A 72,089-nucleotide genomic window follows, 5' to 3' on the forward strand; every position below is an offset into this window, starting at 1 on the left:
ACCACATCTGATTTCTTATAACCATAACTATAAATAAAAAAGGAAATTAATAAGAGACCAAAATCATTATTACTAGTCAAATATGAAAAAGATTTGATTCTAAATTGATTTCTTATAACCATAACTATAAATAAAAAAGGAAATCTTACCTTAATAAGAGACCAAAATCTCTCCTATATCCCCCTTTTTTACTTTTTACACATTTTTTTCTATTTATTTTTGGATTGAGTTCTTTATTCGATATTTGAGGATTTGAAGATTTACCAATCTATTGGCACGACTAAGTCATAATCCACCTCCCCTTTGGAGTCTTAGTCATTAGCCGACGTGGGAATTCCACCCCTTTGGAGTCTTAGTCATTAGCCGACGTGGGAATTCCATCATCCACCTCTCCTTTGGAGTCTTAGTCATTTTTTATGATGCCTTCAAGGAGGGGCTTGGCTCCTTTTCTTTAAGAGTTCTTTGTTCGATATTTGAGGATTTGAGGATTTACCAATCTATTGGCACGACTAAGTTTAGGGCATGGCTCTGATACCATGTTAGACGAACACGACTCTCCACAATGGTATGATATTGTCCACTTTGAGCTTAAGCTCTCATGGCTTTGCTTTGGGCTTCCCCAAAAGGCCTCATACCAATGGAGTTAGTATTCCTCACTTATAAACCCATGATCATTCCCTAAATTAGCCGATGTGGGATTTCCATCATCCAACCGGGTTGAGGAAAGAGGATGGGGTTGTGACTAGAGGTTAGGGGAGAGAGATGGTTAAATTTTATTTTTATTTGTAAGTAATCCTTTTTATTTATTTATTTATTATTATTATTATTGTTATTACTATTGTTTTTTTGTTGGCTATTACATTACCTACTCCTAAAAAGAACTTTCGTCCTCGAAAGTCTCGAACTCGTGGATCAACTCGGGATATTTTTCCTTTATTTCCTCTCCTCGTTCCCATGTAGCTTCCTCGATTTGGTGGTTACGCCACAATACCTTAACGAAATCTATATTTCTAACGTAAGGCTTTCACTTCTCGGGCTAGGATTTTAATCGGTTTCTCCTGATAACTTAAATTTTCCTAGATTTCGAGAGGTTTGTAGTCTATTACGTGCATAGGGTCTGTAATATATTTTCTTAACATGGACACATGAAATACATCGTGTACGCTTGAAAGCGAAGGTAGTAAAGCTAGTTTGTAAGCTACCGAACCTACTCTTTCTAAAATTTCGAATGGTCCAATAAATCGGGGGCTTAGCTTCCCCCTTTTGTCCGAATCTTAGAATGCCTTTCATAGGAGCTACTTTTAGGAACACTGGGTCCCCCTCTTCGAACTCTAAATTCCTATGCCTAACGTCGGCGTAGCTCTTTTGTCTACTTTGTGCGTTACGCATTCTTACTCTAATTTTCTGTCTCGCCTCATTGGTGATGCGGACCAGTTCGGGTTCTACAAGTTCCCGTTCTCCTTCATCCAGCACAATGGGGATCTACATTGTTTTCCATACAACACTTCAAAGGGTGCCATCCCGATGGTTGCTTGGAAGCTGTTGTTGTAAGAGAATTCCATTAAGTGTAGTTTAGTGTCCCAACTCCCTATTAAATCCATAACGCATGCCCGAAGCATGTCTTCCAGGATTTGGTTTAATCGTTCCGTTTGGCCATCCGTTTGTGGGTGGAAGGTGGTGCTAAAGTCGAGGCGGGTACTTATTGCCTTTTGGAGTCTTTTCGCCATACAGGTAGTGTCACCAAATTTTTAACGCGAACACACCGCTGCCAGCTCCAAATCATGTGTAGGATAGTTTTTCTCGTAATCCTTTAGTTGGCGTGATGCATACGCAACAACCTTTCAATGTTGCATCAGTACACAACCTAACCCCTTTTTGGATGCATCACTGTAAATCACGTATCCCACAGAACTCTCTGGAACTGTGAGCACTAGGGCGGATACTAGTCTTTGTTTTAGCTCTTGAAAGCTGGCCTTACAAGTATCATCCCAAACGAAAGGTACACCTTTTTTTGTCAATTGGGTGAGAGGCGTGGCTATTCTAGCGAAGTCCTGGACAAACCTTCGATAGTAACCCGCCAATCCCAAGAAACTTCGTATCTTGGTGATCGTTGTTGGGCGTTTCCACTTCGTGACAGCTTCTATCTTATTGGAGTCCACAAAAATTCCATCTTTAGACACTACGTGCCCTAGAAACGAAACTTGTCGTAGCCAAAATTCGCACTTGGAGAATTTGGCATACAACTTGTTCTCCCTTATAATAGTTAAGGCTTTGCGAAGGTGCTCTTGGTGTTCTAGGTCCGTTTTTTAGTATATCAAGATTTCTTTTATGAACACGATCACAAACGAGTCTAAGCACTCTTTAAATACTCGGTTCGTTAATTCCATAAATACTGCTGAGGCATTGGTGAGACCAAGGGGACACGCTAGGTCGAATGAAGCCTTTATCTAATAGGTCTTGCAGTTGTGATTTAAGTTCTTTTAATTCTGCTGGTGTCATGCGGTACGGGGCCTTAGAGATGGGTCCCGTTCCTGGTTCCAGTTATATTCCAAAGTCTACCTCCCGCGATGGAGGGATCCCTGAGAGGTCCTCTAGGAAGACATCCATAAATTTGTTTACTATGGACACTGTATCTATGAGTTTTTCCTTTCCTTTTGTGTTTACTGCACAGGCTAGAAACGCCTACCCCACTTGTTGTACCAGGCGTCTCGCTTTCATCATCGATATTATTTTTGGGGTGGTACCTGTGGAGGTTCCTTTAAACTTAAAGGTAAGTCCGTTGGGAGGTGTGAATATCATCTCTTTCTTATGGCAGTCTATGCTAGCAAAGTTTTCGGCTAGCCAGTCCATCCCTAGTATGACGTCAAAGTCCGTCATGTCTACTACCTTTAAGTCTACGTGGATGGTTTGTCCAGCTATTACCACTTGTCCGTCCTTTACTCTATTTTTCGTAACTAAGTCTACCCCTGCTGGGTACCGACCGACAATACATGCATTAAGGGTTCTACTACGAACCCTGCTTGTTTAACAAATGGTAAAGCAACAAAGGAATGGGTAGAACCAGAATAAAAAAATATCAACGCAAAGTGTCCTAGTATATGCCCTGGTCGTTGCATATGCCCTGGTCTGTGGGCAGGTTTGTATCGTGGGCTCTCAGATGACCGGTCCTCTAAGGGGTTCCCTTGGATTTTCCGAGCTCCTTGTAAGGCAAGTTCTGACAACATGACTTGCATGACCACTGATATAACACATACCTGAGCCCCGCCAAACATCTCCCAACATGTTGTTTTCCATAGTTACGGCACAAAGGCTTCTCCATTGCTAGGTATCAGGCTATTAGGGGTGGAGCAGGTGGCCTACTCTGATATCGAGGTCTCTGGAGCGGTGGTTGGAATTCTGTGGTTTCGACCTCGACAGGGCGTTTCCTCCCTGTGACAACCGTTGGCTCCGTTTTCTTTTCCTCTGGGGGGTTCCTCTAGGGCCTTGGCCGTCCTTCGAGCCTCTTCATAGGTTTTTGGGTTAAAGGCCTCTAACATGCGGCGAGTCTTCATAGGTTTTCTGTCTGTTTCTCTTCAATGTCAGCTAATGACGATGCAAACCTTCTCAATCTCATGAAGCCTGATCATACTGATCCACCTTGGGTTCAGTGGTTAAACTCTTGTTGTGTCAGCTAATGACGGTGCAAACCTTCTCAATCTCATGAAGTCCTGATCATACTGATCCACCTTGGGTTAAGTGGTTAAACTCTTGTTGTTTCTTTATACGGGTTTCTTTGGAGATCCACCTTGGGTTAAGTGGTTAAACTCTTGTTGTTTCTTTATACGACCTTCTCAATCTCATGAAGTCCTGATCATACTGATCCACCTTGGGTTAAGTGGTTAAACTCTTGTTGTTTCTTTATACGGGTTTCTTTGGAGATCCACCTTGGGTTAAGTGACTCTTGTTGTTTCTTTATACGGGTTTGGGTTTCTTTGGAGATCCACCTTGGGTTAAGTGGTTAAACTCTTGTTGTTTCTTTATACGGGTTTCTTTGGAGATCCACCTTGGGTTAACTCTTCCTTGGGTTAAGTGGTTAAACTCTTGTTGTTTCTTTATACGGGTTTCTTTGGAGATCCACCTTGGGTTAAGTGGTTAAACTCTTGTTGTTTCTTTATACGGGTTTCTTTGGAGATCCACCTTGGGTTAAGTGACTCTTGTTGTTTCTTTATACGGGTTTCTTTGGAGATCCACCTTGGGTTAAGTGACTCTTGTTGTTTCTTTATACGGGTTTCTTTGGAGATCCACCTTGGGTTAAGTGTTCTTTGGAGATCCACCTTGGGTCAAGTGACTCTTGTTGTTTCTTTATACGGGTTTCTTTAGAGATCCACCTTGGGTCAAGTGACTCTTGTTGTTTCTTTATACGGGTTTCTTTGGAGATCCACCTCTTGCTGTTTCTTTATACGGGTTTCTTTGGATAATAATATTTCAGAAAGACTTCCCTTAAAGGTTTCCCACGTTGTAATTCCCCCGCCCGGGTTAATACGGGTTTCTTTGGATACTAATATTTCAGAAAGGCTTCCCTTAAAGGTTCCCCACGTTGTAATTCCTCCGCCCGGGTTGATGCTGTGTTTATTATCCGACCACCACACCTCTGCATCTTTTTGTAACACATATGTCGCACACGCCACCTTATGGGTTGTTTGCACGTTTGGAGCAACTTCAAGTGTTATTAATAATGATGTATGATGATGTTTGATGCATGTTTTACAATAATTATGATGTGTTGATGATGACGATGTATGCTAAAATGATGATCATAGTTTAGCTTTTTTTCTTCACCCTATAATTTGAATTGTGTCAGAAGTGGGATTTGAACCCACGCCCTCTCATGAGGACTAGAACTTGAGTCTAGCGCCTTAGACCACTCGGCCATCCTGACTACTTCTTAATAAGTCCCACATTGGTTGAAGAGGAGAATGAACCATTCCTTATAATGGTGTGAAAACCTCTCACTAATAGACGCGTTTTAAGACTGTGAGGCTGACGACGATCCATAACAGGCCAAAATGGAATATATCTACTAGCGATTGGAGAGGGTGAGGAAGCATTTCTTTTAAGGGTGTGGAAAAATCTTCTTAGTAGACGCATTTTAAAACCGTGAGGCTGGTGGTGATATGTAATGCACAAAAGTGGACAATATCTGCTAACGGTGGGCTTGAGATATGGTATCAGAGCTAGTCACCAGGTGGTGTGCTAGTGAAGACTCTGGGCCCCAAGGTGGTGGATTGTGAGATTCCAAATCGATTAGAGAGAAGATGAAACATTTCTTATAAGGGTGTGGAAACGTCTCCCTAGTAGACTGCCAGCGAGGACGCTGGAAAACCTCTCCATAGTGATGTGTTTTAAAACCATGAGGCTGACGGCTATACGTAAGGAGCCAAAGCAGACAACATCTACTAGTGGTGGGCTCAAAAAACTTTAAATAATTGGCTGGAATAGCTCAGTTGGTTAGAGGGTGTGGATGATCCCACATACACGAGAGGTAAGCTTTATACGCTTGAATAACGTCGTGTGTCGTCAGAATCCAGATTCAATTTTTAGGTTTTAAGAAGCTCATAGATGTGTCGTTTTAGGCATCTACAAGCCACGAGACTTCGTGAAAGAGAAGCAGAGAGTCCAATAAAGAGTTATAGGAGGAAAACGATGAGAAAGAACAATAGAAATGTTTGGTTTTATGTCATAAAACTCATAGTTTGTAAACAAAAACATATTCTATTTTCAATAAAGTTATTATTGATGTTTATTCAGTAAAGATTGTTATTGAATAAAGTAAATTTTACGATCATTAATCTAAAAAGATGATCATAGTTTAGCTTTTTTCTTCACTCTCTTTGGCTTATTATTTATATCTCTAAACATCACCATTTATTGTAACTAAATTAAAGGTAAAAAGAAGATTTAAGAAGTTCACATTTCATTTAATGATATAACCCAACCCAACTATGGTTAACGTAAAAGTCATTCGTATACACAACAATTTGTATTGTATCAAAAGGGGATTTGAACCCACACCCTCTCACATGGACCAAAACTTGAGTTAGGTGCCTTAGACCACTCAACCATCCTAACTACTTAATAATATATCCCACATTGATTGGAGAAGGGAATGAACCATTCCTTATAAGGGCGTGGAAACCTCTCACTAATAAACGTGTTTTAAAACTATGAGTCTGACGACGATCCATAACTGGCCAAAATGGAAGATATCTGCTAGCGATTGGAGAGGGTGAGGAAGCATCTCTTTTAAGGGTGTGGGAAAATCTTCCTAGTAGACGCATTTTAAAACCGTGAGGCTGGTGGTGATACATAATGCACCAAAGTGGACAATATCTGCTAATGGTGGGCTTGAGATATGATATCAGAGCTAGTCACCAGGCGATGTGCCAGCGAAGACGCTGGGCCCCCAAGAGGGTGGATTGTGAGATTCCAGATCGGTTCAAGAGAAGATGAAACATTTCTTACAAGTGTGTGGAAACCTCTCCCTAGTAGACTGCCAACAAGTACGCTGGGAAACCTCTCCATAGTAGATGCGTTTTAGAACTGTGAGGCTGACGACGATACGTAACGTGCCAAAGCAAACAACATCTACTAGTGCTGGACTCGGAGAATTTTAAATTATTGGCTGGAATAGCTCAGTTGGTTAGAGTGTGTGGCTATTAACCACAAGGTCGGAGGTTCAAACCCTCCTTCTAGTGTTGGTGATCATTTGTTCTTTATAAGTGTCTTGATAATATTATTGTCTTACATATTCTATTGAATCATAACCCTTGAATTGTGTTATAAGATATAAGATGTTGAACACCACATTCCATCGAACTTCTCAATTCCAATCTTCTTTTATTCCATCCACATTCCATCGAACTTTTCAATTCCAATCTTCTTTGAACTTTCCATCGTGTTATAAGATGTTGAACACCAAACTTCTCAATTCCAATCTTTGAACTTTCCATCTTCACAGATCGTGGTAAATTTTGCCTTACCAATTGTTAGAATCGCATAGGAACTTGCACACTCGATCTAGATGAACCCAAAGAACAAGAAAAAGAAGATGCCTTGTGCTTCCACTGCTTTGTGGTCATGGTTGGTTCGTGAAGACCTCGGATCCTTTCCATCTTGATGGTGGTGAATTTCACCTTGTTAGGATCACACTACACACACACACTCGTAAGAGAATGCAAGAAAGAAACAGTGAGTCCAACAAAGAGTTAAAGGAGGAAAACGATGAGAAAGAGACAAAGATCCATTAGTTCGACCCAACACAACACAATTATAATAGCCAATCTATTTGTCAAAAGTGAGATTTGAACCCACGCCCTCTCACGAGGACCAAAACTTGAGTTTGGCACCTTAGACCACTTGGCCATCCTAACAACTTATTAATAAATCCCACATTGGTTGAAGAGGGGAATGAATCATTCCTTGTAAGAGTGTAGAAACCTTTCACTAATAGACGTGTTTTAAAAGTGTGAGGCTGACGACGATCCAAAATAGGCCAAAAAGGAAGATATATGCTAGCGGTTGGAGAGGGTGAGGAAGCATTGCTTTTAAGGGTGTGGAAAAATCTTCCTAGTAAACGCATTTTAATACCGTGAGGCTGATGGTGATACGTAATGCGTCAAAGTGGACAATATTTGCTAATGGTGGGTTTGAAATATGGTATTAGAGCTAGTCACAGGCGGTGTGCCAGCGAAGACGTTGGGTCCCCAAAGGGGTGGATTGTGAGATTCCAAATCGGTTGGAGAGAAGTTGAAACGTTTCATATAAGCATGTGGAACCTCTCTTAGTAGACTGCCATCAAGGACGCTGGGAAACCTCTCCATAGTAGATGCGTTTTAAAATCGTGAGGCTTACGACGATAAGTAATGAGCCAAAGCAGACAACATCTACTAGTACTGGGCTCGGACAATTTTAAATAACTGGTTGGAATAGCTTAGTTGGTTAGAGCGTGTGACCTTAACCACAAGGTTGGAGGTTCAAACCTTCCTTTATAGCTTTACTTGATATAGCTCTCTACTATTACAAAACTCACACCTATAATGACCAAACTCGACGTTGAAACGTTTGGTTCACGACACAAAAAAGACCATCGACGATCCAACATACACGAGATTCAATTTTTAGTTTTTAAGAAGTTCATAGATGTGTCGTTTTTGGCATCTACAAGCCACAAGACTTTGTGAAAGAGAAGTAGAGAGTCCAACAAAGAGTAGACGAGGAATCGGTCGAATCTAGATCCGAATCCGGATCTGGGTTAAACTCAAACCCACCATCGACGATCCAACATACACGACAGGTAAGCTTTATATATGCTTGAATAACGTCGTGTGTCGTCAAAATCCAGATTCAATTTTTAGTTTTTAAGAAGCTCATAGATGTGTCGTTTTTGGCATCTACAAGCTACAAGACTTCGTAAAAAAGAAGTAGAGAGTCCAACAAAGAGTTAGAGGAGGAAAACGATGAGAAAGAATGTTGGAAATAGCCATAGAGAGGAAAGAGATGAAAAACAGAAAATCGCGTTGAGTCGGGCGAATAAGACGAATCTATCGAATCTAGATCCGAATCCGAATCTCGGTTAAATTCAAACCCACAACCCACTGCCAATCCATTGGTTCGGTCCAACACACACTCACGACCCAATTATAATAGCCAACCCAACCCAATGTTTGCAGCCAAGCTCAGCAGCCTAGCACCCACGATCCCACGTCTACCCATCCAACCCGCAACGCCTGCAGCCGAAAACCTGACAGTCCATGGCGAAGCCCAATTACTTAAGACCCATCTGCAATAGCCCAGCACCCATGCCGCGACCAAGTAATCGTCCCTTGACCCACACGTCGACCCAATTTAGCCTGCACAAGGTTCAGCGCCTTATTGCGCCACACGTCAACTTACAACAAAAAGAACCCCTCGACTTCACAGCTCAGCATGGCTGCACATAGTCCTTATGCTTAAAACGCTCGGTTTGCCTATTCTAACATTGACTCCTACAATTTTTTACCCTCTCGAAGCTAATTTGACCAAAATTAAGATAAATAAGGCCAATATGATGCACTATTTCATGAATTCAAGTTCAACTACATTATAAATGTGAAATGTTAATGAAATGAAATGAACGCTATAATAGGAAACGACAAACGGTAATGTTTGGAGAAACTTCGAGGAACGAAAGCTTAGCAAATCCGAAAGTAGAGAAATGCTGGCGAAGGCCAACCAAGTAAATAGCCTTACTACAGGATAGAGTAGGCAATTGTTTGATGTATGACAACACGTGCCTAGTTGCACTGACACGTGTCCTTTATTCTTTATTAATATGATGCTTGACATATGATGTATGATGATGTGTATGAGTTATATGATTACGTTTGATGATGTGTTGATGATGTATGCTAAAACGATGATCATAATTTAGCTTTTTTCTCTTTTTCTTATTATTTATATCTCAACCTCACGATTTATTGTAATTAAATTCGAAAAGGTAAAAAGATTTCTAAAAAGTTCTTATCATTTCATGATAACAACCCAACCATGGTAATAAGTAGATGTTTTCCATTTTTGCTAGCCCATTAGAGTAACACAATAATTTTAATTGTGACAAAAGTGGGATTTGAACCCATGCCCTCTTACAAGGACCAAAACTTGATTTTGGCACCTTAGAACACTCAGTCATCCTACAACTTTTTAATAGATCCTACGTCGGTTGGAGAGGGGAATGAACCATTCCTTATAAGAGTGTGGAAACCTCTCTTAATAGACGCATTTTAAAACTGAGGTTGATGGTGATCCATAAGAGGCCGAAATGGAAGATATCTGCTAGTGGTTGGAGAGGGTAAGGAAGAATTTCTTTTAAGGGTGTGGAATAATCTTCCTAGTAGACACATTTTAAAACCGTGAGGCAGATGGTGATACGTAATGCACGAAAGTTGACAATATTTGCTAGCGATGATCTTGAGCTGTTATAAATGGTATCATAGTTAGTCACCAGGCAGTGTGCCAGCGAAGACGCTGGCCCCCAAGAGAATGGATTGTAAGATCCCAAATCGGTTAGAGAGAAGATGAAACATTTCTTATAAGAGTGTGGAAACTTCTCCCTAGTAGACTGCCAAAGAGAACGCTGGAAAACCTCTCCATAGTAGATACATTTTAAAACCGTGAGGCTGACGGCTATGCGTAACAAGTCAAAGTAGACAACATCTACTAGTGGTGGGCCCGAAAAATTTTAATTAACAGGCTGGAATAGCTCAGTTGGTTAGAGCATGTGGCTCTTAATCACAAGATCAGAGGTTCAAACCCTTCTTCTAGTGAAGGTAATCAAGTGTTCCTTAAGAGATTTTAAGGAATTTGAAGCATATTGACAATACCTATAAACCCTTCTTCTAGTGAAGGTAATCAAGTGTTCCTTAAGAGATTTTAAGGAATTTGAAGCATATTGACAATACCTATAAATATGTTGAACACCACGACGCTAGATAGCGTCAATCGAATCGATCCTAATATATGTCGATCCTTGAGCTTCCATTGCTTCATAGTCATGGTAAAGATAATCTTCCTACCAATATATATAGCTTTATACGCTTAGAGAAATGTTTGGTTAGATAATAGATAATCTTCCATAACCATCTACCATTATATAGCTTTCCCACTTTATGTCATTTAGCATATATATAGCTTTTCTCTTCATAGTCATGGTAAAGATAATCTTCCTACCAATATATATAGCTTTATACGCTTGAGAAATGTTTGTTCATAGTCATGGTAAAGATAATCTTCCTACCAATATATATAGCTTTATACGCTTGAGAAATGTTTGGTTAGATAATAGATAATCTTCCATAACCATCTACCATTATATAGCTTATACGCTTGAGAAATGTTTGGTTAGATAATAGATAATCTTCCATAACCATCTACCATTATATAGCTTTCCCACTTTATGTCATTTAGCATATATATAGCTTTTCTATGTATAATCGTCAACTAAGCTATAAATAAGCAGTAGACTCCATGATATGAACCAAGAGACATCATTCATACAATATACTTCAATGAAGATGTGAGATTAGAGTAATTTAGAGTTATTGTATTTTAAGACATTTTATTTACTTTAGGTTACATTTACATAATGGCTAATTATGGTCATTAAGTATGAATGTTACAAATTTTGGGTGGGTTACAAGTGTTTGAGATATTTGATCAACAAGAATCATTCAAGCTAGACATGATCAATCTTGCTTGTGGAGTGATTCGAATCTCAATCAAGCGTTCTTCTTGCCTTGAGATATTCGATCAACAAGGTAATCCGAATCTTATTCCCCTTGTATTGATTCCTTATCTTATCACTACATAACCTAGAACTCACACCTACAATGACCAAACTCGACGTTGAAACGCTTGGTTCATGACACAAAAATACCACCGATGATCTCACATACACGAGAGGTAAGCTTTATACACTTGAATCACGTCGTGTGTCGTCGACATCCAGATTCAATTTTTAGGTTTTAAGAAGCTCATAGAGGTGTCATTTTAGGCATCTACAAGCCACGAGACTTCGTGAAAGAGAAGCATAGAGTCCAACAAAGAGTTACAGGAGGAAAACGATGAGAAAGAACATCAGAAATGTTGGGTTTTATGTCATAAAACTCATAGTTTGTAAACAAAAACATATTCTATTTTCAATAAAATTATTATTGATGTTTATTAAGTAAAGATTGTTATCGATTAAAGTAAATTTTACAATCATTAATCTAAACCAAATAAACTAAGAACACTCTGGCTATAGTATGATTACTTGAACTATACGTAGAGACATAAGAGTGGATCAAGTTCAAGTATATAGTCAAAATGATCTATAGTACAGGGATAAGGCTGAGTATCTTATCTTGGGGACACTATTGATGCGGCCCACTTTTATATATCATATAAACAATGTGATCACTAAATTGTACATGTGGAACATGTGAGTTGGGCCGTCCTATGCAATGAGTATAGCATAAGATCAGACAATGAAGAAAATCACTCTCACTTTATAATGTCGTTTATTATTGATACTTATTTTTTCATTCAATGTCCTAGGTAACTCGATCTTAATCCTGAGTTTACTATGAACTCTTGTTTATTTGAAATTATCCTTAGATTTTTATGAGTGAGAATGGCTCGAGTTCGCCGACTCAATAAGCCTCCAATTTCAGGGGTAAGACTAAGTGAATAGCTGGGGACATAGGGTGCAAGATGAAATTCACTCCTACCCACTTGTAGAGATAGTAGAGAGATTGTTCCCTTAAGTACTGACTTCATGTCTTGAACAAGGGGTCACACCCTCTCATTGGCCTAAGAGGGATTCGGTTTACTGGTTGGACCACAAACCAATTGTTCATCAGAGGATCAGTGGGACATAAGGAACAAGAAGTAACTTCAGGGGTAAAATGGTAAATTGACCCATCTCTAGTTACAAACAACCTGTGAAGGATCGACTTACTAATCATGGTTATATCAAATGGATAGAGATATATCTATAGTGAGGGGAGTGTAACTACTAGGCTATAATGGAGTGTCCTAGTAGTTAACGAATGTTAGTTAACAAGGTTAATGAGTTTACCTGGTTAATCTCAGATCGTTGGAGCCTATGATCTATAGGTCCATTAGGTCCCCCTGCTAGCTCATATGAGACTAATCCATATAACAATGTGACGAGTGAGTTCGAAGTGTTCGAATTCAAATTAGGGAATACGCATTAAATACATACGATATATTTAACCACATTTTTATTTTAATTACGAATTAAACAAAAAGAGAAAATTTGAGATATTTAAATAAGATTTAAATATTTTAATTATGAATAGGGATTCATAATTAATATGTGCTGAAATTGATTGGGATTGACATTTGAATTAATGTTAAATATTAATTAAAATGTTTAATTAATCATTTAATATTACTTTAATTTAAAATTAATTATTGAATTAAAACGGAGAAAGTCAAAAGGTTGACTTCACATAATGGAAAAGTCCTAGTTTGAGTGGAATATTGAGTGTCAATATATGGTTTAACCAAACTTCATGTTTGTCACATAATTCAACAAATTTGAGTGGAATTTTGAGTGTAAAAATTTGGTAATCTCAAATTTGCATGAGCATTCAAATATAACTCTCTCTTCACGTATACTAAATCCCTTCTAAGATTAGTCACTCAACAGATTCCACAATCCCGGTCTAACGCCGGAAAATAGTAGGGAAGACACTAGTGGTGGTTCGAAACCAGTTCCTGAAGAAAAAAGAATTTGAACTACAGAAGTTTAGTACTCAAACTCCTTGAGTTTTAATGCTTATAAACATGCATGCTAATTTACTATAATCGACGTACTTAGAGTGCCTAAGATCCAAATTACTTCCGCATGTGTTATATTAACACCATCAAGAAATAGCCGCAGAGAGGAGAGAGATGAAAACTAGAAAATTGCGCTGAGTCAGGTGAAGAAGACGAATCCGTCGGATCTAGATCCGAATCCAGATTTGGGTCAGACTCTAACCCACAACCCACTACCAATCGATTGGTTCGGTCCAACACTCGCTCACGACCCAATTATAATAGCCAACCCAACCCAACGTCTACAGCCTAGCTCAGCGGCCCATCACCCGCGATCCCACGTCTGCCCATCCAACCCGCAACGCCTGCAGCCCAAAACCTGACAGTCCATGGCAAAGCCAAATTACTTAAGACCTATAGGCAACCGCCCAGCACCCAGCCTGCACACGCGTCAGCGCCTTATTGCACCACACGTCAACTTGCAGCAAAAAGAATCCCTCAGCTTCATAGCTTAGCTTGGCCGTGCCTAGTCCTTAGGCTTAAAATGCTTAGTTTTGGAATTATGACACCGACCCCTACGTTTTTTACCCTCCCGAAGCTGATTTGACCATAATTAAGATAAATAAGGTTAATATGATGCATTATTTCATGAATTCAAATTATACAAGATTATAAATATGAAATGTTCATAAGTAAGATAGATAAGGGCAGTATGATGCACTATTTCATGAATTCAAGTAAAACTACACTAATGTGAAATGTTAATGAAATGAACGCTCTAATAGGAAACCCACTGATAACGTTTGGAGCAACTTCGAGGAACGAAAACTTAGCAAATTCGAAAGTAGAGAAATGCCAGCTGAGGCCAACAAAGTAAGTAACCTTACTATAGGATAGGCTAAGTTTGATGTATGACAAAACGTGCCTAGTTGCACTGACATGTGTCCTTTATGCTTTATTAATATAATGTAGGACATATATTGTATGATGTATTGATTGACGATGCCTGCTAAAATGATGCTCATAGTTCACATCACCTTCGAAAGGTAAAAGATCTCATAAGTTCATATCATTTGATGCTAAATAAAGATATTTTTAAACAAAAACACCACCCCCAACCATGGTGGTAGTAGTACATGTTATCCATTTTAGCAAATGCTTATAACAATAATTTGAATTGTGTCAAAAGTGGGATTTGAACCCATACCCTCTCACAAGGACTAGAACTTGAGTTTGGCGCCTTAGACCACTCGGCCATCCTGACTACCAATTAATAGATCTCACATTGGTTGGAGAGGGGAATGAACTATTCCTTATAAGGGTGTGGAAACATTTCGCTCATAGACGTGTTTTAAAACTTTGAGACTAACGGCGATCCATAACAGGCCAAAATGGAAGATATCTGCTAGTGGTTGGAGAAGGTAAGGAAGCATTTCTTTTAAGGGTGTGGAATAATCTTAAAACCGTGAGGCTGATGGTGATACGTAATGCACCAAAGTGGACAATATCCGCTAGCGATGGTCTTGAGCTGTTACAAATGGTATCATAACTAGTCACCAGGCAGTGTGCCAGCGAAGACGCTGGTCCCCCAAGGGGGTGGATTGTAAGATCTCAGATCGGTTAGAGAGAAGATGAAACATTTATTATAAGAGTGTGGAAACCTCTCCCTAGTAGACTTCCAACGAGGACGCTGGAAAACCTCTCCATAGTAGATGCGTTTATAAACCGTGAGGCTGATGGTTATACGTAACGAGCCAAAGCAAACAATATCTACTAGTAGTTGTCTCAGAAAATTTTAATCAACTAGCTGGAATAGCTCAGTTGGTTAGAGCGTGTGGCTGTTAACGATAAGGTCGGAGGTTCAAACCCTCCTTCCAGTGATGGCAATTAAGTGTTCCTTACGATTTGTCGAGTATCCAACTTTTACCCCCAACAAGGGGTCGGAGGTTCAAACCCTCCTTCTATCTAGCGATGACAATCAAGTGTTCCTTACGATATAAACAACCTGATCACTAAATTTTACATGTGAGTTCGGGTGTCCTATGCTCTCATTGCATATAAGATCAGACCATGAAGAAAATCACTCACTTTATAATGTCGTTTACTATTGAAACTTTTTTTTTCATTCGGTGACCTAGGTAACTCGATCTTAATCCTGAGTTTACTATGAACTTCTGTTTATTTGGAATTATTCTTAGATTTACATGAGTGAGAGTTGCTCGAGTTCGCCGACTCAATAAGCCTCCCATTTCATGGGTAAGACTAGGTGAATAGCTGGGGACATAGGGTGCAAGATGGAATTCACTCCTACCCGCTTTTAGGGATAGTAGAGAGGTCCCCCTGTTAGCTTATATCAGACTAAACCATAGAACAGTGTGACGAGTGAGTTCGAATTCAAATTAGGGGTTCGCCGACTCAATAAGCCTCTCATTTCATGGGTAAGACTAGGTGAATAGCTGGGGACATAGGGTGCAAGATGGAATTCACTCCTACCCGCTTTTAGGGATAGTAGAGAGGTCCCCCTGTTAGCTTATATCAGACTAAACCATAGAACAGTGTGACGAGTGAGTTCGAATTCAAATTAGGGGTTCGCCGACTCAATAAGCCTCTCATTTCATGGGTAAGACTAGGTGAATAGCTGGGGACATAGGGTGCAAGATGGAATTCACTCCTACCCGCTTTTAGGGATAGTAGAGAGGTCCCCCTGTTAGCTTATATCAGACTAAACCATAGAACAGTGTGACGAGTGAGTTCGAATTCAAATTAGGGGTTCGCCGACTCAATAAGCCTCTCATTTCATGGGTAAGACTAGGTGAATAGCTGGGGACATAGGGTGCAAGATGGAATTCACTCCTACCCGCTTTTAGGGATAGTAGAGAGGTCCCCCTGTTAGCTTATATCAGACTAAACCATAGAAAAGTGTGACAAGTGAGTTCGAATTCAAATTAGGGAATATGCTCTAAATATATACACTATATTTAATCACATTTTTGTTTTAATTGGGAATTAAAGAAAAACAGAGAATGGGAGATATTTAAATAAGATTTAAATATTTTAATTATGAATAGGGATTCATAATCAATATCTGCTGGAATTGATTCGGATTGACATTTGAATTAATGTTAAATATTTATTAAATTGTTTAATTAATCCTTTAATATTACTTTAATTTGAAATTAATTATTTAAATTAATTGTTGAATTAAAATGGAGAAAGTCAACATGTTGACTTCACTCAATGTAAAAATCCACGTACGAGTGAGTGTCAATATATGGTTTAACCAAACTTGCATGTTTGCCACATAATCGAACAAATTTGAGTGGAATTTTGAGTGTCAAAATTTGGTAATCTCAAATTTGCATGAGCATTTAAATATGACGAGTCATGGTACATGAAACCTTCTTGGAAAAGAACATTCACAAAATCCATCACAAACTCTCTCTTCACATATATTAAATCCCTTCCTAGTTTAGTGACTCACCGAATTCCACAATCTTGTTCTAAGGCCGAAGAATAGTAGGAAAGATACTAGTAGTGGTTTGAAATCGGTTCGTGAGGAAAAACGAATTTGAACTACAAAAGGTTAGTACTCAAACTCCTTTGAGTTCTAATGCTTATGAACATGATAACTAATTTACTATAATTGATGTACTTAGAGTGCCTAAGATCCAAATTGCTTCCGCATGTGTTGTATTAACACCATCTTTGAGTTGTAATGCTTATGAACATGCTAGCTAATTTACTATAATCGATGTACTTAGAGTATCTAAGATCCAAATTGCTTTCGCATGTGTTGTATTAACACCATCAAGAAATAGCCGCAGAGAGAAGAGAGATGAAAACTAGAAAATCGCGTTGAGTCGGGCGAAGAAGACAAATCCATCGATTCTAGATTCGAATCCGGATCTGGGTCAGACTCTAACCCACAACCCACTGCCAATCCATTGGTTCAGTCCAACACACGCTCACGGCCCAATTATAATAGCCAAGCCAACCCAATGTCTGCAGCCTAGCTCAGTGGCCCAGCACCCGAGATCCCACGTCTGCCCATCCAACCAACAACGTCTGCAGCCCAAAACCTGACAGTCGATGGCGAAGCCAATTACCTAAGACCCACCTGCAATAGCCCAGCACCCATGTCGCAGCCTAGCAATCGTCCCTTGACCCGTGCCATGACCCAATTTAGCCTGCACACGCGTCAGCTTCTTATTGCGCCACACGTCAACTTGCAGCAAAAAGAACCACTCGGCTTCATAGCACAGCTTGGTTTTGGGTATTCCTTACGCTTAAAACGCTCAGTTTCACAATTCTGACACCAACCCCTACGTTTTTTACCCTCCCGAAGCTGATTTGACCATAATTAAGATAAATAAGGGTAGTATGATGCTATTTCATGAATTCAAGTTAAACTACATTATAAATGTAAAATGTTAATGAAATGAAATGAACGCTCTAATAGGAAACGACAACCGGTAACCTTTGGAGCAACTTCGAGGAACGAAAGCTTAGCAAATCTGAAAGTAGAGAAATGCCCGCTAAGGCCAACCAACCAAGTAAGTAGCCTTACTGTTTTGTTCACTCTCTTTTGCTTATTATTTACATGGAAACATCACCATGTATTGTAATTAAAATCGAAAAGGAAAAAAAAAGATCTCAAAAGAAGTTCATATCATTTTATGATATAACCCTCCCCCAACCATGATAGTAGTAGATGTTATTCAATTTCACTAGCCATTAGACTAACACACAATAATCTGAATTTTGTCAGAAGGGGAATTTGAAGTCACGCTTCTTACGAGGACCAGAACTTGAGTCTGGCACCTTTGACTACTCGGCCATCCTGACTACTTTTTAATAGATCCTACACTGGTTGGAGAGGGGAATGAATCATTCATTGTAAGGGTGTGGAAACCTCTCCCTAATAGACGCATTTTAAAACTGTGAGGCTGACGACGATCCATAACAGGGCAAAATGGAAGATATCTGCTAGCGATTGGAGAGGGTGAGGAAGCATTTCTTTTAAGGGTGTGAAAAAATCTTCCTCGTAGACGCATTTTAAAACCGTGAGGTTGGTGGTGATACGTAATGCACCAAGTGGACAATATCTGCTAACGGTGGGCTTAAGATGTTACAAATGATATCATAGCTAGTCATCAGGCGGTGTGTCAGTGAAGACGCTAGCCCCCAAGGGGGTGGATTGTGAGATTCCAGATCGATTGGAGAGAAGATGAAAAATTTCTTATAAGGGTGTGGAGATCTCTCCCTAGTAGACTGCCAGCGAGGAATCTGGAAAACCTCTCTATAGTAGGTGCGTTTTAAAATCGTGAGGCTGACGACGATACGTAACGAGCCAAAGCAGATAACATCTACTAGTGGTGAGCTCGGACAATTTTAAATAACTAGCTGGAATAGGTCAGTTAGTTAGAGTGTGTGTCTCTTAACCACAAGGTCAGAGGTTCAAACTCTCACTAGTGATGGCAATCGTTATCTATTGTTCAGGTTCAAACCTTCCTTCATTTCCATACTGGTTCTCAATTTCAATCTTTGAATATATTAAAAAACGTCCATAAATCTTCACAAATCGTGGCTTCTCAATTCCAATCTTTGAATATATTAAAAAACGTCCTGAGTAATACCAGTTGTGGCAACACATTCCACCATAGGGGTTCTAAATCTTCTCAGATTGTGACAAATTTCGCCTAGCTCTAATACCAGTTGTTAGGATCGGACGGCAACGCATTCCACCACAGGTGTTCATGAAGATCAATTCCAATCTTTGAACTTTCCAACGATCACAGATCGTGGAAAATTTCGCCTAGCTGTGATACCAAATGTTAGGATCACATGGCAATGCACACACTCGATCTAAAAGAAAATGCAAGACTACTAGTTGTTAGGATCGCACGACAACACATTCCACCACTACTTCGTGTTCATGATATCATGCTTTACCCCAACAGGGGTTCGTGAAGATCTTTCTAGTAGAAATAATCTTCAATCTCCATCTTCCATAAACCAAAATCAGATCGCTTCGTGTTCATGATATCATGCTTTACCCCAACAAAGGTTCGTGAAGATCTTTCTAGTAGAAATAATCTTCAATCTCCATCTTCCATAAACCAAAATCAGATCGCTTCGTGTTCATGATATCATGCTTTACCCCCAACAGGGGTTCGTGAAGATCTTTCTGGTAAAAATAATCGGATCTATCGAACTTATCAATTCCAATCTTTGAACTTTCCATCTTCACAGATCGTGGCAAATTTCGCCTAGCTCTGATACCAGTTGTTAGGATCGCACGTCAACGCACACACTCGATCTAGAAGAAAATGCAAGACTCTGACTAATATATTTATATAGTTTAGTTTAGTTTACAACATATAGTTTTACCACATATAACTATTTACTATATATAACTATCAACACTCTTTACTGTAGAAAGCTATTTATGACAATTTACTTTATTTGTAATCAAAGTATCTTGGTCCTATCGCATGAGTTAATCTGAAAGTAGATTGATTATAAAAATTCTGATCAATTATTGACTCATCTGGTATCTAAATATATAATTCATTTACAAATTTACTCGATCGAAAATTTATAGTCTTAAAAAAGAATTCTAGATCCAATGTCACATTCAGTAAAGATTTATGATACATGTATAGGGTGTACTCAATGTGTCCGAGCTTGCCCCACAGATGTATTAGAAATGATACCTTGGGGCGGAAGTAAAGCTAAGCAAATAGCTTCGGCTCCAAGAACAGTAGACTGTGTTGGTTGTAAGAGATTATGTTTTCTTATAATGGTTCACTAAGCTATAAATGCGCAGCAGACTCCATAACCTAACAATCCAAAACCACGAACTCACACCTACAATGACCAAACTCGACGTTGAAACGCTTGATACATGACACGAAAAAGACCACCGACGATCCCATATACACGAAAGGTAAGCTTTATACGCTTGAATAATGTCGTGTGTCGTCAAAATCTAGATTCAATTTTTAGGTTTTAAGAAGCTCATAGATGTGTCGTTTTAGGCATCTACAAGCCACGAGACTTTGTGGAAGAGAAGCAGATAGTCCAACAAAGAGTTAGAGGAGGAAAACGATGAGAAAGAATGTTAGAAAGAGCTGCAAAGAGGAGAGAGATGAAAAATAGAAAATCGCGCTGAGTGGGGCAAAGAAGACGAATCCGTCAAATCCAGATACGAATCCAGATCTAGGTCAAAATCAAACCCACAACCCACTGTCAAACCATTGGTTCGGCCCAACACAAGCTCAAGACCCAACTATAATAGCCAACCCAACCCATCGTCTACAGCCTAGCTCGGCAGCCCAGTACCTGCAATCCCACGTCTGCCTATCCAACCCGCAACGCCTGTAGCCCAAAACCTAACAGTCCATGGCGAAGCCCAATTGCCTAAGACCCACCTACAGTAGCCCAACACCCACGCCGCGATCCAGCAATCGACACTTGACCCACGCCTCGACCCAATTTAGCTTGCACACGCGTCAGCGACTTATTATGCCACGCGTCAGCGACTTATTATGCCACGCGTCAACTTGCAGCAAAAAGAACCCCTCGGCTTCATAGCTTAGCTTGGCTGCGCATAGTCCTCAGGCTTAAAATTCTAGGTTTGGCAATTCTGACACCGACCCCTACGTTTTTTAAGCAAGTAACCTTACTATAGGATAAGCTAGGAAATTGTTTGAGGTATGACAATGACGTTTTATGATGATTATGATGTGTTGATGATGACGATGTATGCTAAAAAGATGATCATAGTTTACCTTTTTTCTTCACTCTTTTGCTTATTATTTATATCTAAATATCACCATTTATTGTAGTTAAATTCGAAAAGAGGTGTAAAATCTATAAGAACTTCTTACCCCACCCCATGGTTAGTAGTAGATGTAATTCATTTTTGCTATCCATTAGCCTACCACACAATAATTTGAATTGTGGTAGACGTGGGATTTGAACCCACGCCCTCTCACAAGGACCAAAACCTGAGTTTGGCGCCTTAGACTACTCAGCCATCCTAACTACCAATTAATAGAAACCACATTGGTTGGAGTGAGGAATGAACCATTCATTATAAGGGTGTGGAAACCTTTCCTTAATAGACGCATTTTAAAACTGTGAGACTGACGACGATCCATAATAGGCCAAAATAGAAGATATCTGCTAGCGGTTGTTGAGAGTAAGGAAGCATTTCTTTTAAGGGTGTGGAAAAATCTTCCTAGTAGATGCATTTTAAAACCATGAGGCTGATGGTGATACGTAATGCGCCAAAGTGGACAATATCTACTAGCGGTAGGCTTGAGCTGTTACAAATGGTATTAGAGCTAGTCACTAGGCGGTGTGCTAGCGAAGACACTAGGCCCCTAAGAATGTGGATTGTGAGATCCCTTCGAAAGAAGAAAACATATTTCTTATAAGGGTGTCAAAAAAGGGTGTGAGAAATCTCTCTCTAGTAGACTGCTAGTGAGGACACTAGAAAACCACTCCATAGTAGATTCGTTTTAAAACTGTGAAGCTAACTGCGATACGTAACAAGCCAAAGCATAAACCATCTACTAGTGGTGGGCTCGGACAATTAAAAATTATTGGCTGGAATAGGTTAGTTGGTTAGAGCGTGTGGCTATTAACCACAAGGTCAAATGTTCAAACCCTTTGCCTAGCTTAGGCTATTCAAACCCTTTGTCTAGCTTACCCTTTGTCTAGCTTAGGCTGTTCAAACCCTTTGTCTAGCTTAGGCAGTCGTAATTAAGTGTGTTCCTTATGAGATAGCTTTTTTAGTAAAGGTAGCTTCGACTAATTGAAATAGGATGTAAATGCAAATTTGAGCCCAATGCCTATATTTATTTATGAGTGTTAAAGCTAAATAGAAACTTATTTTAGGTTTGTACTATAGTTCTTGCTCAACTTAATCAAATAATAAGCCCCAAATACAACTTCAACTACATAACTAGCATCCAGATCACATTTTAACTCTGATATTGTCTTCTCTTTGATGATGTTGAACGCCACATTTCTGGATAGCATCAATCAGATCAACCCTATGACTTATCGATCCTTGAGCTTCCATTGCTTCACGGTGATGGTATCCGGCTTTACCCCCAACAGGGGTTTGTGAAGATCTTTCTAGTGAAGATATTCTTCAATCTCCATCTTCCACAAACTGAAATCAGATCCATCAAACTTCTCAATTCCAATCTTTGAACTTTCCATCTTCACAGATCGTGGTGAATTTCACCTAGCTCTGATACCAGTTGGTAGGATCGCACAACAACACACACACTCGATAAGAAAATGCAAGGAGAACTCTGGCTAAAGAATTTGCATTTTTCTTCAGGTATTTCGAGAGAACATAGAAAAAGTACATTTTCAAAGTTGTTCCAGAGGGATATATATGTATAGATAGATAGTTCAGTTTACTATATATAGCTTTACCACATATAACCGTCTAATATATATAACTATCTACCATATATAGATTTAACCGATACAGCGTTATTTACTATTTATGACAATTTACTTTATATGTCATTTAGCATATATAGCTTTTCAATGTATAATCGGTGACTAAGCTATAAATAAGCAGCAAACAACATAACCTAACAATCCAAAACCACGAACTCACACCTACAAGGACCAAACTCGACGTTGAAACGCTTGGTTCACGACACGAAAAAGACCACTGACGATCCCACATACATGAGAGGTAAGCTTTATACGCTTGAATAACGTCGTGTGTCGTCGGAATCCAGATTCAACTTTTAGGTTTTAAGAAGCTCCTAGATGTGTCATTTTGTGCATCTACAAGCCACGAGATTTCGTGGAAAAGAAGCAGAGAGTCCAACAAAGAGTTAGAGGAGGAAAACGATGAGAAAAAAAACGTCGAAAATAGCTGTAGAGAGGAGAGAGATGAAAAATAGAAAATCGCACTGAGTCGGACGAAGAAGACAAATAAGTCGGATCCAAATACGATCTGGATTTGGGTCAGATTCAAACCCACAACCCATTGCCAATCCATTGGTTCGGCCCAACACACACTCATGACCCAATTATAATAGCCAACCCAACCAAACGTCTGCAGCCTAGCTTAGCAACCCAGCACCAACGATCTCTTGTCTTCCTATCCAACCCGCAACGCCTAAAGCACAAAACCTGACAGTCCATGGCGAAGCCCAATTACCTAAGACCCACTTGCAATAGCCCAGCACCTATGCCGCGACCCAACAATCGACACTTGACCCACGCCTCGACCCAATTTAGCCTGCACACGGGTCAGCGCCTTATTGCGCCACACATCAACTAGCAGTAAAAAGAACACCACCAACGATCTCTTGTCTGCCAATCCAACCTGCAACGCGTACAACACAAAACCTGACAGTCCATGGCGAAGCCCAATTACCTAAGACCCACCTGCAATAGCCCAGCACCCATGCCGCGACCCAACAATCGACACTTGACCCGCGCCTCGACCCAATTTAGCCTGCACACATGTCAGCGCCTTATTGCGCCACACATCAACTAGCAGCAAAAAGAATAGCACCAACGATCTCTTGTCTGCCTATCCAACCTGCAATGCCTACAGCACAAAACCTGACAGTCCATGGCGAAGCCCAATTACCTAAGACCCACTTGCAATAGCCCAGCACCCATGCCGCGACCCAACAATCGACACTTGACCCACGCCTGGACCCAATTTAGCCTGCACACGCGTCAGCGCCTTATTGCGCCACACATCAACTAGCAGCAAAAAGAACAACACCAACGATCTCTTGTCTGCCTATCCAACCTGCAACGCCTACAGCACAAAACCTAACAGTCTATGGCGAAGCCCAATTACCTAAGACCCACCTGCAATAGCCCAACACCCATGCCGCGACCTAACAATCGACACTTGACCCGCGCCTCGACCCAATTTAGCCTGCACACGCGTCAGCGCCTTATTGCACCACACGTCAACTAGCAGCAAAAAGAACCCCTCGGCTTCATAGCTCAACTTGGTTGCACGTATTCTTTAGGCTTACAATGCTCGGTTTGGCAATTTTGACATCGACCCCAAAGTTTTTTACCCTCCTAGAGCTAATTTGACCATAATTAAGATAAATAAGGCTACCATGATGCAATATTTCATGAATTAAAGTTAAAAAACATTATAAATGTGAAATGTTAATAAAATGAAATGAACGCTATAATAGGAAACGACAACTTCGAGGACGTGCTAGTACAACTAGGCACGTGTCCTTTATATGATGATGTTTGATGCATGTTTTACAATAATTATGATGTGTTGATGATGACGATGTATGCTAAAATGATGATCATAGTTTAGCTTTTTTCTTCACCCTATAATTTGAATTGTGTTAGAAGTGGGATTTGAACCCACGCCCTCTCAAGAGGACCAAAACTTGAGTCTGGCACATTAGACCACTTGGTCATCCTAACTACTTTTTAATAAATCCCACATTGGTTGGAGAGGGGAATGAACCATTCCTTATAATGTGTGGAAACCTCTCACTAATAGACGCATTTTAAGACTGTGAGGCTGACGACGATCCATAACAGGCCAAAATGGAATATATATACTAGCGATTTGAGAGGGTGAGGAAGCATTTCTTTTAAGGGTGTGGAAAAATCTTCCTAGTAGACGCATTTTAAAACCGCAAGGCTGGTGGTGATATGTAATGCACAAAAGTGGACAATATCTGTTAATGGTGGGCTTGAGATATTGTATCAGAGCTAGTCACCAGGTGGTGTGCCAGTGAAGACGCTGGGCCCCAAGGGGGTGGATTGTGAGATTCCAAATCGGTTGGAGAGAAGATGAAACATTTCTTATAAGGGTGTGGAAACCTCTCCCTAGTAGACTGCCAGCGAGGACACGTGAAAACCTCTCCATAGTGATGCGTTTTAAAACCATGATGCTGACGGCTATACGTAAAGAGCCAAAGCAGACAACAGCTACTAGTGGTGGGCTCAGAACATTTTAAATAATTGGTTGGAATACCTTAGTTGGCTAGAGTGTATGGCTATTAACTACAAGGTCAAAGGTTCAAACCCTCCTTCTAGCGATGGTGATTAAGTGTTCCTTACTAGTTTTTATAAAGGTATTTGACTAAATAGAACCTTATTTTAGGTTTGGGCTAACGCCATGTTCCTGGAAAACGTCAACCAGACTTGTCGATCCTGAGTCCTTGAGCTTCCACTCCATGGTAGTTTAGTTTACCCTGAGTCCTTGAGCTTCCACTCCATGGTAGTTTAGTTTACCCTACTATATATAGTTTTACCTCCTATAACCATCTCCTCTATATAACCGCGATATAGCTTTTTACTATACAAAGCTATTTATGAAAATATACTTTATGTCATTTAACATATATAGCTTTTATAATCGTTGACTAAGCAAACTCCATAACCTAACAATCCAAAACCACGAACTCACACCTACAATGACCAGACTCGACATTGAAACGCTTGATTCACAACACGTAAAAGACCACCGATGATCCCACATACACGAGAGGTAAGCTTTACGCGCTTGAATAACGTCGTGTGTCGTCAGAAACTAGATTCAATTTTTAGATTTTAAGAAGCTCATAGATGTGTCGTTTTAGGCATCTACAAGCCACGAGACTTCGTGAAAGAGAAGCAGAGAGTCCAATAAAGAGTTATAGGAGGAAAACGATGAGAAAGAACAATAGAAATGTTTGGTTTTATGTCATAAAACTCATAGTTTGTAAACAAAAACATATTCTATTTTCAATAAAGTTATTATTGATGTTTATTCAATAAAGTTATTACTATAGTACATGGATAAGGCTGAGTACCTTAGCCTAGGGATACTATGGATGTGGCCCACTTTTGTATATGATATAAACAATGTGATCACTAAATTGTACATGTGGAGACATGTGAGTTGGGGCGTCCTATGCAATGAGTATTGCATAAGATCAGACCATAAAGAAAATCACTCTCACTTTATAATGTCGTTTATTATTGAGACTTATTTTTTCATTCGATGACCTAGGTAACTCGATCTTAATCCTGAGTTAACTATGACTCCTATTTATTCGGAATTATCCTTAGATTTGCATGGGTGAGAGTGGGTTGAGTTCGCCGACTCAATAAGCCTCTGATTTCAAGGGTAAGACTAGGTGAATAGCTGGGGAGATAGGGTGCAAGATGGAATTCACTCCAACCTGCTTTTAGGGATAGTAGAGAGGTTGTTCCCTTAAGTACTGACTCCACGTCTTGAACAATGGGCCTCACTTTCTCATTGGTCTGAGAAGGATTTGGTTTACTGGTTGGATCACAAACCAATTGTTCATAAGAGGATTAGTGGAACATAAGGAACAAGAAGTAACTTCAGGAGTAAAACGGTAAATTGACCCAGCTCTAGTTACGAACAACCTGTGAAGGATCGACTTACTAATCATGGTTATATCAAATGGACAGAAATATTTCTATAGTGAGGGGAGTACAACTACTAGGCTATAGTGGAGTGTTCTAGTAGTTAACGAATGTTGGCTAACAAGGTTAATGAGTTTAGCCGGTTAATCTTGGATCGTTGGAGCCCATGATCTATAGGTCCATTAGGTCCCTCTGCTAGCTCATATCAGACTAAACCATATAATAGTGTGACGAGTGAGTTCGAAGTGTTCGAATTCAAATTAGGGAATATGCGTTACATATATACGATATATTTAACCGCATTTTTGTTTTATTTACGAATTAAACAAAAAGAGAGAATCTGAGATATTTAAATAAGATTTAAATATCTTAATCAATTATGTGTCGGAATTGATTGGGATTGCCATTTGAATTAATATTAAATATTAATTAAATAGTTTAATTAATCATTTAATGTTACTTTAATTTGAAATTCATTATTCAAATTAATTGTTGAATTAAAATGAAGAAAGTCAAAATGTTGACTTCATGGAAAAATCCATGTTAGTGGAGTTTTGAGGTGTCAAAATTTTGTTCAACCAAACTTGCATGCTTGCCACATAATCCCAAACATTTGAGTGGAATTTTAAGTGTCAAAATTGGGTGATCTCAAATTTGCATGAACATGCAAACATGACTCTTTAAATAGAGTGATCATGGTACATGGAAGGTCTTCTTCTTCTTCGTGGAAAACCTTGAGAAAAACCTCTCACAAACACTCTCTTCACATATACAAAATCCCTCCCAAGTTTAGTCACTCACCGGATTCCACAATCCCGTTCTAAGGCCGGAGGATAGTGGAGAAGACACTAGTGGTGGTTCGAAACCGGTTCGCGAGGAAAAAGAAGTTTGAACTACAAAAGGTTAGTATCTAAACTAATTAAGTTTTAACATGCTAGTTATTTACTATAATTGATGTTCTAAAAGTGCCTAAGATCCAAATTACTTCCGCATGTATTATATTAACACCATCAGTTTCACGAGTGTTAACTTACTTTAGGTTTGGACTAATAAGATTCTTGCTCAATTTAATCAAATAATAAGCGCCATGTTCCTGATAACGTCAACCAGATCAATCCTAAGACTTGTCGTTTCTTGAGCTTCCACTACTTCATGGTCATGGTATAGCTCTTATCTATTTATATACAATTTACTCTATGTCATTTAGCATATATATACAATTTACTTTATATGTCATTTAGCATATATAGCTGTTATAATGGTTCACTAAGCTATAAATAAGCAGCAGACTCCATAACCTAACAATCCAAAACCACGAACTCACACCTACAATTACCAGACTCGACGTTGAAACGTTTGGTTCACGACACGTAAAAGGCCACCGATGATCCCACATACACGAGAGGTAAGCTTTATACGCTTGAATAACGTCGTGTGTCGTCGAAATTCAGATTCAACTTTTAGGTTTTAAGAAGCTCATAGATGTGTCGTTTTAGGCATCTACAAGCCAAGAGACTTCATGGAAGAGAAGCAGAGAGTCCAACAAAGAGTTAGAAGAGGAAAACGATGAGAAAGAACGTCAGAAATAGCTGCAAAGAGGAGAGAGATGAAAAACAGAAAATCGCGCTGAGTCGGGCAAAGAAGACGAATCCGTCGAATCCAGATACAAATCTGGATCTAGGTCAAAATCAAACCCACAACCCACTGTCAATCCATTGGTTCGGCCCAACACAAGCTCAAGACCCAATTATAATAGCCAACCCAACCCAACGTCTCCAGCCTAGCTTGGCAGCCCAACACCTACGATCCAACGTCTGCCTATCCAACCCGCAACGCCTGCAGCCCGAAACCTGATAGTCCATGGTGAAGCCCAATTACCGAAGACCCACCTACAGCAGCCCAACACCCACGCCGCGATCCAGCAATCAACACTTGACTCGCGCCTCGACCCAATTTATGTAACGACCCTAATATTTTACCTATTTAATATGAGGTCGTTACTATACCTTGAAATGCGGAATATACAATAAATGGGCCCTATTCATAAATGCGACTTACTCCTTCCTTTTCTTACCTCGTGAAAGAGAAAATGATTACAAGGAAAAAAAAAAAGAGAAGAACATTATTGAAATAAAGGAAAAGTAACGAAACCAAAATGAACGTTCTATTCTACTCTATGGTTTATTAAGCAATTATATTTCAACCTATACTAACCTATACTAATGATGTAAACCGAATTCAGCCTAGACTACGAAATAGAAAAACAAACAACTACCCTGTGCATGTGCCACGATCCGAGGTGTTCGATGCCGCCGTCGTTGTCACATGGGTGCCTTGCCCTTATCTGCAAAAGTAAAGTAGCACGAGGCTTGAGTATTTCTAGAATACTCAGTAAGTGACCCCCTATCGGGGTTATGCGACAATCACATGCAATGAAATGGTGGAACCTATAGTTTCAATTCGTTTCGTTTTCCCTACGGTGCAATCCTAACGGGTAACCGTGGACGTGTACCATATACTCTACACACAGCCCATACGTGCGAGTATGGGTTCACCAGCTAGTTCGCACACCGCTGGGTCATTGTCCTTATCCGGTGGACATACTCTGGGAGCCCCTTATGCCGGGACCCGTTAAAACTAGAATCGTCACGGTAGCGCTATGCAATGCATAACGATCGTTGTCCTGTCATTGAATGTACGCGTCCGTACCCTCATGATGGGATGGGGGTATCCCCCCAGATGCATGAACACACATAATGCATGAGGTCCCCCTATTTCTACATTTATCTTTAATGACCATAACTCCCCTGTCACGTTCCATGCTTCATGTCATTCTCATTTTCAATTCACATTTCATATACATTTCTATCAGGGTTATGATTCCAGACAGTTTACCGTGTTTTATGTCATACAATTCATGCTGTTCACATTCACATATTCCATACAAACATGCCATAATCATTCAAGGACCACATATCGTCACATGCATAACATATCACATCAAACTAAGCAGCATACACAGCATACATTCATGTTCACATGATTTCATACTTAAGCACATTAAACTAGCATACAATTTAATGACACGTGAAAATCCACGGCATACATTCACGTTCACATGATTTCATACTTAAGCACATTAAACTAGCATACAATTTAATGACACGTGCAAATCCACGGGCACGTGCCAACATACAGCAAATAACGCATAACCTACGACGGGTGAGCCACTTACCTGGTTAGCTTAAGTCGTTGTCACGTATATATTCTTAATGAAAGTTCGATTCCGTCCTTTGAAATCCAAGTCAACCTATGTGAGCTCATGACATCAGTTTCAAGTTTGAACTCTATAAAATTATTTCACTAATTTACAGGGTTAAAATTCTGATATTTAAGAAAAAATTTAACTAGTTTCATGCCCTCTGATCTTTACTGTTTTATTTTTAAATTCTGTTAAACAAATCTTCCCTTCTCCCTCTTTGTAATTATTTTCCTTTGGTAAATGATTTTCAGTTTTGTAAACATTTTCAATTCTATAATTGAGATATTCCTCTAATTCTCTAATTTTATATTTATTTTCATTCCGTAAACAAATATTGTTGGCATATTTTAATTGATTGTTTGTCTACTATCTTACTGCCCACTAAAATTTTATTGATTCTAACCTTATTTCCTATAATTTCCAATGCTAACAAAAAAAATCTAATGAATTGAATATGGTATCTCACTGAAATTTTATTGATTCTAACCTTATTTCCTATAATTTCCAATGCTAACAAAAAAAAAATCTAATGAATTGAATATGGTATCTCATTATTACTAGTAAAATATGAAAGAAGATTTGATTCTAAATTGATTTCTTATAGCCGTAACTATAAACAAAAAAAAAGGGAAATTTGAGATAGAATTTTACCCTAATAACAGACCAAAATCTCTCCTATATCCCCATCATATCCTTTGAAACACCATTTTAAAAAAATGAAATTTGAGATAGAATTTTACCCTCTCCTATATCCCCATCATATCCTTTTTACCACATCTGACCTTTTTTTCTATTTATTTTTGGATTGAACTGATATGGTGGGTTTTTACCACATCTGACCTTTTTTTCTATTTATTTTTGGATTGAACTGATATGGTGGAGTCTTAGTCATTTTTGACCTTTTTTTCTATTTATTTTTGGATTGAACTGATATGGTGGAGTCTTAGTCATTTTTGACTGCCTTCGAGGAGTTTATCTATTGGCACGACTAAGTTTAGGGCATGACTAGAGTTCTTTGTTCACCAATCTATTGGCACGACTAAGTTTAGGGCATGACTCTGATACCATGTTAGACGAACACGACTCTCCACAATGGTATGATATTGTCCACTTTGAGCTTAAGCTCTCATGGCTTTGCTTTGGGCTCCCCAAAAGGCCTCATACCAATGGAGTTAGTATTCCTCACTTATAAACCCATGATCAATCCCTAAATTAGCCGATGTGGGACTTCCATCATCCATCCCGGTTGAAGAAAGAGGATGGGGTTGTGACTAGAGGTTAGAGGAGAGAGATGGTTAAATTTTATTTTCATTTGTAAGTAATCCTTTTTATTTATTTATTTATTTATTTATTATTATTATTATTATTATTATTATTATTGTTATTACTATTATTTTTTTGTTGGCTATTACATTACCTACTCCTAAAAAGAACTTTCGTCCTTGAAAGTCTCAAACTCGTGGATCAACTCGGGATATTTTTCCTTTATTTCCTCTCCTCGTTCCCACTTAGCTTCCTCGATTTGGTGGTTACGCCACAATACCTTAACAAAACCTATATTTCTATTACGTAAGGCTTTCACTTCTCGGGCTAGGATTTTAATCGGTTTCTCCTGATAACTTAAATTTTCCTACATTTCGAGAGGTTTGTAGTCTATTACGTGCGCAGGGTCCGTAATATATTTTCTTAACATGCACACATGAAATACATCGTGTACGCTTGAAAGCGAAGGTAGTAAAGCTAGTTTGTAAGCTACCGAACCTACTCTTTCTAAAATTTCGAATGGTCCAATAAATCGGGGGCTTAGCTTCCCCCTTTCGTCTGAATCTTAGAATGCCTTTCATAGGAGCTACTTTTAGGAACACTGGGTCCCCCTCTTCGAACTCTAAATTCCTATGCCTAACGTCGGCGTAGCTTTTTTGCCTACTTTGTGCGTTACGCATTCTTACTCTAATTTTCTGTCTCGCCTCATTGGTGATGCAAACCAGTTCGGGTCCTACAAGTTCTCGTTCTCCTACTTCATCTCAGCACAATGGGGATCTACATTGTTTTCCATACAACACTTCAAAGGGTGCCATCCCGATGGTTGCTTGGAAGCTGTTGTTGTAAGAGAATTCCATTAAGTGTAGTTTAGCGTCCCAACTCCCTATTAAATCCATAACGCATGCCCGAAGCATGTCTTCCAGGATTTGGTTTAATCGTTCCGTTTGGCCATCCGTTTGTGGGTGGAAGGTGGTGCTAAAGTCGAGGCGGGTACCTATTGCCTTTTGGAGTCTTTTCGCCATACAGGTAGTGTCACCAAATTTTTAACGCGAACACACCACTGCCAGCTCCAAATCATGTGTAGGATAGTTTTTCTCATAATTCTTTAGTTGGCGTGACGCATACGCAACAACCTTGCCATGTTGCATCAGTACACAACCTAACCCCTTTTTGGATGCATCACTGTAAATCACGTATCCCACAGAACTCTCTGAAACTGTGAGCACTGGGGCGGATACTAGTCTTTGTTTTAGCTCTTGAAAGCTGGCCTCACAAGTATCATCCCAAACGAAAGGTACACCTTTTTTTGTCAATTGGGTGAGAGGTATGGCTATTCTAGCGAAGTCCTGGACAAACCTTCGATAGTAACCCGCCAATCCCAAGAAACTTTGTATCTCGGTGATCATTGTTGGGCGTTTCCACTTCGTGACAGCTTCTATCTTATTGGGGTCCACAAAAATTCCGTCTTTAGACACTACGTGCCCTAGAAACGAAATTTGTCGTAGCCAAAATTCGCACTTGGAGAATTTGGCATACAACTTGTTCTCCCTTAGAATAGTTAAGGCTTTGCAAAGGTGCTCTTGGTGTTCTAGGTCCGTTTTCGAGTATATCAAGATGTCTTCTATGAACACGATCACAAATGAGTCTAAGCACTATTTAAATACTCAGTTCGTTAATTCCATAAATACCGCTGGGGCATTGGTGAGACCAAAAGACATCACCACAAACTCGTAGTGGTCATATCTGGTTCGAAAGGCTGTTTTTGGTATGTCTTCATTTTTAATCTTAATCTGATGATATCCTGATCGAAGATCTATTTTTGAAAACACTGTTGCCCCTAGCAGTTGGTCAAATAGATCCTCGATACGGGGTAACGGGTATTCGTTCTTTATGTCCACTTGTTCAATTCCCTATAATCAATGCATAAACGCATTGAGCCGAATTTCTTTTTGACAAACAACACTGGCGCACCCCAAGGGGACACGCTAGGTCGAATGAAGCCTTTATCTAATAGGTCTTGCAGTTGTGATTTCAGTTCTTTTAATTCTGCTGGTGTCATGCGGTACGGGGCCTTAGAGATGGGTCCCGTTCCTGGTTCCAGTTATATTCCAAAGTCTACCTCCCGCGATGGAGGGATCCCTGAGAGGTCCTCTAGGAAGACATCCATAAATTTGTTTACTATGGGCACTGTATCTATGTGTTTTTCCTTTCCTTTTGTGTTTACTGCACAGGCTAGAAACGCCCACCCCCCTTGTTGTACCAGGCGTCTCGCTTTCATCATCGATATTATTTTTGGGGTGGTACCTGTGGAGGTTCCTTTAAACTTAAAGGTAAGTCCGTTGGGAGGTGTGAATATCACCTCTTTCTTATGGCAGCCTATGCTAGCAAAGTTTTCGGCTAGCCAGTCCATCCCTAGTATGACGTCAAAGTCCGTCATGTCTACTACCTTTAAGTCTACGTGGATGGTTTGTCAAGCTATTACCACTTGTCCGTCCTTTACTCTATTTTTCGTAACTAAGTCTACCCCTGCTGGGTACCGACCGACAATACATGAATTAAGGGTTCTACTACGAACCCTGCTTGTTTAACAAATGGTAAAGCAACAAAGGAATGGGTAGAACCAGAATAAAAAAATATCAACGCAAAGTGTCCTAGTATAGAAAGCATACCTGTCACCACGGTGCCAGGTGTTTCTGCCTCTTTACTGGTCGTTGCATATGCCCTGGTCTGTGGGCAGGTTTGTATGGTGGGCTCTCAGATGACCGGTCCTCTAAGGGGTTCCCTTGGATTTTTCGAGCTCCTTGTAAGGCAAGTTCTCGCCACATGACTTGCATGACCACTGATATAACACATACCTGAGCCCCGCCAAACATCTCCCAACATGTTGTTTTCCATAGTTACGGCACAGAGGCTTCTCCATTGCTAGGTATCGGGCTATTAGGGGTGGAGCAGGTGGCCTACTCTGATATCGAGGTCTCTGGAGCGGTGGTTGGAATTCTGTGGTTTCGACCTCGACAGGGCGTTTCCTCCCTGTGACAACCGTTGGCTCTGTTTTCTTTTCCTCTGGGGGGTTCCTCTAGGGCCTTGGCCGTCCTTCGGGCCTCTTCATAGGTTTTTGGGTTAAAGGCCTCTAACATGCGGCGAGTCTTCATAGGTTTTCTGTCTGTTTCTCTTCAGGGTTTTTGGGTTAAAGGCCTCTAACATGCGGCGAGTCTTCATAGGTTTTCTGTCTGTTTCTCTTCAGTGTCAGCTAATGACGGTGCAAACCTTCTCAATCTCATGAAGTAGGTTTTCTGTCTGTTTCTCTTCAGTGTCAGCTAATGACGGTGCAAACCTTCTCAATCTCATGAAGCCTGATCATACTGATCCACCTTGGGTTCAGTGGTTAAACTCTTGTTGTGTCAGCTAATGACGGTGGAAACCTTCTCAATCTCATGAAGTTCTGATCATACTGATCCACCTTGGGTTAAGTGGTTAGGGTTAAGTGGTTAAACTCTTGTTGTTTCTTTATACGGGTTTCTTTGGAGATCCACCTTGGGTTAAGTTGGGTTAAGTGGTTAAACTCTTGTTGTTTCTTTATACGGGTTTCTTTGGAGATCCACCTTGGGTTAAGTTGGGTTAAGTGGTTAAACTCTTGTTGTTTCTTTATACGGGTTTCTTTGGAGATCCACCTTGGGTTAAGTGGTTAAACTCTTGTTGTTTTTTATACGGGTTTCTTTGGAGATCCACCTTGGGTTAAGTGTTCTTTGGAGATCCACCTTGGGTTAAGTGACTCTTGTTGTTTCTTTATACGGGTTTCTTTGGAGTTAAGTGGTTAAACTCTTGTTGTTTCTTTATACGGGTTTCTTTGGAGATCCACCTTGGGTTAAAAGTGGTTAAACTCTTGTTGTTTCTTTATACGGGTTTCTTTGGATACTTCAGAAAGGCTTCCCTTAAAGGTTCCCCACGTTGTAATTCCTCCGCCCGGGTTGATGCTGTGTTTATTATCCGACCACCACACCTCTGCATCTTTTTGTAACACATATGTCGCACACGCCACCTTATGGGTTGTTTGCAGTTTGGAGCAACTTCGAGGTGTCGCACACGCCACCTTATGAACTGCGTTTCTTTGGATAATAATATTTCAGAAAGGCTTCCCTTAAAGGTTCCCCACGTTGTAATTCCTCCGCCCGGGTTGATGCTGTGTTTATTATCCGACCACCACACCTCTGCATCTTTTTGTAACACATATGTCGCACACGCCACCTTATGAACTGCATCTCATTGATTCAAAGGTTGTTTGCACGTTTGGAGCAACTTCAAGTGTTATTAATATGATGATGTTTGATGCATGCTTTACAATAATTATGATGTGTTGATGATGACGATGTATGCTAAAATGATGATCATAGTTTAGCTTTTTTTCTTCACCCTATAATTTGAATTGTGTCAAAAGTGGGATTTGAACCCACGCCCTCTCATGAGGACTAGAACTTGAGTCTAGCGCCTTAGACCACTCGGCCATCCTGACTACTTTTTAATAAGTCCCACATTGGTTGAAGAGGGGAATGAACTATTCCTTATAATGGTGTGAAAACCTCTCACTAATAGACGCGTTTTAAGACTGTGAGGCTGACGGCGATCCATAACATGCCAAAATGGAATATATCTACTAGCGATTGGAGAGGGTGAGGAAGCATTTCTTTTAAGGGTGTGAAAAAATCTTCTTAGTAGACGCATTTTAAAACCGTGAGGCTGGTGGTGATATGTAATGCACAAAAGTGGACAATATCTGCTAACGGTGGGCTTGAGATATGGTATCAGAGCTAGTCACCAGGCGGTGTGCTAGTGAAGACTCTGGGCCCCAAGGTGGTGGATTGTGAGATTCCAAATTGATTAGAGAGAAGATGAAACATTTCTTATAAGGGTGTGGAAACGTCTCCCTAGTAGACTGCCAGCGAGGACGCTGGAAAACCTTTCCATAGTGATGCGTTTTAAAACCATGAGGCTGACGGCTATACGTAAGGAGCCAAAGCAGACAACATCTACTAGTGGTGGGCTCAGAATACTTTAAATAATTGGCTGGAATAGCTCAGTTGGTTAGAGCGTGTGGATGATTCCACATACACGAGAGGTAAGCTTTATACGCTTGAATAACGTCGTGTGTCGTCAGAATCCAGATTCAATTTTTAGGTTTTAAGAAGCTCATAGATATGTCATTTTAGGCATCTACAAGCCACGAGACTTCGTGAAAGAGAAGCAGAGAGTCCAATAAAAAGTTGAGGAAAACGATGAGAAAGAACAATAGAAATGTTTGGTTTTATGTCATAAAACTCATACGATGAGAAAGAACAATAGAAATGTTTGGTTTTATGTCATAAAACTCATAGTATGTAAACTAAAGATTGTTATTGAATAAAGTAAATTTTACGATCATTAATCTAAAAAGAAGATCTAACCCAACCATGGTTAACGGTAAAAAGAAGATCTAAGAAGTGCAACATCATTTAATGATATAACCCAACCCAACCATGGTTAACGGTGAAAGTCATTCATTTTCTTCCCTAGCCATTAGACTAATACACAATAATTTATATTGTATCAAAAGTGGGATTTGAACCCACACACCCTCTCAAGTGCCTTAAACCACTCAACCATCCTAACTACTTACTAATAGATCCCACATTGATTGGAGAGGGGAATGAACCATTCCTTATAAGGGCGTGGAAACCTCTCACTAATAAACGTGTTTTAAAACTATGAGTCTGACGACGATCCATAACTGGCCAAAATGGAAGATATTTGCTAGCATTGGAGAGGGTGAGGAAGCATTTCTTTTAAGGGTGTGGGAAAATCTTCCTAGTAGACACATTTTAAAACCGTGAGGCTGGTGGTGATACGTAATGCACCAAAGTGGACAATATCTGCTAATGGTGGGCTTGAGATATGATATCAGAGCTAGCCACCAGGCGATGTGGCAGCGAAGATGCTGGCCCCCAAGGGGGTGGATTGTGAGATTCCAGATCAGTTCAAGAGAAGATGAAACATTTCTTACAAGTGTGTGGAAACCTCTCCCTAGTAGACTGCCAAAAAGGACGCTGGGAAACCTCTCCATAGTAGATGCATTTTAGAACCGTGAGGCTGACGATGATACATAACGTGCCAAAGCAAACAACATCTACTAGTGCTGAACTCGAAGAATTTTAAATTATTGGCTGGAATAGCTCAGTTGGTTAGAGCGTGTGGCTGTTAACCACAAGGTCGGAGGTTCAAACCCTCCTTCTAGCGTTGGTGATCATTTGTTCTGTATGAGTGTCTTGATATTATTATTGTCTTACATATTCTATTGAATCATAACCCTTGAATCGTGTTATAAGATGTTGAACACCACATTCCTGATAGCCTGCTTCAATCTCCATCTTCCATAAACTGAAATCTTGTCATCGAACTTCTCAATATCACACTACACACACACTCGTAAGAAAATGCAAGAGTTCAACAAAGAGTTAAAAAGGAGGAAAACAATGAGAAAGAGACAAAGATCCATTAGTTCGACCCAACACAACCCAATTATAATAGCCAATCTATTTGTCAAAAGCGGGATTTGAACCCACGCCCTCTCACGAGGACCAAAACTTGAGTTTGGCACCTTAGACCACTTGGCCATCCTGACAACTTTTTAATAAATCCCACATTGGTTGGAGAGGGGAATTAATCATTCCTTGTAAGAGTGTAGAAACCTCTCACTAATAGACGTGTTTTAAAAGTGTGAGGCTGACGACGATCCAAAACAGGCCAAAAAGGAAGATATATGCTAGCGGTTGGAGAGGGTGAGGAAGCATTTCTTTTAAGGGTGTGGAAAAATCTTCCTAGTAAACGCATTTTAATACCGTGAGGCTGATGGTGATACGTAATGCGTCAAAGTGGACAATATTTGCTAATGGTGGGTTTGAAATATGGTATTAGAGCTAGTCACAGGTGGTGTGCCAGCGAAGACGTTGGGTCCCCAAAGGGGTGGATTGTGAGATTCCAAATCGGTTGGAGAGAAGTTGAAACGTTTCATATAAGCGTGTGGAAACCTCTCTTAGTAGACTGCCATCAAGGACGCTGGGAAACCTCTCCATAGTAGATGTGGAGACATGTGAGTTTGGCAATTCTGACACCGACCCCAAACGTTACCGGTTTGGCAATTCTATTTCCAAAGTTTAGTCAATCAACAGATTCCACAATCCTGTTCTAATGCCTGAGAATAGTAGGGAAGACACTAGTGGTGGTAGGAAACCAGTTCGTGAAGAAAAAAGAATTTGAACTACAGAAGTTTAGTACTCAAACTCCTTGAATTCTAATGCTTTATGAACATGCTAGCTAATTTACTATAATTGACGTACTTAGATTGCTTAAGATCCAAATTGCTTCCGCATGTGTTATATTAACACCATCAAGAACTAGCCGCAAAGAGGAGAGAGATGAAAACTAGAAAATCGCGTTGAGTCAGGCGAAGAAGACGAATCTATCGGATCTAGATCCGAATCCGGATCTGGGTCAGACTCTAACCCACAACCCACTACCAATCCATTGGTTCGGTCCTACACTCGCTCACGACCCAATTATAATAGCCAACCCAACCCAACGTCTACAGCCTAGCTCAGTGGCCCAGCACCCGCAATATCACGTTTGCCCATCCAACCCGCAACGCCTGCAGCCCAAAACCTGACAATCCGTGGCAAAGCCCAATTACCTAAGACCCACCTGCAATACCCAGCACCCACGTTGCAACCCATCAATTGTCCCTTGACCCGTGCCTCGACCCAATTTATCCTGCACACTCGTCATCGCCTTATTGCGCCACACGTCAACTTACAGCAAAAAGAGTCCCTCGGCTTCATAACTCAGCTTGGTTGTGCCTAAGATCCAAATTGCTTCCGGATGTGTTATATTAACACCATCAAGAAATAGTTGCAAAGAGGAGAGAGATGAAAACTAGAAAATGGCGTTGAGTTGGGCGAAGAAGATGAATCCATCAGATCTTGATCTGAATCCGGATCTGGGTCAGACTCGAACCCACAACCCACTACCAATCCATTGGTTTGGTCCAACACACGCTCATGACCCAATTATAAAAGCCAACCCAACCCAACATCTGAAGCCTAGCTCAGCAGCCCAGCACCCGCGATCCCACGTCTGCCCATCCAACCCGCAATGCCTGCAACCCAAAACCTGACAGTCCATTGCAAAGCCCAATTACTTAAGACCTACATGCAACCGCCTAGCACCCAGCCTGCACAGGCGTTAGCGCCTTATTGCACCACACGTCAACTTGCGCCTAGTCTATAGGCTTAAAATGCTCAGTTTTGCAATTATGACACTGATCCCTACGTTTTTTACCCTCCCGAAGCTGATTTGACCATAATTAAGATAAATAAGGTTAATATGATGCATTATTTCATGAATTCAAATTAACTACATTATAAATATGAAATGTTCATAAGTAAGATAAATAAGGGCAGTATGATGCACTATTTCATGAATTCAAGTTAAACTACATTGTAAATGTGAAATGTTAATGAAATGAATGCTCTAATAGGAAACCAACCGGTAACGTTTGGAGCAACTTTGAGGAACAAAAGCTTAGCAAACCCGAAAGTAGAGAAATGTCAGCTGAGGCCAACCAAGTAAGTAACCTTGCTATAGGATAGACTAAGCAATTGTTTGATGTATGACGACACGTGCCTAGTTGCACTGACATGTGTCCTTTATGCTTTATTAATATAATGTAGGACATATATTGTATGATGTATTGATTGACTATGCATGCTAAAATGATGCTCATAGTTCACATCACCATTTATTGTAATTAAATTCGAAAGGTAAAAGATCTCATAAGTTCATATCATTTGATGCTAAATAAAAGATAATTTAAACAAAAACACCACCACCCACAAACCATGGTGTTAGTAGTACATGTTATCCATTTTAACAAATGTTTAATATAACTATAATTTGAATTGTGTCAGGAGTGGGATTTGAACCCACTTTAACAAATGTTTAATATAACTATAATTTGAATTGTGTCAGGAGTGGGATTTGAACCCACGCCCTCTCGCGAGGACCAGAACTTGAGTCTGGCGCCTTAGACCACTCGGCCATCCTGACTACCAATTAATAGATCCCACATTAGTTAGAGAGGAAAATGAACCATTCCTTATAAGGGTGTGGAAACCTTTCGCTCATATACGCGTTTTAAAACTTTGAGACGAACGGCGATCCATAACAGGCCAAAATGAAAGATATCTGCTTGTGGTTGGAGAGGGTAAGAAAGCATTTCTTTTAAGGTTGTGGAATAATCTTCCTAGTAGACATATTTTGAAACCGTGAGGCTGATGGTGATACGTAATGTACCAAAGTGGACAATATCTGCTAGCGATGGTCTTGAGCTATTACAAATGGTATCATAGCTAGTCACCAGGCAGTGTGCCAGCGAAGACGCTGGGCCCCCAAGGGAGTGGATTGTAAGATCCCAGATCGATTAGAGAGAAGATGAAATATTTCTTATAAGAGTGTGGAAACCTTTCCCTAGTAGACTGCCAACGAGGACGCTGGTAAACCTCTCCATAGTAGATGCTTTTAAAACCGTGAGGCTGACGGCTATATGTAACGAGCCAAAGCAGACAACATCTACTAGTGGTAGGCTCGGAAAATTTTAATTAACTGGCTGGAATAGCTCAGTTGGTTAGAGCATGTGGCTGTTAACCACAAGGTTGGAGGTTCCAAATCCTCCTTCTAGCAATGGTAATTAAGTGTTCCTTAAGAGTATTTTAAGGTAAGGTATTTGAAGCATATTGACATAAGCACAAGGTCGGAGGTTCAAACCCTCCTTCTAGCGATGGTAATTAAGTGTTCCTTAAGAGTATTTTTAAGGTAAGGTATTTGAAGCATATTGACAACACGTTCCTGGATAGCGTCAACCGGATCAATCCTAAGACATGTCGATCCTTGAGCTACCATTGCTTCATGGTCATGGTATCCAGCTTTACCCCCAACAAGGGCTGCTTCATGGTCATGATATTCAGTTTTACCCCGAACAAGGGCTTCATGGTCATGGTATCCAGCTTTACCCCTAGCAAGGGTTCGTGAAGACTCCATAACCTAGAACTCACACCTACAATGACTCTCAACAAGGGTGTGTGGACTCGTAGACTGCCATCGAGAATGCTGGGAAATCTCTGCATAGTAGATGCATTTTAAAATCGAGAGGTTGACGGTGATACGTAACGAGCCAAAGCAGACAACATCTACTAGTGCTGGGCTCGGAGCGTGTGGCTGTTAACCACAAGGTCGGAGGTTCCAAACCCTCCTTTATAGCTTTTACTTGATATCTTATAATGACCAAACTCGACGTTCAAACGCTTGGTTCACGACACAAAAAAGACCATCGACGATCCAACATACACGAGAGGGTAAGCTTTATATGTTTGAATAACGTGTGTAAATCGTGTTGAGTCGGGCGAATAAGATGAATCCGTTGGATCTAGATCTGAATCATCTAGGTCAAACTCAAACCCACAACCCATTGCCAATCCATTGGTTCGGTCCGACACATGCTCACGACCCAATTATAATAGTTAACCCAACCCAACGTTTGCAGCCCAGCATCCATGCCGCGACCCACTAATCGTCCCTTGAACCCAATTTAGCTTGCACAAGGGTCTGCGCCTTATTGCGCCACACATCAACTTACAGCAAAAAGAACCCCTCGGCTAACGCAATCGATAACGTTTGGAGCAACTTCAAGGAATGAAAGCTTAGCAAATCAGAAAGTAGAGAAATGTCGGCTAAGGCCAACCAAGTAAATAGTCTTACTATAGGATAGACTAGGCAATTGTTTGTTGTATGACAACACATGCCTAGTTGCACTAGCACGTGTCGTTTATTCTTTATTAATATGATGTTTGATATACGATGTATGATGATGTGTATGAGTTATATGATGACGTTTGATGATGTATGTATGCTAAAATGATAATCATAGTTTAGCTTTTTTCTTGACTTTCTTTTACTTATTATTTATATCTAAACATCACGATTTATTGTAATTGAATGCGAAAAGGTATTCATATCATTTGATGATAACCACCCAACCATAGTTAATAAGTAGATGTTTTCCATTTTTGTTTGCCCATTAGACTAACACAATAATTTGAATTGTGTCAAAAGTGAAATTTGAACCCATGCCCTCTTACAAGGACCAAAACTTAAGTCTAGCACCTTAGACCACTCAACCATCCTAACAACTTTTTAATAGATTCCATATCAGTTGGAGACGGGAATGAATCATTCCTTATATGGGTGTGGAAACCTCTCTCTAATAGACGCATTTTAAAACTAAGGTTGATGGCAATCCATAACAAGCCAAAAGGGAAGATATTTGCTGGTGGTTGGAGAGGGTAAGGAAACATTTCTTTTAAGGGTGTGGAATAATCTTCCTAGTAGACACATTTTAAAACTGTGAGGCTGATGGTGATACGTAATGCACCAAAGTGGACAATATTTGCTAGCGATGGTATTGAGCTGTTACAAATGGTATCATAGCTAGTCACCAGGCAGTGTGCCAGCGAAGACACTGGTCCCCCAAGGGGGTGGACTGTAAGATCCCAGATCGGTTAGAGAGAAGATGAAACATTTCTTATAAGAGTGTGGAAACCTCTCCCTAGTAGACTGCCAACAAGGACGTTGGAAAACCTCTCCATAGTAGATGCGTTTATAAACCGTGAGGCTGACGGTTATACGTAACGAGCCAAAGCAGACAACATCTACTAGTGGTGGTCTCGAAAAATTGTAATCAACTAGCTGGAATAGCTTAGTTGGTTAGAGCGTGTGGCTGTTAACCACAAGGTCGGAGGTTCAAACCCTTCCTTCTAGCCGATGGCAATGAAGTGTTCCTTTGGAGTTCTTCCATAACCATCTACCATTATATAGCTTTTACCACTTTACATATGTCATTTAGCATATATAGCTTTTCTATGTATAATTGTTGACTAAGTTATTAAACCCTCTTTGGAGTTCTTCCATAACCATCTACCATTATATAGCTTTAATCACTTTACATATGTCATTTAGCATATATAGCTTTTCTATGTATAATTGTTGACTAAGTTATTAAACCCTCTTTGGAGTTCTTCCATAACCATCTACCATTATATAGCTTTTACCACGTTACATATGTCATTTAGCATATATAGCTTTTCTATGTATAATTGTTGACTAAGCTATAAAGAAACTTTACACCACTCTACATCTGTCATTTAGCATATATAGTTTTTCTATGTATAATCCATAACCTAGAACTCAAGCTATAACTAAGCACAGACTCTATAACCTAGAACTCAACTATAAATAAGTGCGGACTCCATAACCACTCAAGCTATAAATAAGCGCAGACTCCATAACCACTCAAGCTATAAATAAGCGCAGACTCCATAAACACTCAAGCTATAAATAAGCGCAGACTCCATAACCTAGATCTCAAGCTATAAATAAGCGCAGACTCCATAACCTAGAACTCAAGCTATAAATAAGCGCAGACTTCATAACCTAGAACTCAAGCTTAAATAAGCAGCAAACTCCATAACTTAGAACTCAAGCTATAGACTCCATAACTTAGAACTCAAAAGCTATAGACTCCATAACTTAGAACTCAAAAGCAGACTCCATAACTTAGAACTCAAAAGCTATAGAACTAAAAAGCTATAGACTCCATAACTTAGAACTCAAAAGCTATAAATAAGCGCAGACTCCATAACCTAGAACTCAAGCTATAAATAAACGCAGACTCCATAACCTAGAACTCAAGCTATAAATGAGCAGCAGACTCCATAATCTAGAACTCAAGCTATAAATAAGCAGCAGATTCCAGCAGACTCCATAACCTAGAACTCAAGCTATAAATAAGCAGCAAACTCCATAACCTAGAACTCAAGCTATAAATGAGTAGTAGACTCCATAACGCTATAAATAAGCAGCAGACTCCATAACCTAGAACTCAAGCTATAAATGAGCAGTAGACTCCATAACCTAGAACTCACACCTACAATGACCAAACTCAACGCTAAAACTCTTGGTTCACGGCACGAAAAAGACCACCGATGATTCCATATACACGAGAGGTAAGCTTTATACGCTTGAGAAAGAACATCAGAAATGTTGGGCTAGATAATCTTCCATAACCATTTACCATTATATAGCTTTACCACTTTATATGTCATTTAGCATATATATCTTTTCAATGTATAATCGTTGACTAAGCTATAAATAAGCAATAGAATCCATAACCTAGAACTCATACCTACAATGACCAAACTCGACATTGAAACGCTTGGTTCATGACACGAAAAAGACCACCGTTGATCCCACATACACGAGAGGTAAGCTTTATATGCTTGAATAACGTCGTGTGTCGTCGAAATCCAGATTCAATTTTTAGATTTTAAGAAGCTCATAAATGTGTCATTTTAGGGATCTACAAGCCACGAGACTTCGTGAAAGAGAAGCATAGAGTCCAACAAAGAGTTATAGAAGGAAAACGATGAGAAAGAACAATAGAAATGTTGGGTTTTATTTCATAAAACTCATAGTTTGTAAACAAAAACATATTGTATTTTCAATAAAGTTATTATTGATGTTTATTCAGTAAAGATTGTTATTGAATAAAGTAAATTTTACGATCATTAATCTAAATCCAATAAACTAAGAACACTCTGGCTATAGTATGATTACTTGAACTATACGTAGAGACATAAGAGTAGATCAAGTTCAAGTATATAGTCAAAATGATCTATAGCATAGGGATAAGGCTGAGTACCTTATCTTGGGGACACTATGGATGCGGCCCACTTTTGTATATGATATAAACAATGTGATCACTAAATTTTACATGTGGAGACATGTGAGTTGGGGTGTCCTATGCAATGAGTATTGCATAAGATCAGACCATGAAGAAAATCACTCTAACTTTATAATGTCGTTTACTATTGAGACTTATTTTTTCATTCGGTGACCTAGGTAACTCGATCTTAATCCTGAGTTTACTATGAACTCTTGTTTATTTAGAATTATCCTTAAATTTGCATAAGTGAGAGTGGCTCGAGTTCGCCGACTCAATAAGCCTCCCATTTCAGGGGTAAGACAAGGTGAATAGTTGGAGAGATAGGGTGCAAGATGGAATTCACTCCTACCCGCTTTTAGGGATAGTAGAGAGGTTGTTCCCTTAAGTACTGACTCCATGTCTTGAACAAGGGGCCCCACCCTCTCATTGGCCTAAGAGGGATTCGGTTTACTGGTTGGACAACAAACCAATTGTTCATTAGAAGATCAGTAGGACATAAGAAACAAAAAGTAACTTCAGGAGTAAACAGTAAATTGACCCATCTCTAGTTACGAACAATCTGTGAAGGATCGACTTACTAATCATGGTTATATCCAATGGATAGAAATAGTGAGGGGAGTGCAACCACTAGGCTATAGTGGAGTGTCCTAGTAGTTAACGAATGTTGGTTAACAAGGTTAATGAGTTTAGTCGATTAATCTCAGATCATTGGAGCTCAAGATCTATAGGTCCATTAGGTCCCCTGCTAGCGCATATCAGACTAAACCATAAAACAGTGTGACGAGTGAGTTCGAAGTGTTCGAATTCAAATTAGGGAATATGCTCTAAATATATACACTGTATTTAACCGCATTTTTTTTTTGTTTTAATTAGGAATTAAAGAAAAATAGAGAATGGGAGATATTTAATTAAGATTTAAATATTTTAATTATGAATAGGGATTCATAATCAATATGTGTCGGAATTGATTGGGATTGACGTTTGAATTAATGTTAAATATTAATTAAATTGTTTAATTAATTCTTTAATATTACTTTAATTTGAAATTAATTATTTAAATTATTTGTTGAATTAAAATGGAGAAAGTCAATATGTTGACTTTACTTAATGTAAAAATCCATATACGAGTTAGAGGAATATTGAGTATCAAATATATGGTTTAACCTAACTTGCATGTTTGCCACATAATCGAACAAATTTGAGTTGAATTTTGAGTGTCAAAATTTGGTAATCTCAAATTTGCATGAACATTCAAATATAACTCTATAAATGGAGTCATGGTACATGAAACCTTCTTGTAAAAAAACCTTCACAAACTCTCTCTTCACATATACTAAATCCCTTCCTAGTTTAGTCACTCACCGAATTCCACAATCTTGTTCTAAGGTCGAAGAATATTAAGGAAGACACTAGTGGTGGTTTGAAATTGGTTCATGAGGAAAAACAAATTTGAACTACAAAAGGTTAGTACTCAAACTCCTTTGAGTTGTAATGCTTATGAACATGATAGCTAATTTACTATAATTGATGTACTTAGAGTGCCTAAGATCCAAATTGCTTCCGCATGTGTTGTATTAACACCATCTTTGAGTTCTAATGCTTATGAACATGCTAGCTAATTTACTATAGACGATGTACTTAGAGTGTCTAAGATCCAAATTGCTTCCACATGTGTTGTATTAACACCATCAAGAAATAGCAGCAGAGAGGAGAGAGATGAAAACTAGAAAATCGCGTTGAGTCGGGCGAAGATGAATCCGTCGAATCTAGATCTGAATCCGAATCTAGGTCAGGCTCAAACCCACAACCCACAACCCACTGCCAATCCATTGGTTCAGTCCAACACACGCTCATGACCCAATTATAATAGCCAACCCAACCCAACGTCTGCAGCCTAGCTCAGTGCGATCCCACGTCTGCCCATCCAACCCACAACGCCTGCAGCCCAAAACCTGACAGTCCATGGCAAAGCCCAATTACCTAAGACCCACCTACAATAGCCCAGCACCCATGTCGTGGCCCAGCAATCGTCCCTTGACCCGCGCCTCGACCCAATTTAGTCTGCACACGCGTCAACGCCTTATTGCGCCACACGTCAACTTGCAGCAAAAAGAACCCCTCGGCTTCATAGCACAGCTTGGCTGCGAGTATTCCTTACGCTTAAAACGCTCAGTTTGGCAATTCTGACACCGACCCCTACGTTTTTTACCCTCCCCAAGCTAATTTGACCATTATTAAGATAAATAAGGGCAGTATGATGCACTATTTCATGAATTCAAGTTAAACTATATTATAAACGTAAAATGTTAATGAAATGAACGCTTTAATAGGAAACGACAAAGGGTAACATTTGGAGCAACTTCGAGGAACGAAAGGTTAGCAAATCCAAAAGTAGAGAAATGTCAGCTAAGGCCAACCAACCAAGTAAGTAGCCTTACTGTTTTCTTCACTCTCTTTTGCTTATTATTTATATGGAAACATCAGCATTTATTGTAATTAAATTCGAAAATTCGAAAAGGGAAAAAAAATCTCAAAAAAGTTCATATCATTTTATGATTTTTAACCCCATATGATTTGAACCCACGCCCTCTTACGAAGACCAAAACCTAAATTTGGCACCTTCGACCACTCAGCCATCTTGATTACTTTGTAATAGATCCTACATTTGTTAGAGAGGAGAATGAATCATTCCTTATAAGGGTGTGGAAACCTCTCCCTAATAGACGCATTTTAAAACTGTGAGGCTGACGAGATCCATAACAGGCTAAAATGAAAGATATCTGCTAGCAATTGGAGAGGGTGAGGAAGCATTTCTTTTAAGGGTGTGAAAAAATCTTCCTATTAGACGCATTTTAAAACCGTGAGGTTGGTGGTGATACGTAATGTACCAAAGTGGACAATATCTGCTAACGGTGGGCTTGAGAAGTTACAAATGATATCAGAGCTAGTCATCAGGCGGTGTGCCAGCGAAGACGCTGAGCCCCCAAGGGGGTGGATTGTGAGATTCCAGATTGGTTGGAGAGAAGATGAAATATTTCTTATAAGGGTGTGGAAACCTCTCCCTAGTAGATTGCTAGCGAGGACGCTGAAAAACCTCTCGATAGTAGATGCGTTTTAAAATCATGAGGCTGACGGCGATATATAACAAGTCAAAGCAGACAACATCTACTAGTGGTGAGCTCGGACGATTTTAAATAACTGGCTGAAATAGCTTAGTTGGTTAGAGCGTGTGGCTGTTAACCACAAGTTTGGTATATAGCTTTACCCATATAGCTTTGTAAGCTATTTACTGTTTATGACAATTTACTTTATTTGTTATATATATCTTTTCTTCAAAGAAGACGAATCTGTCCGATCCAGATACAAATCCGGATCTAGGTCAAAATCAAACCCACAACCCAATACCAATCCATTTGTTCGGCCCAACACAAGCTCAAGACCCAATTATAATAGCCAACCCAACCCAACGTCTGCAGCCTAGCTCGGCAGCCCAGCACATGCGGTCCCACGTCTGCCTATCCAACCCGCAATGCCTGCAGCCAAAACCTGATAGTCCATGGCGAAGCCCTATTACCTAAGACTCACCTACAGCAGCCCAACACCCACGCCGCGATCCAGAAATCGACACTTGACTCGCGCCTCGACCCAATTTAGCTTGCACACGCGTCAACTTGCAGCAAAAAGAACCCCTCGGCTTCATAGCTCAGCTTGGCTGTGCATAGTCCTCAGGCTTAAAACGCTAGGTTTGGAAATTCTGACACCAACCCCTACGTTTTTTTACCCAATCGGAGCTTATTTGATCATAATTAAGATAAATATTGCTAGTATGATGCACTATTTTGTAAATTTGTTATATATATATATCGTTTCTTCAAAGAAGACGAATTTGTCCGATCCAAATACGAATCTGAATCTAGGACAAAATCAAACCCAAAACCCACTGCCAATCCATTGGTTCGGCCCAACACAAGCTCAAGACCCAATTATAATAGTCAACCCAACCCAACGTCTACAGCCTAGCTTGGCAGCCCAGCACCTGCAATCTCACATCTGCCTATCCAACCCGCAACACCTGCAGCTCAAAACCTGATAGTCCATGGCGAAGCCCTATTACCTAAGACGCACCTACAGCAGCCCAACACCCACGCGCGCGATCCAGCAATCGACACTTGACTCGTGCCTTGACCCAATTTAGTTTGCACACGCGCAGCACCTTATTGCGCCACGCGTCAACTTGCAGCAAAAAGAACCCCTCGGCTTCATAGCGCAGCTTGGCTGTGCATAGTCCTCAGGCTTAAAACGCTAGGTTTGGAAATTCTGACACCGACCCCTACGTTTTTTACCCAATCGGAGCTTATTTGACCATAATTAAGATAAATATTGCCAGTATGATGTACTATTTCATGAGTTCAAGTTAAACTACATTATAAATGTGAAATGTTAATGAAATGAAATGAACGATATAATAGGAAACGACAACTGGTAACGTTTGGAGCAACTTCGAGGAACGAAAGCTTAGCAAATTTGAAAGTAGAGAAATGCCAGCTAAGGTCAACCAAGTAAGTAGCCTTACTATAGGATAGGCTAGGCAATTGTTTGATGTACGACCATACATGACGTTTTATGATGATTATGATGTGTTGATTGATGATGACGATGTATGCTAAAAAGATGATCATAGTTAGATGATCATAGTTTAGCTTTTTCCTTCCCTCTCTTTTGCTTATTATTTATATCTAAAAATCACAATTTATTGTGTCAGAAGTAGAATTTGAACCCACGCCCTGTCACAAGGACTAGAACTTAAGTCTAGCGACTAGGACCACTTAACCATCCTGACTACCAATTAATAAATCTCACATTGGTTAGAGAGGGGAATGAACCATTCCTTATAAGAGTGTGGAAACCTTTCCCTAATAGACACGTTTTAAAACTGTGAGACTGACGACGATCCATAATAGGCCAAAATAGAAGATATCTGCTAGCGGTTGGAGAGAGTAAGGAAGCATTTCTTTTAAGGGTGTGGAAAAATCTTCCTAGTAGATACATTTTAAAACCGTGAGGCTGATGGTGATACGTAATATGCTAAAGTGGACAATATCTGCTAGCGGTGGGCTTGAGCTGTTACAAATGGTATTAGAGCTTCCACTGCATTGTGGTCATGGTATCCGGCTTTACCCCCAACAGGAGTTCGTGAAGATCTTTCTAGTAAAGATATTCTTCAATCTCCATCTTCCATAAACTGAAATCGGATCCATCAAACTTCTCAATTTCAATCTTTGAACTTTCCATCTTCACAGATCGTGGTGAATTTCACCTAGCTATAATACCAGTTGGTAGGATCGCACAACAACGCACACACAAGAGAACTCTGGCTAAAGAATTTGCATTATAACTTCAGGTATTTCCAGAAGAGAGAACACAGAAAAAGTACATTTTCAAAGTTGTTCACGAGGGATATATATGTATATATAGATAGTTCAGTTTACTATGTATAGCTTTACCACATATAACCATCTAATATATATAACTATCTACCTTTAACACGATACAACGCTATTTACTGTTTATGACAATTTACTTTATATGTCATTTAGCATATATAGCTTTTCTATGTATAATCGGTGACTAAGTTATAAATAAGCAGCAGACAACATAACCTAACAATCCAAAACCACGAACTCACACCTACAATAACCAAACTCGACGTTGAAACGCTTGGTTCACGACACGAAAAAGACCACCGACGATCCCACATACATGAGAGGTAAGGTTTATATGCTTGAATAACGTCGTGTATCGTCGGAATCTAGATTCAATTTTTAGATTTTAATAAGCTCATAGATGTGTCGTTTTACGCATCTACAAGCCACGAGACTTCGTGGAAAAGAAGCAGAGAGTCCAACAAAGAGTTAGAGGAGGAAAACGATGAGAAAGAACGTCGACAATAGCTGCAAAGAGGAGAGAGATGAGAAACAGAAAATCACGTTGAGTCGGTCGAAGAAGACGAATTAGTCGAATCCAGATACAAATCTGGATCTGGGTCAGACTCAAACTCACAACCCACTGCCAATCCATTGGTTCGGCCCAACACACGCTCACGACCCAATTATAATAGCCAACCCAACCCAACGTCTGCAGCCTAGCTTAGCAGCTCAGCACCCATGATCCCTCATCTGCCTATCCAACCCGCAACACCTATAGCACAAAACCTGACAGTCCATAGCGAAGCTCAATTACCTAAGACCCACCTGCAATAGCCCAGCACCCATGCCACGACCCAGCAATCGACGCTTGACCCGCGCCTCGACCCAATTTAGTCTGCAATGCTAGCAAAGACGCTGGCCCCCAAGGGGGTGGATTGTGAGATCCCACATCGGCTGGAGAGAAGATGATACATTTCTTATAAGGATGTGGAAACCTCTCCCTAATAGACTGCTAGCGAGGATGCTGAAAAACCTCTCCATAGTAGATGCATTTTTAAAATTGTGAGCCTAACAGCTATACGTAATGAGCCAAAGCAGACAACATCTACTAGTGGTGGGCTCAAAAAGTAAAATATAAGTAGCTGGAATAGCTCCGTTGGTTCAAGCCCTCCTTCTAGCGAATGCAATTAAGTGTACATAGGCAACATAATTTATGAACAAAGTAAACAAAACTCACGACCCAATTCTAATATGCTAGGCAAATCTTTGATATATGAACGAACACATGTCCTTTTTATGCTTTATGATTATGATGTGTATGAGTAATCCCCCTTGAGTATGAGGAAGGCACTAACAAAGAAAGTTTTTGCCTCCTACAAGGATGTCGGATCATTAGTATTGCCTTCTTCTCTTGTCCATGGATCATGTCTGATCATTTATTTTTTTTAGGCTTTATCAATATGTAGGTGTTTGGTTTGACCATCACGGTCAATCACACACAAATTTATTGGAATAGCTTAAGTTCACCGCTAATAGACATTATCTGTGTTGGTCTGTTACATATCGTCGTCAGCTTCAAAGTTTTAAAACGCGTCTAGTAGGGAGAGGTTTTCACACCCTAACAAAAAAATGTTCGTTCCCTTCTCAAACTGATGTGGGATCTCACAATCCACCCCCACATCAGGGCCTAGCGTTCTCATGCATTGTCCTCTCCAACCAATGTGGTGTCTCACAATCCACCTCATTTAGGGCCCAGCGTCCTCGCTGGCACTCGTTGCCCTCTCCAACCGATATAGGATCTCACAATCCACTCAACATGGGATCACACCATCAAGGCAAATATCTACTAGCAGTGAACTTACGCTATTACAAAAACTTTTCATCTTATATCTGATAGGTCCTTTTAACTTACTCAATTTTTTTATTTTGGGTCAATTTTGAGTTTTTTAAGTCATTCGGTGCTCGATAGGCCATTGAATTTTCAATTTTGGGTTTGATATATTATCGACTTATTGTCATCTTTTAAAATAACTCATACATATTAGATCCAAAATATCTATTAGGTCAATTTTTTTTTTTAAGAAAATTAAATATGTGAAAGAGCGACCGGACACAAATTGAAAGTCAACTACGGTCATTGGTAAACGACCAAAAGAAATTTGATTATAATTTAATTCGTGACGATCATAAGTAGAAAGCTCATATTTTTCATCCATTGATAAACAATTTTTTTGAACAATATTCAACGCAGTTATCACAAAATATATAAATCCCGAAATCAATACCGTAATTAAGCAATCATTTCTTTCGAATATCCGTTTCCAATTTTCAATCAGAATATAGTAACATTTATTATAATATAACCTAAATAATAATTCATTTAGGGTTTCCTTTATACAAATTTGAACCTCTTAAAAAAAATTAGTATACCAACTAATTCAAAAAAATGTTACTATGTTTCAACCAATGAAAAATTAAAAAAAAATTATTATTATAACTAATTAACTATGCTCAGAGTTTCCATGTTAACATTCAAATCTGTCGATAAATATTAAGACTAAAATAGGATTTAAAAATTTAACGTGACACTCGAGAGTAAATGACAGGTACATAGATCCTAAGAATAAGATGATTTTAAAAAGCTTTTAAAGAATTGAAAGTCACTACCTATACTTATGAGGTGCACCTTCTTTTTCGATGGCTCAATCATAAGAACTCTAGGTCGAGTGTACTTTACTTGAAGTAATCCTATATTAGGTAACCTCCTAAGAATTTTTCAAAATGCATGTGAGTGAGGACAAAACATGATATTGGTCTTATGAAGGATAGTCTTCACTCAGAATGTCCATATAACAGCCTAAGTCCACCGCTAACAAATATTGTCCACTTTTGCCCGTTACGTATTGTCGTTAGCCTCACAGTTTTAAAAAACGTGTCTGCTAGGGAGAAGTTTTCACACCCTTATAAAGAATGTTTCGTTGCCCTCTCCAACCAATGTGGGATCTCACAATCCACCCTTTTCAGGGCCCAGCATCCTCGCTGGCACTCGTTGTCCTCTCCAACCGATGTGGGATCACACAATTCACTCAATGTAAGATCACAAAGTCAAAAGCATCATATGCCGCATTTGAATCATGATCCAAAGCTTGAACAAGGATCACTACATTGAATATAGGAACGACAAGTTCATTAACTATTATATATAAAGGGTACAACGGTTGGATAGAATTCAAATTGGTAATCAAAGTTTTAGATGCATGAAATTTGACTTTTATAAAGTTTTAGAAACATTAAAAAGCATAAAAAGTTGATAGATTTAAGTAAATGATTATGCTTTTTTGATAGGCCATGTGAAGTTGTTGCTTCTTGGTCCCTATCAAATCCACCCTTTCAATCATTAGGTGGAGACTATTACTTAATTCTTTTTTTAGAAATATATAATTATATGAATCCTTCCGATTGCCTTATCAAAATTATTAGAGTTGTGGCTCATCGGACAGTCGATGAGATTTGCCTTCGCCAACCAAACACAACTTGGATTCCACATAAGTTACGTTTTGTCAGTCCGAAAAAGCCACAAAGTTGGGCGAAAAATGTAAATAGTGCTTAAGTTCTCCCCTAAAGTTTGTCGTGAGCGTGTCAAGATCATGACACTACACGGTTGAAGAAGAACGAACGTGACATCCTACAACCTACATTACCTACTCTTCATTTCTTAAGAGTAAAGACTATTCACACAGACCAACACGAGACCTTCTAGCATGTTTGAGTGTGTTTTATCATCTCTCACACACCTCTTAAAAGATTCCTATGATGTCACTCAACATATAATTACTTCACACACTCAACCAAAAAAAAGTGCACCTCTTGGTGTAGTCAGTGATCTTCATTTCTTTAAGCATTTCTTAGTTATCCTATTTTCAGAATCGCTCTCATTCAGATATGATCTTGATGCATTCATATATCCCTCTTTTTCGAGGCTGTCTTGTAATTGCATGATAGTTTTTTTATAAAAAAAATAGTAGAAAATTATTATAAAAAAAAAAACCAACAATAAAAACGTGAAATGATTATCACAAATGGAGTCTAAATAGAATTGATGAGAAGTTTAAGAGACTAAAAACAATCTAACCAAGTCTCTTTTTTTTGTAATCTATATATAAAGAATAAGAAGAAAAAATTTCAATAAGGTAAGGCAATTTTAGAGGGTGAACAGGGTTTTGCGTGATATATTTTTCTAATTATGAGAAAAAAAATTTGAAATAAATAGAAAATAATAATTAATAAATAGTTAGAAAAAGTTAATAAACTGTTTTTTGACACCTACCCTATGCACCTCGAGAATTTGAATAAACCTTTCTCGACTCTTTCCTTGGATCAGAGCTCAACTGCTACACCGCTCTTTTTACGAGTTCAAGAACAAACTCAATTCTTTCCACAAACCAAACCGGTTTCTACGGCTCAGGATCAAACCAGTACAAGTATCTGAATTTTATAGGAACACACAACTCTCTAAACTATTTCCTCACAATACAATACAAATAAGATGAATAAAAATCTATCTCAAAAATAAGATGAGAAGAAATAAACTTAAAAAGGAGAGAGCAAGACTTAACCAAAAAAAAAAAGATTGAAGAAATTATAGAAGTGGTTTATTTCTCTCCATCTTATCCTTGAGAGAGATGGTTTATTTTTCTCTCTTATTCTCGTTTATTTTTCTCTCTTATTCTCTAGAGAGATTGTTTAATTTTCCTCTTATTCTTTAGAGAGATTGTTTAATTTTCGATCATCTTAGAGAGATTGTTTAATTTTCTTCATCTTAGAGAGAATGTTTGAGACTCCATCTTATTCTTCAGAGAGACTCCATCTTATTCTTTAGAGAGACTTCATCTTACTCTTCGTCTTATCCTTGAGAGATTTTTATTGTTGTGTGAGGAAATACTTATGAATTATCAAATTGTGTTCCTACAAAATTTAAATACTTGTATCAATTTAATCCTGAGTCGAAGAAAATACTTGTGAATGATCAAATTGTAAATCTACAAACTTGTAGTGTGTTCCTACAAAATTCAGATACTTGAGACGATTTGATCCTGAACCTTAGAGAAGATTGAGTTTCATAAGAAGAGTAGTGTAACGGTTAGGCTCTAATACGAAAGGAGTGTCAAGAAAAATTTATTCAAATTCCCCAAAGCCGCAGGGGTGGAGTTAGTCAAGTTTGACCGAACCGAACTACTATAAAATTACGGTGTTATATTTTCTAACTCTTTCTTATTTAATTTCAAAATTGTTATTATGATTTATTGCATGTTTTAAGTTTTTCATCATTGCTTATTGTTATTTCTTAAACTATTTTATTGTAATAATTATATCTTCTACTCCTTTCAAAAAAAAATCATAATTAGAAAAATTAATTACGCTTATTAAAACCCTATTCACCTCCTCTGAGTTGCCATACCCATTCAACACCCACACATACATAATCTATATTATAAAGAATACAAAACCATTTATATCAAAAACGATCAAAAAGCACAAACTATTCAATCTTTCATTTCTACAATTCCTGAACTCAAATGGTTTCAAACTATTGCAAAGCTCGAGTTTACTCTTTAGAGATCTAAGAACGAAGACTAAACATCATTAGATAAGAAACCAAAGGCAAAATGACAGAAGTGCATGTGAGAGAAAAATATCGAAAAAGAGAATCACCTTGTACACATTTTTTAAAATTTTTGTAAATTTTTTGGTCTGAGAATTTATTGTGAGATCCCACATTGATTGAAGAAGAGTACGAAGCATTCTTTATAAGAGTGTAAAAACTTTTTCCTAGTAGAGGCATTTTAAAATCTTGAGGGGAAACCCAAAAGAAAAAACTCAAAAAAGACAATATCTGCTAGCGGTGAACTTTGACTGTTACAAATGGTATCAGAACCAGACATTGGGCAGTGTGTTAGCGAGAACGTTGAGCCCCAAAAGAGAGTGGATTGTGAGATCCCACATCGATTGGAGAGAGGAATGAGTGTCAGCGAGGACACTAGGCTCCGAAGTGGGGTGGATTGTGAGATCATTGGAGAGGAGAACGAAACACTCTTTATAAGGGTGTGGAAACCTCTCCCTAATAGATGCGTTTTAAAACTTTGAGTGGAAGCCCAAAAGGGAAAGCCCAAAGAGGAAAATGTAGTGGTGGACTTGGACTGTTACAAAAATTGTGAGATCCCACATCGATTAAAGAGAGGAAATGAGTGCCAACAAGGACGCTAAGCCTTGAAGGGGGGTAAATTGTGAGATCCCATATTGATTTGAGAGAGGAAAGAGTGCCGACGAGGACGCTGGGTCCCGAAGGGGGATGAATTGTGAGATCCCACGTCGATTGGAGAGAGGAAAGAGTGCCAACGAGGACGCTGGGTCCCGAAGGGGGATGAATTGTGAAATCCCACATCAATTGGAGAGAGGAACAAGTGCCAGCAATGACGCTGGGCCTCGAGAGGGGTGGATTGTGAGATCCCACATCGATTGGAGAGGGGAGCAAAACATTCTTTATAAGAGTATGGAAACCTCTCCCTACTAGACTCATTTTAAAACCTTAAGAGGAAACTCAAAAGGAAAATCTTAGAGAGGACAACATTCGCTAGAAGTGGTGGACTTGGACTGTTACAATTATCTCCAAATCCCTCCGGTATGGTCTAGTAGTTCAGAGTGCAAATAGAATTGGTCATAACTTAAAGCATTCATCAAACCACTCCATCTCCAGATGCCTTTGTTTCTTACCAAAAGAACAGATCTATATTCTTATATGGATGTAATCTTTTGTTTCTTACCCCAAATACAGAAGAAAGAAAGAAATTTGTCTGTGAAAGTTCAATCATATACCGTCATAGTGACAGGTTCGGTCAACCAATCTTCAAGACTACAAACATATATCTATATACTTGTGTATAGATAGAGATAGATCACGTATTCATTGCATATATGTAATGTTAATTTAATTCATACGCATAATGTCCCACTTCACAACTCATATTGATTCCAGTGGATAGAACTGAAATGCAATAATGGAAAGGAAACTCTTTATGGTTCAATCACGTGTAGTGGGAATCTAAACCAATGACCTTTTGATCGAGATTAAAATATCTAAATCAATTGAGCTAGGTTGAAGTTAAGGAAACTCTTTATATCCGAATCTTCACATTCTTCTCTGAATTTCCATAACCAAAAAATGGCACAACATACTTAATTCTTAGAGAATCCTGAAGCATAAGATAAGAGTCATAGAAACTATTCAGAATGCCAAATAATTCTGTAGGCAATTTTTTCTGGTGAAGAAACACAATTTTAGGAACAGCTCTTTCATGCTAGGAGATTCAAAGTTGTTACCTCTCCAGGGATCTGATAATCAGTTTATTGGATCATAGTTAGGCAAGGCAGTCGATGGAAGATTATGAGTATTGCAAAGCATACAATCTAATACGAGAGTGTAGAGAGAGAATTCGAACCTCTAACCTTTTGGTTGGGGACATACTCAAGAAAAAGATTAATCGCCTTTATGTTGAGACAAGAATTTCACTGAAACCTCATCTTTGCAGAAGTATATAAGGCTAGCAGTCAGGTTAAGATATTGTTGAGGTTTAAATCAATATAGACAGCTAAGAGTAACATCTAGATGTATAACTTAAAATGTTGCGGCAGCAAGATAGCAGTTAATCCACCTGTACTTATTACAGTATGCAGATATTCCGTCAAAAGGTGTACACTTCCAAAGAGCCTATAGAATCATGTTAAGGCTTTATTCAAAGCATCAAAAACACTTTGCAAGCTTACCTCCTCCACGATCACAACCTTGTCTCTTGATTTAGAGCCAGAACCTATAGATAATTGTCTTCTTTTGACACCTAAAACCTGCAATAAATATAAAAGAAGTTAAGGAAGCATCGTTCGTGTAACAGCCGAAGCCCACCACTATCAGATATTGTCCGCTTTGGCTCGTTACATATCGTCATCAGCCTCACAGTTTTAAAACGCATCTGCTAAGAAGAGGTTTCCACACCCTTATAAAGAATGTTTCGTTCCCTTCTCTAACTGATGTAGGATCTCCCTATCCACCCCCCTTGGGAGCCCAGCGTCCTTGCTGGCACACCGCCCAATGTCTGCCTCTGATACCATTTGTAACAGCCCAAGCCCACAGCTAGCATATATTGTCCGCTTTGGTCCGTTAAGTATCGTCGTCAGCCTCACGGTTTTAAAACGTGTCTATTAAGGAGAGGTTTCCACACCCTTATAAGGAATGCTTCGTTCCCCTCTCCAACTGATGTGGGATCTCATTGTTCCCCTCTCCAATTGATGTGGGATCTCACAGTTTGTACGAGGAGATCTTCAATTCAATATTTGGAAAACCAAGCTTCACGAGGAAGGAGAAGAAGAGAGAAAGGAACTTCAAGGCAACATGAAAACACCAAATCTGAAAGCTCTAATTTAGGTGCTATTTAGTCCTTTTACATAGCTCTAAGACCAAAGAGTGCAGCCAAGTGTGTTTTGGCCCATCTGAGAAACTCCCATTTTACTTGTAACCAAACACTATTCAAATTAGTTCTTTAGTTGGAAAATCACATGAGGCAGTTTAAGGCCTTAATTTTGAAATTTTGAGATGCTAGACATTTTGATGAAATAAAATGAGAGTTCCCTTTTTTTTTCCTCCAAACCAAGAGCATTTGCATCCTAGCTTGTTTCGACGTTTGGATTGAGAATAGTTTTCTCTATTCAAAGCCTTGACCATCAAGGTTAGTCCGTTTCTTATTTCTCTTGGGTGAACCCTTATATGTGTAACAAGTGTTACTGTGTGTGTGTTCAGGAGTTGCTAGTTTCAATGTGAACGGCCTAAGTCACATATAGTAGGGTTGAGTGAGTCATTTGGTTTCATAGCTTCCTATGCCAATGATTTTGTATCATTTTTACCAAAGAGAAAGGAAGAGCACATTAACTCTCTCACAGCTAACTTCACGGTGGAGGGAAAGATTAAAGAATGTCTAACTAGAAGACCCAAGTAGCAATCAAGCAAAAAAAAAAAAAAAAAACTGTTATGAGCTCTGTGAAAACTTGACAAATGAGAGATGCTTCAATGCAGCTGCAGTAGTTGTAAAGAAATACGCAGGTCCTTTACCAAGGAGCAACGACAAGTTTCCCATGAAATACAAACAAGTGCTTATAAACATGAATTCACTTCAATTAAACAAGTTATGGATAATTCGAATGGAGAAATGAGGTAGGATGCTTGTAACATGTAACAGCCCAAGCTTAAGCCATTGTCCTCTTTGGGCTTTTCCTTTCGGGCTTTCCCTCAAGGTTTTTAAAACGCGTCTACAAAAGAGAGATTTCAACCCCCTTATATAGAATATTTTGTTCCCTTCTCCAACCGATGTGGGATCTCACAATTCACTCCCTTTGGGGCCCAATGTCCTCATTGGCACTCGTTCATCTCTCCAATCGACGTGGGATCTCACAATCCACCCTCCTTCGGAGCCTAGCATCTTCGCTAGCACACTGCCCGGTGTCCACCCCCTTCAAGGGTCAGCATCCTCGCTGGCACACTATTCAATGTCTAGCGCTGATACCATTTGTAACAGCCCAAGCCCAACGTTAGCAAATATTGTCATCTTTGGGTTTTCCCTTTCAGACTTCCCTTCAAGGTTTTTAAAATGTTCAAGGAGAGGTTTCCACACTCTTATAAAAAATGCTTTGTTCCCCCCTTCAACCAACGTGGGATCTCACAATCCACCCCTTCGAAACCTAGCGTCCTCGTTGGCATTCGTTCAATCAATGTGGGATCTCACATGAAAACTGCCAGGAAACTAAAAGCTATTGTTGGTAATTCATCAACTTTTCTGATTTGGGAATCATATAGCTACTACTGTCAACATGTGTGAAGATTTAAACAACGAAGATCGAAAATACTACACAGCAAGTAGATAGAAGACTTCAAATCCTTCGAGCAACAGGAATAACAGCCTTCAAATTCAAATGGGTGATCCAACACCGGATTTTCAACAAACTAAGAACAGCAACATTATCCATTCGCTAGACCAATACGTTCAAAACAGTTCCAATTTTCGGAATCTTCACCAAAAATCCCAAACAACAAAAACAATCAATTTCAACTTTAAGCCAAATGGTTAAATGGCGCAATGAAAATTCAAGTACTAGGAATGAAAAAGCAATTCGAAATCAAATAATAAGCAGCAAAGAATGCCCAACTCACAGAGCTCATGTAATCAAGAAGCGCAGCATTAGCTTCTCCATCTTTCGCAGGTGCGTCGATTTGCACTCCCAACGCATCATCGCCAAAGTCTGCAAGGATTTCGAGAAACATAATACTTCAATTTCATAAACGGGAAAGAGTTAGAGCGAAGGAGAGAGAGAAATACCTGTGATAGAGGCGATCTTGGAGCCAGGCTTTGCGTGGATGGTAATGGCGACAGAAGAAGAAGAAACAGAGCGAAGACAAGAAGGGTAATTGTTGGTTTTGAGGCACGATTCAGTTGATTCAGTACCTTTCTGAGCTTTCGTTTTCCCCTTCTTCGCCGGAGCCATTTTCTTCTCCCTTTAATTTTTAATATTTTCCTCCAAAAATCCAACGGAGTTTTGCTGGCGCTCTCTATATATATATACATACATATATATACATACATATATATACATACATATATATATACATATTCATTGTTATAGGTCGATTTATCGACTAATTCGACATGAGTTTGATACGTTCAGACCCTTTCATACGAGCTTCAACTCTTCAACGACGTTTAATGTTAGTATGAAATTTTAGCTAATTTCAATTATTTTATGCAAAATTAGGTGGATCAATTTTCATAATAGAATTCTAAGTTATAATTGTGGGACTTCTTAAGTTGAATTAAATTTGAAGAAGTAGCGTTAAACTAGCATCAAGGGAGTGTAGTAACCATGTAAGTGGCTCTACTATCTGTTTGATTGGACAAACTATATTATGTATGATGACGTGTGTCACATGACCCCTACACGTGTCATATGTATGAATGATATGTTATGTTATCTATTATAAATTATGTCGTGTTTAAAAGTTATGTTATGATGTTATCATGTCATGTTGTGTAAAATTGTTATGAGATCAATAATCTATGATGCATAAACCTTCATAAACCATGTCATGAAATCTACCTTATATATGAAAGAATGTATAGAAATTAAGTCCATGTTTAGGTTCTACCATGTTGCATGTGTCTGCATTTCCCGACTCTAATGGTGGGGTTACCTACTGAGTATTTTTTACCTCTTACATTTCAGGTAAAGGTAAACACTATGTAGATGACGACGATGTCGCAATGAAGGTCATGAAACTAGTGTTGGACAGTTGCATTTTGTCTATTTTATAATCTTAGGTTAGATTATGGGTTATCTTTTTTTTATGTCGTTACAAATGTTACATTATTTATTTTAATTTTATATATTTTTGTGTTATCTTAAAGATTTTACTTTGAAGATTTAAGTTCATGATATTGTTTAGAAACTATTTTAACGGAATGTTTCCGCACTTGATAGTTCTGTCGCAATTTTATTCGGTATAAAAATACACTGGAATCTGTAATAATATTTTGAAAATACTCTTAAACTTTACAAGGTTAACGAGGAGAACAAAGAAATCAGATTTTATTAATTTCTTAGTAAATGTAATACGACACACCGAGGCGAGGTTGGGAATTGTAGTACGACACGTCGCGACAAGAGCACGACACCGAGTTACTTTGCATTGCACTGTAGCTGATTTAGCGCCTCATCGTCGCCAGAATGGGGCTGCTGATCTCACATGGCATCTCGAACTTCAACACTAATTGGTTAGTTTGGGTTGGATTAGCCTTTTAGGGTAGGGTTGGATTCATTTTTCTAAACCCGAACTCAATCGGTTCGATTTTGGGTTCGTGGGACAAAACCTTCGAGTTGACCCAAACCAAATAAAAATATATAAAATATATTAAGAACATTTTGGTATTAATAGGTTTGACAGGTACTTCAGCCCGTCTAAGCTCGAGTTGGACGCTAGGCAAATACATATTTTTTGTTGTATTATTTCAATTTAAATATATTTAAAGGTTTTGTTATTGAACTAAGACAAGTAATTCTAAATTTTAATGTATTTATTATCGGTTTGTTGTAACATTATTATATTACTGTATAATATTAACATTACGTATAAGAAGTAAGGATATTTCCATTAAAATATTTTTATAGTATTTTTTTATTTTTGTTATATACAATATCTTTAAACTCGTCATTTTTACTGTTTATTTAATTTTATGATCTATCCTTATATTTTTCTTATTTTAACCAAATTTTAAGAAATGTCGGTATTTATCTGTCTTTACTTTTATGATAATGTTAAACTATGTTAATATGTTATAATTTTCACTTGTTGTTTTTTCACTGAATTTGTTTTTGTTGGGACTGACTTTACTTTCATGACATGTTAAACTATGTTAATATGTTATAATTTTTGCTGATTGTTTTTTTATAATTTTTTTTTTTGAACCATTATAAATTAATTTGGATTTGTTGGTAAACTTTTAATACATTTTATCTAAAAATGGTATCTCAATAATTATAGATGGGAATAAATAAACTTTTTTTTACCAATAAGGAAAATTTCTATACTAAGTAAAATATTTTTTAAGTTTAGGATATTAATAAAAATTTGCAAAATTTAAGAATATTTTTAAAATTACAAAAAAAACAAAAAAAAAACAAAAAAACAAATTTATTAATAAATGTTAAAAAATATATTCAAGACATTAACCACCTTAATCTTATATTATTTTCAAATTTAAATATTTTGATAATTTCATATGTCCTCTCCATTCTTAACTTTCAAATTTAAATATTTTGATAATTACATATGTTCTCTCCATTCTTAACTTTTGACTTAAATTTTAAAAATATACGTAATAAATAATTAATTTGAATACTAACTTAAAAAAATTAAATAAAAAATTATATAATTACATGTCTAATTAAATTTAGGATTAAAATTCAGATGTGATGTCTAGGTTCAAAATAAAAACATGGTAAAAATAATTTTTTTTTTCATTATTAATATATATTTTTTTGAACATCTTACCAATTTTAAATAATAATACCAAACTTAAAAAAAAATTAAAACTCGTTAACGTAGATGAAAAATAATAATTAGTAGACGGAAAATAAATAATAATTAATAGACTGAAAATAAGTAATTTTATGGGTCTATTTTTTTAAATTTAATTGTACTCCAAATTCAAATTGAAAATGATAATTGATGGGTCCATTTTTTAAATTTTAATTTTACTTCAGATTGAAAATGATAATTTTTTCCTAATTTAATTTTGAAGTTAAAAAAAAATTAATTTCTAAATTTTATTTTAAATAAACATTAAATTTATATATTTTTTTAATAATTTAATTATTTAAATTTTAACTTCTAAATTTTGTTTTAAATAAACATTAAATTTATATTTTTTAATAATTTAATTATTTTTGAAATTTTTAATAATTTAATCATCCAATTTTGTAGATAATAATTTTTTTAAAATTTCATTAAAATCAAATATCAATTTTTAATATGATCTAAATATTTAATTAAAATTTTAATAATTTTTCTAAACTTAAAATATTAAAAATGACTTAATACAAAAGGTAAGAGTTTAAATACTAAATTTATAATTTAATATTTTATTCCTCAACTTTGTTTTTATTTCAAATAATTAAATTAAATTTAATCATGAATATAATATTTTTAAAAAAATTTAAAAATTATTGAACTTTTTTTCCTAAATTCTTTTAGTAGTAAAAGTATTTAATAAACCCAATACTATATTTTAATATTTTAATTTTAAAATATATTAAATATAAAGCTGGAGAATTATAAAATTTATAAAATTATTAAACAACCAAAAAAAACTCTCAAAATAATATATATATATATATATATATATATATATATATATATATATATTTGGGTTCGAATCTGTTTAGTTTTTCAAAATATTTTTGACGACTATATTTCACACGACTCTATTAGTTAGTACTTATCCCTCTATTATGTTCGTACTTTTTAACAGTTTTGTATATAACTTTTTTGAATTTTTGTATTTTCTTTTTTTTTTTCTTTCAAAAAGATTATCGTGATTATCATGATGATGAATACATATAAGTTTGGATTATTTTAAAAAAATTAGATATATTTGAATCTAATATAATTGTTTTTTAATGAATAGGATATAAATTTGAAAATGATATTTTTTAATTTAATTTTGAAGTTAGGGGAACAAAAATGTTTATTTTCATATGTATTGGATTAGTTTTTCTGGGTATCTCCGTCTTTTTATCTCTTGAACCTCTTCGTTCATGATAAAAATGAAATGAACCTCCCTAATTTTTTTTAATTTTGAGACACATTAAATTAAAATGTAAAATTCAAATAAAAAAAAATTAGAGGAAGGGTTCTCAATTTCCTTAGTAACATTCTATTTCAATTTTATTTCAATTGAAAAATGGAGTAGCTAACAGTTTAATTCTTAAAAGAAATCTCCTGACATTCTACTATGAATTTAAATATTTAATTAAATTTTAATAACGGTTTATTAATTTAAAATATTAAAAATGGTAAAACATAAAAACTAATTTGTTATACTAGGACAGATTAGGACGAGAAAAAATTTCAAAAAGGCTAAATTTATAGTTTAATCCTTTATTTCTCTTCTCCATTTTAATTATAAATTTGGTTATAAATATTTTCATAAATTTTTTAAATATTAAAATTATTTAATAAATCCAACCATATATTTTAAAATATCTTACATAAAATTTAATTTAATTTTAAAAAAAATATATAATATCAATCAAAAAGTTAAAACTTTCATCTATTTTAATCTATTACGTAAATTATTGCAAATATTTGTCATTTTCGAACTTGCTTCAAAAATATTAGGTAATCATTTTTAGGTCTCGATGTTTATTATCGTTGGCAGATGAAACTTTGACAAATTTCTGTCTCAACTTTATCGCAATACCTCACACAACTTTATTTGACGACTTTGTTTTTGAGTTTTATTTTATTTTTTTATTTGTATAAGCCAATTTCCAATTTCTGACCTTCTCTAGTAATTCCTCCATTTTCTCCTCTTACCATTGCTTTCATCTGAACGACTCCTTTTTATGTTTGATGGTATCAAGAACACATTTAACAACATTCTTACTGTATTTTTTTCATAGAAAAATTGGTTGAGGTAGCAAATTTCTCTTAGCTATTTTTCTTGTTATTAGTTGAGTCGTGTCCTTTTTCGTCTTTTTTACTTTTCTTGTTTTTTTTTTTTTTTTCTCTAAAAGGCATTGCACTGTGGATCATTTTTGTACATGAAATTTATGATCATTTTTTTAAGTCTCTGAAATTTACCGCCCTCATTTGTTACAGAGCCAAAACAAAACAAAGTGATCCAAAAAAGAAAATGAGCAGCGACAAAACACTCACCAAGATTCCATAGTTTGATGGTCACTATGACCATTGGAGTGAACTGATGGAAAACCTCTTGCGTGCCAAAGGTTTGTGGAGTCTAGTGGAAGAGGGTTACACTGAAATGGCAGAGGGAATCGAAGTGACTGTAGCGCAGAAAAGGAATCTTGAGGAGTTCAAGATGAAGGATCATCAATTGAAGCACTACCTATTCCAAGCAATTGATCGGGTTGTGTTTGAACAGATCTTGAATTGCAAAACATCCAAGAACATTTGGAATTCAATGAAGAAAAAGTTTGGAGACAACGAAAGGGTGAAGCGGTCTCTTCTCCAAACTTTAAGAAGAGATTTTGAGGTTCTTGAAATGAAGAACGAAGAAAACATCGATGATTATTTTGGAAGAGTAATGGCTGTCTCCAACAAGATGAGAAGCAACAGAGAAGACATGTCAGATTCGAAAATTGTTGAGAAAATACTTCGAACTCTGACTGACAAATTCACATATGTGGTGGTAGCCATCGAGGAGTCAAAAGATACAAAAAAAAAATGACGATTGACGAACTGCAAAGCTCTCTGTCTGTACATGAAAAGAAATTCAAGAAGATCAGTCGTGAAGAAGGTGATCAAGCTCTCAATGTCAAAGGCAGAGGCAGAGGATCATACAGAGGTCGAGGCAGGGGCAGAGGACGCTCATTCAACAAAGCAACAATTGAGTGTTACAACTGTCACCAACTTGGACATTTCCAATATGAATGTCCAATTAGGTACAATGGAGCACATTTTGCAGAGATCGAAGAAAAGGATGAAGTTATTCTCATGACATATGTGGAGCTTCAAGGCACTAAAAGAGGAGATGTGTGATTCGTGGATTCTGGGTGTTCAAACCATATGTGTGGAGAAAGAAGTATGCTCTCAAGCTTGGACACTAGCTTCACACATAATGTCAAGCTTGAGAAAAATCACAAACTGATAGTTGGTGGGAAAGGAGCACTGAAAATAATACTTAAAGGAATAAGCTATGTGATCAGCGATGTGTATTATATTTCGAAACTGAAGAACAGCCTACTCAGTGTTGGACAACTTCAAGAAAGGGGTTTAGACGTGCTATTCAAAGGAGGAGATCGAAACACATAAGCATTTTTCATCGAGAAAAAATAGCAGAATCTGTTATGAATGCTAATAGGATGTTTATCCTGCTGGGTGAATCAAATAACAAAACAAAGGAGGAGAGATGTCTACAGGTTGATATCTCAGACAAGGCAGAGCTGTGGCACCATCGATATGGGCATCTCAGCTACAAGGGACTTCACACATTATGCAGTAAAGAAATGATTGTGGGTTTACCTGAAATTGAAGATGTGAAAACTATATGTGAGGCGTGTGTCAAAGGGAAACACCACCGTGTTCCATTTCCAAGCAGAGCAAGTGGAGAGCCACTGAAAGATTCCAGCTTATCCACTCTGATCTCTATGGTCTGATCAATCCACCATTAAACAGTCAAATAAGGTACTTTATAAGCTTTATTGATGATTTCTCGAGAAAAACATGGATATATTTTGTGCTAGAAAAATCAGAAGCATTTCATCAGTTCAAGACATTCAAAGCGTTTGTAGAAAAGCAAACTAGATTGTTCATCAAATGTCTAAGAACAGATAGAGGAGAAGAATACAACTCAACTACGTTCAAGGAATTCTGTAAAGCACATGGAATCAAAAGATAGCTGACCACCGCCTTCACGCCTTAGCAAAATGGTGTTGCTGAACGCAAAAATCGTACAATCATGAACATGGTGAGAGCAGTGTTATTAGAGAAGGAGGTACCAAAATTTTTATGGCTAGATGCTGTGCAATGGGTGAATCACATTCTTAATAGATCTCCTACACTCATTGTAAAAGATAAGACTCCGGAAGAGGCATGGAGTGAAAGAAAGCCATCAGTCGAACACTTAAAGATTTTTGGATGTATCGGATATGTTCATATCCCTGATGTTAAAAGAAGCAAGCTCGATGACAAAAGCATGAAGTGTTTTCTGTTAGGTTTCAGTAGTGAATCCAAGGCCTTTAAGATGTTCGATCTAGTGGAGAAAAAAGTTCACATTAGCCGAGATGTGATATTTGAGGAAGATAAGAAGTGGAATTGGGAAGATGTTGGTTATTCTGGTGAAGAAAGCATTGAACTTGAGTGGGAAAATGATTATGCAAATGTTGAGAATGCAGAGGAAGCGGAAGAAGCAGAAGAATACACTAATGACGTTCCTTCACCAAACGATCCACCAATTGGAGAAACAACAGCAATAACGGGCCGGGTGAGAAAACCACCAATCTGGTCTGCAGATTATATCATAGGAGAAGGGCTATCAGATACAGAGGAAGAAGGAAACATGGCTAGAGTCGAGATTGAAACTCTAGCTTTCATGGTCATATCAGATCCGACCAGTTTTCAAGAAGCCGCAGGACATCAGAAATGGAAACAAGCGATGGATGCTGAGATACAATCCATCGAATGGAACCACACGTGGTCGCTGACTGCGCTTTCCGTTTGAGCCAAGGCTATTGGGGTTAAGTGGATTTACAAGACCAAATTAAATGAACTTGGAGAGGTAGACAAGTACAAAGCTCGGCTGGTTGTACAAGGGTATGCTCAAGAGTACAGAGTAGATTACACAGAGGTATTCGCACCAGTGGCTCGAATGGATACAGTGAGAATGGTCATTGCTGTAGCAGCACAAAAAGGATGAAAAATTTATCAGCTCGATGTCAAATCTGCTTTTCTACATGGTGAGCTGAAGGAAGATGTATTTGTTGAACAACCACAAGGTTATAAAGTAGCAGGGAAGAAGAACATGGTTTATAAGCTGCAAAAGGCTCTTTACGGACTAAAACAAGCACCTAGAGCTTGGTTCAGTCGCATTGAGGCTTATATCGTCAAGGAAGGTTTTGTAAGTAGCTCTAGTGAATAAACATTATTCATCAAACAAAAGGGAGGTAAAATTCTAATTGTGAACATTTATGTTGATGATCTATTGTTCACTAGTAATGATGAGAAGTTATTGAATGAGTTTAAGCGCTCCATGATGGATGAATTCGACATGACTGATTTGGGGAAGATAAGATACTTTCTTGGCATTGAATTGATGTAGAGGTTGATGGCATCTTTATATGTCAAAGAAAATATGCTGCTGAGTTGATTGAGAGGTTTGGGATGCAAAATTACAACTTCGTTTGCAATCCGATAGTCCCTGGACAATAGATTGGCTGAGATGAAGCTGGTGTGAAGGTCGATTCAACACTATATAAGCAAATGGTGGGTAGCTTAATGTATCTCACAGCCACACGACTTGACTTGATGTTTGTGGTAAGTCTTATTAGTCGTTTTATGGCAAATCCTACTGAGTTGCACTTTGCTACTGCAAAAAGAATCATGAGGTACTTGAAGGGAACTCTGGAATTTTGGATATGATATCAACGTGAAGGGAAGAGTGAACTCTTAGGCTACACTGACAGTAACTATGCGGGAGATGTGGATAACAGTAGGAGCACTTCAGGCTATGTTTTCTTAATGAGTGGAGGAGCTATGGCATGGTCCTCAAGGAAGCAACCAATCATCACATTGTCAACTACTGAAGCAAAGTATGTAGCAGCAGCTATATGTGCCTGTCAAGCCATTTGGATGAAAAGGATATTGAATGACATCGGGTATGAACAAGATGAAGAGATGATTATGTTTTGTGACAACACGTTCACTATCAAGTTATCAAAAAATGCAGTCATGCACCGAAAGTAAGGGTTTGATACCATTTTCTCAAAGAATTGACAAAGGAAGGTGTAATTAAATTGGTCTATTGCAGCACTAAGGAGCAGCTGACCGACATAATGACAAAGCCTTTGAAGATGACATAATTTCAAAGGATCAGAGAAGCGTTTGGGATGAGTGTTGTGAACTAAACTCTTGATCGAGTTCAGTTCAAGGGAGGAAGTGTTGAGGTAGCAAATTTCTGTTAGCTATTTTTCTACGAATAAAGATGATCATTTTTGGTACATTTGTAAAGTCTCTCAAATTTTCCGCTCTCAAAATTTCCATAATTTGTCAATTACTATATTTGAGATCTTTTTTGAACCAATTCTCGATATGTATCAAATTAGTCGATACAATGTGGCAAAATATGTTCAAAGAGATGTAAATCTGCTCGACCAATATATACTAGAAATCTCAAACTATTTATTGAGCATTATTTTGATATAAGATTGAGTGATAAGTATATATGTTACAATCATAGTCGCCTTTTATAATTTTATTCTTGAAATATCTTAAACTTTAAAAATATTTAAATTTTTATTTCTAACATACTTTATATACCTTTTTTTTCTACCGTATTTATTTATTTATTTTTATAAAATATTTAGATTTATTTATTCTTAATATATTTACATATCTATATTTAGATAATTTATTCATAAAATATTTACAAAATATACCTACCATATTTTAACATTTAATTTTTTTTAGATTTCAATTTTATTTTATTTGCATAATTTAATTTTAAATATTTGAAGGATTAAATTTAAATTTTAATATTTTAGGAATAATTTATTACTTTTCTTATTTTATTTACTTCTTATCCAACAAATATTATTAAGTTCAATTATAAATCAAATATATGTTTTTTAAAATTGAAGGATAAGATAAAATTCAATTTTGTATGTAATTGGTGACAATAAAATTAGTATTTTTTAAAACTGACCGATATTTTTTTTAAATGAGTATCATTGAAATTTTTGAATTCAACCTATTTTTTATTAATTTTTTTTTTAAACCCGAGAAAAATAGTTTGGAAAAATGATAAAAAAAAAAAAAAAGAAAAAAAGAAAAAAAAGTAAATGTAGTTTTTAAAAATTTAATTTTAAAAAAATTAAACAAAAAAAAAAATTGAGATGTCACACAAGAACATCTCGACAATATGTATGTGTCACACCATGCAATAACACACTTGCATCGAGTATCATTAGTGTTTCGTTTGTACCGTCGAAACACTACAATTTGTATGCGTGTGATTAAGGTACCGACAACGTCTCAATATTGTGTTCTGTTCTCAATTTTGGAACATTAATGTCTAAATCCCTTTTTGTGTACCTTCTTTTTAACAAAACGTCATTAGAGATTTAACATTTTGGATTGTCAATAGAAATTCCATTTGTTACCTCTCTACTATTCGATTTTCTCTAGCTAACGCTAGTGACTATATCACGACGCCCTAGCCTTACTAACTGCTTCATCGGTAACCACTAACTCGAGCTATGATTCTTCTTCAGAAAATACCTCTCCTGCACCTTACGACATTTGCAACGGAAATTTTCCTCCTTTAGTCAACGGTTGCATAATGACCCTACTTTTTCTTTTAAAAATAAGGTCACCACTGTATGTTATGAGTGTTATACGAGAAAAACTTATTTAAAAACAATTCGCTTTAAACCTTTCAAATTTAATATACTTCTTTATACACGGTTCACGCATGCATACATGAACCCACTTGACAGACTCGTATACATACACTCTAGGCCTGATTATGAGTTAGCACATGCTCATGCGGCTAGAAACCAAAAGAAAAAAAAGGAGAGCATATCATATCATAGTGTATGCGTCGGTACAAAACATATTGAAGAAGTATCATGTGCTTGTGACCTACCATATGCATGAAGTCTCAGATTTTCTAATCTTGGTATTGTGTTATAAAGCACATCATACTTCAATTTTTTTCATGACATAACTTTTCTATACAACATGAGTACATGTACAGGACATATCTTTTATTATTAACATATATGGCTCATCAGTGTTTCATAGGCATAATGTGAATATGGTACCATAACATACATGGGTTTATATGCTCGAAGTACATTTATCACATAATATTTATAAATATAACATATCATAACATCAAAAAAAAAAAAAAAGTAACACGTAGATAGGACACAGAGTAACTGTCATTTATACAACACT

At 38.0% G+C, this 72,089-nt stretch overlaps 1 protein-coding gene, 11 non-coding genes and 1 pseudogene across 12 annotated transcripts; 7 read left to right on the top strand and 6 right to left on the bottom strand.

Moving 5' to 3' along the window:
* Positions 1-4,834: 4,834 nt before the first annotated feature.
* TRNAL-CAA lies at positions 4,835-4,918 on the bottom strand. The gene has a single exon. It is a non-coding gene; the product is annotated as a tRNA-Leu (tRNA).
* Positions 4,919-6,660: 1,742 nt separating this feature from the next.
* Positions 6,661-6,734, top strand: TRNAN-AUU. Its single transcript has one exon. It is a non-coding gene; the product is annotated as a tRNA-Asn (tRNA).
* Positions 6,735-10,266: 3,532 nt separating this feature from the next.
* TRNAK-CUU lies at positions 10,267-10,340 on the top strand. Its single transcript has one exon. It is a non-coding gene; the product is annotated as a tRNA-Lys (tRNA).
* A 4,807-nt stretch (positions 10,341-15,147) lies between these two features.
* On the top strand, positions 15,148-15,221 carry TRNAN-GUU. Its single transcript has one exon. It is a non-coding gene; the product is annotated as a tRNA-Asn (tRNA).
* Positions 15,222-24,720: 9,499 nt separating this feature from the next.
* On the bottom strand, positions 24,721-24,804 carry TRNAL-CAA. The gene has a single exon. It is a non-coding gene; the product is annotated as a tRNA-Leu (tRNA).
* A 10,913-nt stretch (positions 24,805-35,717) lies between these two features.
* TRNAL-CAA lies at positions 35,718-35,801 on the bottom strand. Its single transcript has one exon. It is a non-coding gene; the product is annotated as a tRNA-Leu (tRNA).
* Positions 35,802-37,484: 1,683 nt separating this feature from the next.
* On the top strand, positions 37,485-37,558 carry TRNAN-GUU. Its single transcript has one exon. It is a non-coding gene; the product is annotated as a tRNA-Asn (tRNA).
* Positions 37,559-37,859: 301 nt separating this feature from the next.
* On the bottom strand, positions 37,860-37,943 carry TRNAL-CAA. Its single transcript has one exon. It is a non-coding gene; the product is annotated as a tRNA-Leu (tRNA).
* Positions 37,944-40,339: 2,396 nt separating this feature from the next.
* Positions 40,340-40,423, bottom strand: TRNAL-CAA. Its single transcript has one exon. It is a non-coding gene; the product is annotated as a tRNA-Leu (tRNA).
* A 558-nt stretch (positions 40,424-40,981) lies between these two features.
* TRNAN-GUU lies at positions 40,982-41,056 on the top strand. Its single transcript has one exon. It is a non-coding gene; the product is annotated as a tRNA-Asn (tRNA).
* Positions 41,057-43,116: 2,060 nt separating this feature from the next.
* TRNAN-GUU lies at positions 43,117-43,191 on the top strand. The gene has a single exon. It is a non-coding gene; the product is annotated as a tRNA-Asn (tRNA).
* A 14,912-nt stretch (positions 43,192-58,103) lies between these two features.
* On the bottom strand, positions 58,104-61,222 carry LOC111434889 (UPF0235 protein LHK_03181). Its single transcript, XM_023072215.1, has 3 exons — positions 60,997-61,222; positions 60,831-60,919; positions 58,104-58,477 (listed from the first exon to the last, which is right to left on the bottom strand). Exons 1-3 carry the CDS (start codon positions 61,160-61,162, stop codon positions 58,352-58,354), a joined length of 381 nt encoding a protein of 126 aa, XP_022927983.1. The 5' UTR covers positions 61,163-61,222; the 3' UTR covers positions 58,104-58,351.
* A 5,153-nt stretch (positions 61,223-66,375) lies between these two features.
* LOC111434888 lies at positions 66,376-66,982 on the top strand (annotated as a pseudogene).
* The last annotated feature ends 5,107 nt before the right edge of the window (positions 66,983-72,089 follow it).

Source organism: Cucurbita moschata, unplaced genomic scaffold, assembly GCF_002738365.1.
Source record: "Cucurbita moschata cultivar Rifu unplaced genomic scaffold, Cmos_1.0 Cmo_Scf00047, whole genome shotgun sequence".
In the NCBI taxonomy this organism is placed as follows: domain Eukaryota; kingdom Viridiplantae; phylum Streptophyta; class Magnoliopsida; order Cucurbitales; family Cucurbitaceae; genus Cucurbita; species Cucurbita moschata.

Bases quoted from the DNA above. Each gene is read 5' to 3' on its own strand.
- LOC111434889 (XM_023072215.1), bottom strand. From the start codon at position 61,162: ATGGCTCCGGCGAAGAAGGGGAAAACGAAAGCTCAGAAAGGTACTGAA. The intron at 60,920-60,996 runs GTATTTCTCTCT...AAATCCTTGCAG, and splicing joins CAAGATCGCCTCTATCACAG to ACTTTGGCGATGATGCGTTG. The intron at 58,478-60,830 runs GTGAGTTGGGCA...TATTTATTGCAG, and splicing joins TTCTTGATTACATGAGCTCT to GTTTTAGGTGTCAAAAGAAG.